The following is a 72,089-nucleotide window of genomic DNA, read 5'->3' on the forward strand; positions in this document are numbered from 1 at the left end:
GCTAACACTATGATGCATTACGATAGCTTTCACCCTATGCACACAAAAAGAGCCCTTCCATATAGTCAGTTTGTTAGGGTAAGTAGGATGAACAACACGGAAGAAGGTTTCCTGCGTCAATCAGAAGAGATGAAGGTCAGATTTAAACACAGAGGGTACCCCAAAAATCTATTAACCACGACCTTGGACAGAGTGAATAATGAGAGGAGAAATAGAGAAGTAGATAAGAAGGTAGCTAATCGTAAGCAGCATGTGGAGAAACGATTCACTTTCTCTTTTAAATACAGTAATATGGATCAACAAATCAGATTGGCCATAAAGAAGAATTGGCATTTGTTAGGACGTGACAAAGAGTTGTCGGAGATAGTAGCGAGAGGCCCACTAATAGCCAACAAAAGAAGTGTGAGACTGAGAGATAAAATAGTGAGAAATCGCTTTACTAGCCAGGGCAGTAATTGGCTCAGCTGAGCCACCCCTAAAGGCAACTTTAAATGCGGGCACTGTTCATACTGTCGACAACATATGACTGACCGCGTTTTATACACGGGAGCTGTAGAACACATGGTCAATGATTTCATCACTTGCAGATCTGACCATGTAGTATATGTTATATTTTACCCATGTAGATTATATTATATCGGGAAAACCATTCGACCACTATTTACACGTTTCCGCGAGCATTGTCGGTCAGTAGTGACAGGTAAAGGAGTCCCACGCCTGATTTCGCATGTGAGAGAGAAGCATAGTGGCAATGCACAATGTCTTACCTTTGCTGGAATAGAAAGGGTTACCCTGCCGGCCCAAGGAGGAGATTGGAATAACTTGCTCCTGAGACGTGAGGCCAGGTGGATCATGCGTAGTAATGCGCTTGGTCCGCTCGGCTTCAATGACCGCGTGGACATGTCCATTTTCTTATAGAGATAGACGCAATACGCTGGAGTCAGGTAGTTTGTGGGCTTGAATCTACGCCAATATTGTGGATTATGATATTACTGGGATCACAGTTTATAGATCTATGTCAGAGCTTTAGAAGTAATCTCAGAAGTTTAATTCAGTGTTTTTAAATGTGCTTTTTATAATTTGTGTATTTCTTGATTTGTGGGAGGGTTTTGGTGGTGGGAGGTGTCATGGCCGGTACACTATTTCCGCTGTCTAACCTAGGCACAGATTGACCGGTAGAAGCGCAGGCACAGCGCGAAAACGGGCGTCGTCCCCCTCTGCTCACACGAGCTTCGGCTACCGCTCCCCCGGCCATGAATTTTATCTGGAGTTGGTGTTAATAAAAGAATACTTTTGGAAGACTGGTGAGTTCCTTCATTTTTTCTCTTTTAAGAAGTTGTAACATATTCTTGGTGCTGGGGGTTCTGTAACACGGCTCCCCTTTTCAGCGACGCGATCGGCATACACAGTCTGATCCTTAACGGATCGGTTTGGGGATGACCGAAGTTTATGGGGTTGGTACAAGTTCCGTTTGTCGACTTAGTCCATCGGCATTACCGTTTTTTTTGCCGGGTCTGTAGTGGATGGTGAAGTCCAGAGGTTGTAGCGCTAAACTTCACCGCAGTAATCTGGCATTGTCTCCGGAGACCCGATTAAGCCAGACTAGGGGATTATGGTCCGTTAGGAGGGAAAACTGTTGTCCATACAAATATGGTTGTAACTTTTTGAGTGCCCATACTATTGCCAGGCACTCCTTCTCGATGGCCACATAGCTCACTTCACGGGGCAGTAGTTTCCGACTCAGGTAAGCTACCGGGTCCTCTTGGCCGTCCGGCCCGACTTGGCTTAGTACTGCCCCCAATCCAAACATAGAAGCGTCTGTGTGAACAAGGAAACTATTAGTTGGATCGGGTGTGGCCAATACAGGGGTATTGGTGAGGGCATCCTTTAGCTGGCGGAAGGCTTCCTCACACTCTGGGGTCCAGGTTACCTGGCGGGGTTGGTTCTTACGGGTCAGATCAGTGAGGGGCTTGGCCACGCTGCTGTAATTGGGAACGAATTTCCTGTAATACCCCGCTGTCTCTAGAAACGCCATGACCTGGGTTTTAGCGCGTGGGGTGGGCCATTTGGCTATGGCCTCAATCTTGGCTGGTTCTGGTCTCTGTTTCCCACTTCCCACCCAATGCCCTAAATACTGAACCTCTGTTTTGCCCACGTGACACTTGTTTGGGTTCAGGGTGATTCCGGCCTTGTGGATCCTTTCTACTACTGTCTCTAGGTGATTTAGATGCTCTTCCCATGTCGCGCTGTAGATGGCGATATCATCCAGGTAGGCACACGCATAGTCCTGGAGACCATCCAGAAGCCGGTCAGCCAGCCTCTGGAAGGTCGCCGGGGCAGTCTTCTTCCCGAATGGCATAGCTCGAAACTGGAATAAGCCAAACGGGGTGACAAATGCCGACTTGGGAATAGCATCAGGACTAAGGGGAATCTGCCAGTAGCCTTTGCATAGATCGATGGTGGTCAAATACTTTGCCCCTGCCAGTCAGTCTAACAAGTCATCCACACGCGGCATGGGATACGCATCCGTCACTGTTTTCTCATTGAGCTTACGATAGTCTACACAAAACCGTGTAGTCCCATCCTTCTTGGGCACTAACACTACGGGGGATGCCCAGGGACTATCTGACTCTTCAATGACCCCTAAACGCAACATCTCTTGCATCTCTTGTCGCAACCCTTCTTATACAGACTCAGGGATGCGGAAGGGGGTTTGTCGCAGGGGGGTCTGATCCTGGGTCTCAACCTTGTGTTGTGCCAGGTGAGTGTACCCGGGTTTCCCCGAAAACATCCTCTGTCGCTGCCTCAACAACTCCTCCGCCTGCTGTCTCTCCCGGGGACCTAAGTCTTCACCCCAGTGTACCTGGTCCCATGTTTTAGACTGAGTCCTCTCCCTTAAGACAAAAGGCAAGGGAAGTCCGGCTAAATCCTCTGCTTCAGGTGCACAGATGGCCACTACCTCTTCAGGGCGCTCCCGATAGGGCTTCAGCATATTCACGTGGAACATGTGGATAACCCTGGGGTCGTCACAATCGGCGACATTATAGGTGGTGTCGGCTATTTTCCCCACTACCTAGTAGGGCCCCTGCCATGCAGCTTGGAACTTGTTCTGCCTAGTGGGCTCTAACACCAGGACCTTCTGCCCTATTTCCAAGGTGCGCTCTCTGGCCCTCCGATTGTACCATACGCGCTGGCGCCGCTGGGCCACCTGCATGTTCCAACGTACAGCCTGGGTGAGCTCCTGTAGGCGATCCCGGAATTCCAGCACATACGGTACAATAGGTACCCCTTCTATGGTGCCCTCCCCTTCCCAGTGTTCTAGCACTAAGTCTAGGGGTCCCCATACCCGTCTCCCGTATACCAGTTCGAATGGGGAGAACCCCGTGGATTCTTGGGGCACCTCTCGATAGGCAAACAGGAGGTGAGGCAAGAATTTCTCCCAGTCCCTGTAGGTCCTGGTAAAAGTCCCAATGAGTTGCTTTAACGTCCCGTTAAAGCGTTCACACAACCCATTGGTTTGCGGGTGGTACAGGGCGCTTCTAATGGACTTTACACCGCACAGCTTCCACAGTTGGTTGGTCACCTCTGCTGTAAACTGGGTACTCTGGTCTGAGATAATCTCCCGGGGAAATCCAACCCGTGAGAAAACCTGGAGCAGGGCAGCCACCACAGTCTCTGCCAGTATGTTAGGTAACGCAACCGCCTCTGGATACCGTGTGGCATAATCTACCACTGTCAATATATACCTTTTCCCTGATGGACTGGGTTTGGCTAACGGCCCTATCAGATCGACCGCTACTCGTCTAAATGGTTCCTCCACAATGGGGAGGGGGCGTAATTTGGCCTTGCATCGATCTCCCCTCTTGCCAATGCGCTGACAACTGTCACAGGTCTGGCAGTATTGACGAACATCATAGGTTACCCCCGGCCAAAAGAAGTTTTCTGTCAGACGATGCCTGGTGCGACTGACGCTGAAGTGCCCGGCCAAGGGTATGTCATGAGAGATTCGCAATAACTCCTGCCTATACTTCTTGGGAACTACCAGCTGTCGTTTTATAGTGAGGCTCGTCCCTGTGTGGTGCTGCTCTGTGATCCGGTAGAGGAGTCCCTGCTTCCATATAAACTGTTCCCCTTCCAGTACCCCTCTCCCCTCCTGTGCCTTCCCACGATATCCCTCCAATGAAGGGTCCTCAAGTAACTCCCTCTTAAATTCATCTGGGGTGGCCCAAGAAATGTGTCTGGCTATGGGAATACGTGTAGGGCTGGGATGTCTTACCTGGGCCTCCACTGAGTGTGATTCCGCCTCCGCAGCTCGAGCTTGTCTCCGGGTGGTCACAGGATATGTCTTAGCCAGAGGGGCAACTGAGAAGGCAGACAACATGGGCCCCAAGTCATTTCCCAGCAAAACGTCTGCAGGCAAATCCTCCATCAAGCCGACCTCAACAAGGCCATCCCCATCTCCCCAGTTCAGGTGAATCCTGGCAGTGGGCAATCGATGTATGGCTCCCCCTGCTACACGGACTGCCACTGTCCGGTCCGTCTTCTCTTGGTCCCGGACAAGATGAGGCTTCACGAGGGTCAAAGTTTCTCCGGAATCTCTTAGTCCCTGCATGCATTTCCCATTAACCCACACGACCTGTCGATGCTGTTGTCGATTATCTGCCTGGGCTGCCTGCACGGGGTCAACTTCATGCAGCACTTCCTCCATGTCTTCCACCCCTTGGTTAGTTGTAGCCCCCAATGCCGGGTCAGCTTCGCCTTGGTAGCAGTGTACAGTGGCCCGGCGGAAGGTAGCTGTTCCCGCCTTTGGCCACTGGGTATGCTGAGTCCGGTTGGGACATTGTCTTTGCAGGTGGCAGGTGTTCCCCAGGGGAACTGTGGTAGGCTGGGTTTCTAGCTGGTCCCCTACAATCTTCGGTGGTTTGGGGCCCTCCAGGTCCATGGGCGGACCCCTAGTGACCATCTTTGATCTGGACAACTGAGGCCTCCTGGCGTCATGATGTTCATCGGCCAGACGAGCGGCTTCCTCAAGAGTCCTTGGCCGCCTGTCCCGAAGCCATTCCTGTGTCTCGGGGTTTAGTCCATTAAAGAATCGTTCTTACAAGAAGAGCTGGAGGACGTCCTCCTTAGTTGTTGCTTGGCTCCCTTGTACCCACTGTAGCAGTGACCGCCGTAATTTACAGGCCCATTCAGCGTGGGTATCGGTTACTCGTTTTATAAGTCCGCTGAACTTTTGGCGGTATGTGTTGTGAATTCTGTTATCGAACTCCCTCCTGTGGTCATGAATGGTACTTCGGCGAGTTCTGTCCATGGACTCCCTCTGGTGGCTGTGAGTGGAGCTGCTGCTTCTGAGGTTCCTTCCACAGGTGACTTAGTTTATTCTTTGGCTGGCAGCTCTATTTAACTCCACTCAGATCGTTACTCCATGCCAGCTGTCAATGTTCTTGTACTGTTCAGTTCGCTCTTGGATCTTTCTGGTGACCTGTCTACTCCAGCAGAAGCTAAGTCCCTGCTAGTTAATTATTTGTTCATTGTTTTCTTGTCCAGCTTGCTATCATGATTTTGCCTTGCTAGCTGGAAGCTCTGGGTTGCAGAGTGGCACCTCCGCACCGTGAGTCGGTGCGGAGGTCTTTTTGCACACTCTGCGTGGTCTTTTTGTAGTTTTTTATGCTGACCGCAAAGATACCTTTCCTATCCTCGGGCTGTTTAGTTAGTCTGGCCTCCTTTGCTGAAACCTGTTTCATTTCTGTGTTTGTGACTTTCATCTTAACTCACAGTCAATATATGTGGGGGGCTGCCTTTTCCTTTGGGGAATTTCTCTGAGGCAAGGTAGGCTTTATTTTCTATCTCTAGGGCTAGTTAGCTCTTAGGCTGTGAAGAGGCGTCTAGGCCGAGTTAGGTACGCTCCACGGCTATTTCTAGTGTGTGTGATAGGATTAGGGGTTGCGGTCAGCAGAGCTCCCACTTCCCAGAGCTTGTCCTGTGTTAGTTTAACCATCAGGTCATTCCGGGTGCTCCTAACCACCAGGTCCATAACAGGTATGCCTCTGGTGTCAGCGCATACCGGGCCAAGATCACTTCTTTGATCTGCTCATAGTCCATACAGTCCTCATCGGGTACCGTGCGATAGGCGTCCGCTGCCCGGCCTGTCAGCTTGCTGGCCAGAATGTGAACCCGTTCCTCCGGCTTCACTTGATGAAGGACACACTGCCGCTCAAAGTCCTGCAGAAAGCCATCAATGTCTTCCTCTGCCTCCCCCAACTGTCGGAAGGCATTATACTGGATCTTTTTGTGGCTTACTTTTGAAGGTACCTGGGCGGAGGCCAGAGCTCCCCTTGCTCGCTGACTCTCCTCTCTCTGCTCTGCCATCTCCATCTTGGCCAGCTCCACTTTGGTCCGCTCTGCCATCTCCATCTTGGCTAGCCCTATCCTGGTCCGCTCGGCCATCTCTTCCTTCAGATCAGTACACACATCAGCCATCACCTCTCGTATGATCTCTACTGCAGGGTTTGGGCCATGGAACGCCAGTCTGTTCTTTACCTCCCTCTGGAATTCAGTGTCCTCCACGTTCACATTGGGGGGCGCTGCACTGTCGTGTTCCATGATGGCTGCTATCAAATCCGCTTTTGTTTTGTTGCTGGCGATTAACCCTCGGGCTTCCACCAGATCTTTTAATGTAGTCCTGTTTAACTTCTGGTAGTTGTCTTCCATTCATTCCTTTCCTCCTGTAGAACGGATATCACATCCCGCTGTCTGCCACCAGTGTAACGGGGTCTACCAAGCTGGGGTACCTCTTTCAGTACCACCCCGTGTTTCAGGAGGTCCACTCTGCCTTTGCTGGACTCTGAATGAAGGAAGCCGGCTGGAATTCCTTGGCCACGTGAGAGCATATAAAAGCTGACTGCTACCCCACGTATTTCCAGTCTAAAAGAACAACCTTTATTTACAGCACACAAAATATATAACACAGATACACAGGACAGGCCAATAGAAACACAGCAGGCCAGACATACATTATAATAGCCGCAGGGGGCTGGAGCCTGCCAATATTTACTGTGGGAATTACAAAGGTGGGGGGAGGTCAGAAAGAGAATATCTTGTCCAGGGGTGCAGCCTGTGGACTGATGCATTTCACATGGAAACTATTATACATACATATACTGCATAACAGTCTTGGTGCTGGGGGGTTCTGTAACAGAACCTATTATACATAATATATACTGCATAACATATTCTTGGTGCTGGGGGTTCTGTAACATCCATAATAAGCATAATAGATTAATTTACAAAACATTTACGGTTACATATTTTTAATTTGTTTTGTTATTTTCTCACTGACAATGTCCATTAATAATTATATACGGTTGTATAATCACATAATGGGAGTTGTAGTAATTATTTATGATCTTACATAATAATGTATAATGTATTTGCATGTATACACACCATATATTCAAGTTGATCAACCTGTGTAGTAAGTACAAACGTAAAAAGGCTCTGACAGCAGGAATCCTGAGCAGACAGTCCTCGGTTCCTTCAAATGACTTTCTTTGTCTGGGTATAGATCACATCACAGCATTTCCAATACACCTTCTCCTGGTGTCCAGTTGCAGCACTACAGATCCTTAGATATATATGTTTCTCCTCCTGTTCCCACTTTGACTGCTTATAATCTGGTTTTCAGCCGCATCATTCCACTGAAATTGCCCTGACTAAGCATGTGGATGGCTGTTACTTCTGTACCTCCTATAGCTCCGCCTCTGAGGACCACTATGATACTTTTCTTTTTACATTGTTCACATTACAAGTCAATCAACTTCTGCTATTAGGACTGATTAGGTCTGGCATGATATTGAAATGTGCTAAACTCCAGGTACTAGTGTCTGTGACAGAGAAGCCTGGCCTAAGCATGGGCATAGCTAGAATGTCTGCATCTCCTATAGCTCTGCCCCTGAAGACCACTACAATTTTTTTTTTACATTGCTTACATTACGAGTCAATTACTGTAACTTCTCATTTGAGGCCTGACAAAGTTTGGATTGGTATTGAAATGCGCTAACCTCGAGATACCATTAATAATAATAATAATAATAATAATAATAATAATTTTATTTATATAGCGCCAACATATTCCGCAGCGCTTTACAAATTATAGAGGGGACTTGTACAGACTATAGACATTACAGCATAACAGAAATCACAGTTCAAAATAGATACCAAGAGGAATGAAGGCCCTGCTCGCAAGCTTACAGACTATGAGGAAAAGGGGAGACACGAGAGGTGGATGGTAACAATTGCTTTAGTTATTCGGACCGGCCATAGTGTAAGGCTCAGGTGTTCATGTAAAGCTGAAAGAACCAGTTAACTGCCTAAGTATGTAGCAGTACAGACACAGTGGGCTATTAACTGCATAAAGTGTATGAGAACATGATGCAAGGAACCCAATTATGTTTTTTTTTGAATGGGCCACATAGGGATAGTTAGGTTAATGCGTTGAGGCGTAGGCCAATCTGAACAAATTAGTTTTTAGGGCACGCTTAAAACTGTGGGGATTGGGGATTAATCGTAATTACCTAGGTAGTGCATTCCAAAGAATCGGCGCAGCACGTGTAAAGTCTTGGAGACGGGAGTGGGAGGTTCTGATTATTGAGGATGCTAACCTGAGGTCATTAGCGGAGTGGAGGGCACGGGTAGGGTGGTAGACTGAGACCAGCGAGGAGATGTAGGGTGGTGCTGAGCCATGGAGTGCTTTGTGGATGAGGGTAGTTTTGTACTGGATTCTTGAGTGGATGGGTTACCAGTGTAATGACTGGCACAAAGTAGAGGCATCGGTGTAACGGTTGGTGAGGAATATGATCCTGTCATATTGTGTGACAAGAAGTCTCACCTAAGCATGGGCATGGCTGCTATCTTTGCACCTCCGATAGCTCCACCTCTGAGGATCATTATGCTATATTTTTTTATAGTGCTCACATTACAAGTTAATTAACTTCTAATATGAGGTCTGACAAAGGCTATATTGGTATTGAAATGCACTAAACTCCATGTATCATTATATTTTTCTATTACAGAGAAGATTGACCTAAGCATGGACGTGGCTGCTATCTTTGCACCTTTCATAGCGCTGCCTCTGAGGATCATTATGATATCTTTTTTAGACAATGCTCACATTACGAGGCAATTAACATCTGCTATGACGCCTGACAAAAGCTGGATTGGTATTAAAATACACTAATCTTCAGGCACCATTGTCTTTTCCTGTGACAAAAAGCCTGACCTAAGCATGGATGTGGCCGCTATCTTTGTACCACCTATAGCTCCACCTCTGAGGACAATTCTGATACCTTTTTTTTACAATGCTCACATTACAAGTCAATTAACTTTGCTATGAGGCCAGACAAGGCCTGGATTCCTTCTGAAAGGCGCTTGACTCCAGTTATAGATTCTAAATTGTAATCATGGACATTCCTTTGGTTGCAGTAATTAACCCTATGCATTGGGGCATTTTTTTAGGGTAAGGTTTGTAAGGGGTTTCATAGATGTTCTGCAGAGGATTCAATGTACTATATGCAAGTAAAGTCTGTGCACTGAGGTGTTTACGTAAAAATAGAGTCTGAGTCACATGGCACTGGTCCAGCAAATCAAGTCTAGCAGCTGAAAGATTATGTCAGCAGAAGACAAACCAGTTCCCATTTTGTTGTCACCTTTACTCCACTGCCAGCTGTGGCAATGGGAGCATGAAAAGGCAGGAAGAAAAGTTTCCACACCACAAACGTAAAATTGATCCCTTTACTTCCTATACTAGTTATACAAGTGCAAAATTATTGGCAGTGAGCGACCGAGTTACCTGCACACTATCCTGAAATACTCTGTGTTGCTAACATAGTCTATTTTTTTCTCTATTAGTCCTTTCACCAGTCTCCATTCTTACCCGCCAAGTCTTTGGCTTTTCCACATTCACTGACAGCAAGCAGATAAACCTTGTTATCAGAGTGAGCTACCTGTCACGGCACAGGTGTAATAATAATGCTACTATAATAGGGATTAGTAACTAATATTTGCTAGAGTTGAGCTACTTTTACTTTTTTCGGATCGAGTCGGGTTTCGCGAAACCCGACTTTGTCAAAAGTCAGGTCGGGTGAAATCGGCCAATTATTGCGAAAAGTCGGGGGCCGACTGAAACACGAAACCCAATGCAAGTCAATGGGGAATCAAAGTCGGCAGTGAGTGGAGGACAGGAAAACACCTACAGTGCCCATTTTAATGCCAAAAACATCAATTCGTATTACTGAAGCTTGTCAATCTTAATTTACTTTATAATAATAGTTAGGCATTGAAAACTGGGGGTAATTTGGCTAAAGTTGCGGGGGGGGGGTAGGGCTGGCTCAAGATTTTTGTGGGCCCAGGAAACGCGGAATACGTCACGGCGGTGGAGCAGGGAGAGGTAAGTATTTCAACTTTGCAAGTGCTGTGATCCTGAGCAAGCAGGGGGGCCCACTCATTGTCAATGGCACAGGGCCCCTCATAGTACGGTGGTGTGTTTGACGGCGGGTGGCTCCTCCCACTGGCAGATACTTTTGTGTACTATGAGGGGCCCTGTGCTAGTGACGTCGCCAACGAGTATGCCCCCCCCACCTGATGAAGGAACCTGTACTTTCATCTGCACCTTCCTCTTTGCCCCCGTGTAAGGTGGTATAGTATGCGGGAAGGGGAACCTGACTTTCAGCAGGGTCAGATTCTGGCTGTGTAGAGTGCAAGGGGAATGTAGTGGTCTGGGTCAATGTACCAGCAGGCTCATCTAGCAGTGGCTGGGCAATGGGCAGGATGAGGGGGAAACACAGATATAGGCCCAAATAATAAAGTAGGCTAAATGCAGTTCAAAATTGGTAACAGGACTAAACAGGCGGCATTGCTTTGTTCAGTGGAGGACAACTGTAATGAGTGGCAGACACAGGTAGTAGGCCCAAATAATAAAGTAGGCTAAATGCAGTTCAAAATTGGTAACAGGACTAAACAGGTGGCTTTGCTAGGTACAGGGGTGGGCTCCTCTGCTGAGTACCAGAGAGTGGTAATAGGCACAAAGTATTAACTTTTCTAAATGGAGGCTAGGGCCCCTGTATATTTTTACTATCATCTATCATTTCAACAAATTTGCATTGGCAGTGCCATTGAAGGATTTAACAGCACAGACTACACAGTGGTGGAGCAGGGAGAGGTAAGGCTGGTTTCACACTTGCGTTTCAAAACGCATGCGTTTAAAAAAAAAAACGCTTGGTGAAAAAACACATGTAAACGCGTGCAAACGCTGCGTTTTTTTTGACGCATGCATTTTTGCATGTGGTGAAAAAAACGCGGCGTTTTGACGCGTTTACATGCGTTTTTTCATGCGTTTGCATTTTTTAAACGCATGCTGAGAAATGTGTGACAGCTGCCAATCATCAAAATAAAGTAAAAAACCCACTATAAACAGAAATAGTTAGGGTTAGGGATCATAACCCTAACACTAACCCTAAAGGGATCCTAACCCTAACCCTAAAGGGATTAGGGTTAGGGTTAGGATCCCTTTAGGGTTAGGTGTTATGACCTGGTGGTCAGGACAATAATGGACCTGGTGGTTAAGAGCACACGGAATGACCTGATAGTTACTGATAATAAGGACGAGCTCTGGGACGTGGGAACTCTGCTGACCACAATCCCTAAACCTATCAAACACACTAGAAATAGCCGTGGATTGCGCCTAACGCTCCCTATGCAACTCGGCACAGCCTAAGAAACTAGCTAGCCCTGAAGATAGAAAAATAAAGCCTACCTTGCCTCAGAGAAATTCCCCAAAGGAAAAGGCAGCCCCCCACATATAATGACTGTGAGTAAAGATGAAAATACAAACACAGAGATGAAATAGATTTAGCAAAGTGAGGCCCGACTTACTGAACAGACCGAGGATAGGAAAGGTTACTTTGCGGTCAGCATAAAAACCTACAAAAAGACCACGCAGAGGGCGCAAAAAGACCCTCCTCACCGACTCACGGTGCGGTGGCGCTCCCTCTGCGTCCCAGAGCTTCCAGCAAGCAAGACAACAAATTAAATAGCAAGCTGGAACTTCGATTCTGATGGGAAGACAGGTCACAGGAACGATCCAGGAGTGAACAGACCAATACTGGAACATTGACAGGTGGCATGGAGCAAAGATCTAAGTGGAGTTAAATAGAGCAGCAGCTAACGAATTAACCTCGTCACCTGTGAAACTCAGAAACACCCACCAGAGGAAGTCCATGGACAGAACCAGCCGAAGTACCATTCATGACCACAGGAGGGAGCCCGACAACAGAATTCACAACAGTTAGGGTTAGGGGTAGGGTTAGGGGTAGGGGTAGGGTTAGGGATAGGGTTAGGATCCCTTTAGGGTTAGGGTTAGGGATAGGGTTAGGGATAGGGTTAGGATCCCTTTAGGGTTAGGGTTAGGATCCCCTTATCACCTTTATGGTGGGTGGTGGCATATCAGTGTGTTTTCTGTTTTTTTTATTTTTTTAAACGCATGCGTTTTTAACGCAAAAAAAATGCATGTGCTTAAAACGCATGCGTTTACATAGACATCAATAGGTTTTTTTGCCGCGAAAAAACGCATGCTTTTTTTTGCGGCAAAAAAAACGCCGCAAAAATTACTACATGTTGCATTTCTGCAACACAACGCATGCAGAGAAAAAATGCATGCGTTGCAAAAGCGTGTCAAAACTCATGCAAAAAAACGCATGCGTTTTTAATGTTAAATATAGGTGGAAAACACATGCTTTTTTTTGCATTTTTTTTACCGCAAAAACGCAAAAAAAACCGCAAATGTGAAACTAGCCTAAGTATTGCAAGTGAAGCAAAGAGTGGTCCATGGGGACCAAAGAAAACGACCACAGAGTCCGTATTTGAAAAAATATACAAAGAAATCTTTATTAATTTAAGAACATAGTAACTGGACAATCTAGAACAGAACGAGTAGGACAGAGAACCACATGGTGCGCACATAGACCTCACCAGTGTAAAAAACTCCACAGGCACACGGAGTCGGGGAAGAAAGACACCTGCATTAAAGTATGTGATAGTTCATATACTCCGAGGCAGACCGCAAATATAAACCCACCATCCGGCATGATATACATGGCAGTACAAATCACTTGCTATAAATAAATAGTCATACTTAGCCGAGGATCCCTGCCTCACCGAAGGGGTACAGCCTGAGTCTAATAACATCAAAGGCAACCAAGCCACCACAGTAACGGACCAGGAGCTGTGCAGAGCGGATCTTACCTTGCTGTCAAAAGCAGTGTGCCAGCCTTCCCAGAATCCGTGTGCCCACCCCGACGCGCGTTTCGGTCGCACACCTTCTTCAGGGGGCTCCCTGAAGAAGGTGTGCGACCGAAACGCGCGTCGGGGTGGGCACACGGATTCTGGGAAGGCTGGCACACTGCTTTTGACAGCAAGGTAAGATCCGCTCTGCACAGCTCCTGGTCCGTTACTGTGGTGGCTTGGTTGCCTTTGATGTTATTAGACTCAGGCTGTACCCCTTCGGTGAGGCAGGGATCCTCGGCTAAGTATGACTATTTATTTATAGCAAGTGATTTGTACTGCCATGTATATCATGCCGGATGGTGGGTTTATATTTGCGGTCTGCCTCGGAGTATATGTGAACTATCACATACTTTAATGCAGGTGTCTTTCTTCCCCGACTCCGTGTGCCTGTGGAGTTTTTTACACTGGTGAGGTCTATGTGCGCACCATGTGGTTCTCTGTCCTACTCGTTCTGTTCTAGATTGTCCAGTTACTATGTTCTTAAATTAATAAAGATTTCTTTGTATATTTTTTCAAATACGGACTCTGTGGTCGTTTTCTTTGGTCCCCATGGACCACTCTTTGCTTCATAGTTATTAGCGACTAGTCCGATTATAGTCCTTCTTTTCTTTTGGTAGTATGCTGTATCTTGTCGTGTTTTTTGCTAATTAAGTATTGCAAGTGGTAGAGCACTGTTCAAGCTGGGGGGGAACACTCTTTCATGGGCGGCGGTACTGGCACAGGGCCCCTCATATTACGACGGTGTGTCTGACGTTGGTTGTGCACCACCACCGTCAGAGACGCTTCATTGTACTATGAGGGACCCTGTGCCAGTACCGTCGCCCAAGAGTGGGCGCACCCACCTGTCCAGGCAAACAGCACTCCTGTGGGGGTAGTCAACCCATTTAGGGACGTATAAAAATGGCCTATGTTGGACATTCAGCAGCTGCAAATGGAGGAATTGGAGAAGTCAGTAAGAGAAGGCCAAAAGCAAGACATTTTTCAGGCAAGCTACGTGTCAGCAGGGGAAGGTGGGGCAAAATAATTTGAAATCCATGATTGGTTCATTTTAATGAAGGTTAGATCATCCGGCTTTAAAAGCTGTTTTCATACTCCCAGAAAAGGGAGTCTTTGAGGCCTTGTGTAGCCAGACGATAACACTGGCTCAACGCCTCCAGCCTTAGGTGCTATTGTGCTTTTGCCACTACCAGATGTACCACCACCACCATCAGTACCAGCTGGCAACCACCGCCCACTGGCTCTTCCACCAGACTTCCTCATTTTTTGGAAAATCTAACCAAAATAACAACCGTTATATGGTACTGTAAAACAAGGTAGAAGGTGTAAACTTGTTGAGAATTTAAATCTCCCTTTTTTGGGGGGAAACTGAACCAAAACTCAGGCCCAGTGTATAAAACAACACAATGTAAGTGGTAGAAAGTGGCTGGCTGATATACGACAAAGTAACAGGACAGAAGTACAATGCCTACAAGTAGTATTCAACCCCCTGCAGATTTAGCAGGTTTAATAAGATGCAAATAAGTTAGAGCCTTCAAACTTCAAACAAGAGCAGGATTTATTAACAGATGCATAAATCTTACAAACCAAAAAGTTTTGTTGCTCAGTTAAATTTTTATAAATTTTAAACATAAAAGTGTGGGTCAATTATTATTCAACCCCTAGGTTTAATATTTTGTGGAATAACCTTTGTTTGCAATTACAGCTAATAATCGTCTTTTATAAGACCTGATCAGGCCGGCACAGGTCTCTGGAGTTATCTTGGCCCACTCCTCCATGCAGATCTTCTCCAAGTTATCTAGGTTCTTTGGGTGTCTCATGTGGACTTTAATCTTGAGCTCCTTCCACAAGTTTTCAATTGGGTTAAGGTCTGGAGACTGACTAGGCCACTGCAAACCCTTGATTTTTTGCCTCTTGAACCAGGCCTTGGTTTTCTTGGCTGTGTGCTTTGGGTCGTTGTCTTGTTGGAAGATGAAATGACGACCCATCTTCAGATCCTTGATGGAGGAGCGGAGGTTCTTGGCCAAAATCTCCAGGTAGGCCGTGCTATCCATCTTCCCATGGATGCGGAGCAGATGGCCAGGCCCCTTGGCTGAGAAATAGCCCCACAGCATGATGCTGCCACCACCATGCTTGACTGTAGGGATGGTATTCTTGGGGTCATATGCAGTGCCATCCAGTCTCCAAACGTCACGTTTGTGGTTGGCACCAAAGATCTCGATCTTGGTCTCATCAGACCAGAGAACCTTGAACCAGTTAGTCTCAGAGTCCTCCAAGTGATCATGAGCAAACTGTAGACGAGCCTTGACATGACGCTTTGAAAGTAAAGGTACCTTACGGGCTCGTCTGGAACGGAGACCATTGCGGGGGAGTACGTTACTTATGGTATTGACTGAAACCAATGTCCCCACTGCCATGAGATCTTCCCGGAGCTCCTTCCTTGTTGTCCTTGGGTTAGCCTTGACTCTTCGGACAAGCCTGGCCTCGGCACGGGAGGAAACTTTCAAAGGCTGTCCAGGCCGTGGAAGGCTAACAGTAGTTCCATAAGCCTTCCACTTCCGGATGATACTCCCAACAGTGGAGACAGGTAGGCCCAACTCCTTGGAAAGGGTTTTGTACTCCTTGCCAGCCTTGTGACCCTCCACGATCTTGTCTCTGATGGCCTTGGAATGCTCCTTTGTCTTTCCCATGTTGACCATGTATGAGTGCTGTTCACAAGTTTGGGGAGGGTCTTAAATAGTCAGAAAAGGCTGGAAAAAGAGATAATTAATCCAAACATGTGAAGCTCATTGTTCTTTGTGCCTGAACTACTTCTTAATACTTTAGGGGAACCAAACAGAATTCTGGTGGGTTGAGGGGTTGAATAATAAATGACCCTCTGAAAAGACTTGTTAACAATTTAAAAAAAAAAATAAACAAAGAAATAACATTCTTTTTTGCTGCAGTGCATTTCACACTTCCAGGCTGATCTACAGTCCAAATGTCACAATGCCAAGTTAATTCCAAATGTGTAAACCTGCTAAATCTGCAGGGGGTTGAATACTACTTGTAGGCACTGTATATCCACTTTGTGAGAATTTGGATCTCACTTTTTTTTTTGGGAGACTGAACCAAAACTCAGGTCCTGTGCATAAAACAACACAATATAAGTGGCAGAAAGTGGCTGGCTGACATACGACAAACTAACAGGACTGAAATATATCCACTTTGTGATAATTTGAATCTCATTTTTTGGGGGGGAGACTGAACCAAAACTCAGGCCCAGTGTATATAACAACGCTATCTAAGTGGCAGAAAGTGGCTGGCTGACATACGAAAAACTAACAGGACTGCAGTATATCCACTTTGTGAGAATTTGAATCTCACTTTTTTGGGGGGAGACTGAACCAAAACTCAGGCCCAGTGCATACAACAACACAATGTACAGTTAGGTCCATATATATTTGGACAGAGACATCATTTTTCTAATTTTGGTTATAGTCCTTACCACAATAAATTTTAAGCAAAACAATTCAGATGCAGTTGAAGTTCAGACTTTCAGCTTTCATTTGAGGGTATCCACATTAAAATTAGATGAAGGGTTTAGAAGTTTCAGCTCCTTAACATGTGCCAACCTGTTTTTAAAGGGGCCAAAAGTAATTGGACATATTCAATAATTTTAAATAAAATGTTCATTTTTAGTACTTGGTTGAAAACCCTTTGTTGGCAATAACTGCCTGAAGTCTTGAACTCATGGACATCACCAGACGCTGTGTTTCCTCCTTTTTGATGTTCTGCCAGGCCTTCACTGCGGTGGTTTTCAGTTGCTGTTTGTTTCTGGGCCTTTCTGTCTGAAGTTTAGTCTTTAACAAGTGAAATGCTGCTCAATTGGGCTGAGATCAGGTGACTGACTTGGCCATTCAAGAATATTCCACTTCTTTGCTTTAATAAACTCCTGGGTTGCTTTGGCTTTCAGTTTTGGGTCATTGGTCGTCGTTTCATACTACAAATGGACAATCAGTTTTGCTGAACTTGGCTGGATCTGAGCACACAGTATGTCTCTGAATACCTCAGAATTAATTCGGCTGCTTCTGTCCTGTGTCACATCATCAATAAACACTAGTGACCCAGTGCCACTGGCAGCCATGGATGTCCAAGCCATCACACTGCCTCCGCCGTGTTTTACAGATGGTGGTATGCTTTGGATCATGAGCTGTACCACGCCTTCACCATACTTTTCTCTTTCCATCATTCTGGTAGAGGTTGATCTTGGTTTCATCTGTCCAAAGAATGTTATTCCAGAACTGTGCGGATTTTTTAGATGTTTATTAGCAAAGTCCAGTCTAGCCTTTTTATTCTTGATGCTTATGAGTGGCTTGCACCGTGCAGTGAACCCTCTGTATTTACTTTCATGCCGTCTTCTCTTTATAGTAGATTTGGATATTGATACGCCGACCTCCTGGAGAGTGTTGTTCACTTGGTTGGCTGTTGTGAAGGGGTTTCACTTCACCATGGAGATTATTCTGCGATCATCCACCACTGTTATCTTCCGTGGGTGCCCAGGTCTTTTTGCATTGATGAGTTCACCAGTGCTTTCTTTCTTTCTCAGGATGTACCAAACTGTAGATTTTGCCACTCCTAATATTGTAGCAATTTCTCGGATGGGTTTTTTCTGTTTTCGCAGCTTAAGGATGACTTGTTTCACCTGCATGGAGAGCTCCTCTGACTGCATGTTTACTTCACAGCAAAACCTTCCAAATGCAAGCACCACACGTCAAATCAACTCCAGGCCTTTTATCTGCTTAATTGAGAATGATATAACAAAGGGATTGGCCACACCTTTCCATGAAATAGCCTTGGAGTCAATTGTCCAATTACTTTTGGTCCCTTTAAAAACAGGGTGGCACGTGTTAAGGAGCTGAAACTCCTAAACCCTTCATCCAATTTTAATGTGGATACCCTCAAATGAAAGCTGAAAGTCTGAACTTCAACTGCATCTGAATTGTTTTGTTTAAAATTCATTGTGGTAATGTCTATAACCAAAATTAGAAAAATGTTGTCTCTGTCCAAATATATATGGACCTAACTGTAAGTGGCAGAAAGTGGCTAGAAGATATATGAAAAAATACAAGGACTGTAGTACAATTTCAATCTCCCTACAATGATCTCAGGAAAAGTATGGCAGCAATAAAAAGGACTGCTGCACACAAAAGTGTGGACAAATAAACAAGATAACTGTGCAGAAAGGAGCAACAGGATTTTTGCTTTTAAAAAAGCAGTTGGTTTGTACAGAAGCGTGCAAACGGCAATGCAGCTATCAGGGAGCCTTATAAGGCAGCCTAATAAGCTACAGAGCTGATGCACAAAAATGTAGCCTCCACTGTCCCTGCAAACAAATGGTGGTGTTGGACAGTGGAAATCGCTATAGCACAAGCAGTTTCGGGGGTTAATCTTCCGTCCCTAACTATATCCCTTCTTCTGATGAAGCTCCAGCAACCTCTCCCTATGCTAAGATCGGCAGAAGTAAGATGGCGGCCGGCGTGCACGCCCCTTTATAGCCACTGTGACACTGCAGAAAGCAAGCCAATCACTGTCATGCCCTTCTCTAAGATGGTGGGGACCGATACCTATGGCATCACGCTGCCCACACTCTGCGTCCTCCTTCATTGGCTGAAACATGGCGCTGAAAGCGTCATACAAAACGCGACTTTTGTGAGCAGATCACCGACCTCATGGCCGATCCCACACTAGGATCGGGTCGGGTTTCATGAAACCTGACTTTGCCGAGAGTCGGCAATTTTTTAATATGTCCAATCCTTTCACTCAACCCTAATATTTGCTCCTGTGAATATCAGCACGTTGTTCTCTGCATTCTGCACCGAGTCTTGGACTAGTGAAGTTCCCGGAAGGCTAGCGTGCAGCAGCAGTTATCTCCGCAATGCAGCTCTGACTGGCAGCACTAGATAAGATGGGGATATTACACTGCAGATGTGAAATCACTATGCCATGTGGCATGTTCTTATGCTTAAAGGGCCTGATGATCATATAAGAGCAAGATCAGCACACTCTTCTTCTGACGTACTCTGTGCTGCTGTGAGCTCTGCTCTTTCTACTTTCTATCTTGACTTCTCACCTGTTTCCGTCCATAACAATGAAACAGGCCCCAGGACAAATTGTTTAGCTCCCCGATAAATTCTTTTTGCCCCACCAGGCATGTTCCTTCCGTTAAAAGCAAATTTATTGTACTTCGCAGACAAATCCCTTTTGTTCATTGGATGAATTATTTTAGCTCTCCGGATAAATTCTTATACTGTAGCTTTGTGGGCACATTTTTTTTCTCCTCTAGCTATTTTGTGTTTTGCTCTTTGGGCAAATTTTTTTTTAGCTCTTCTGGCAATCTCTTACTGTGGGGACATCATACTGTGTTTGTAGGAAGAATGTAATGTGGAGACATCATACTGTATGTGGCATATACTATGGGGACATCATACTGTGTGTAGAGAAAATGTACTGTGGGGATATCTTACTGTGTTTGTGGGAAGTATGTACTGTGGGGACATCATACTGTATGTGGCATGTATTACGGGGGCATCATACCGTGTGTGGAGAAAATGTACTGTGGGGACATCATACTGTGTGTGGCATGTACTGTGGGGACATCATACTGTGTGTGGCATGTACTGTGGGGACATCATTCTGTGTGTTGAGAAAATGTACTGTGGGGATATCTTACTGTGTTTGTGGGAAGTATGTACTGTGGGGACATCATACTGTGTTTGTGGGAATCATACTGTTTATAGGTAGAACGTACTGTGGAGACATCATACTGTGTGTGGCATGTATTATGGGGCATCATACCGTGTGTGGAGAAAATGTACTGTGGGGACATCATACTGTGTGTGGCATGTACTGTGGGGACATCATGCTGTGTGTGGCACGTACTGTGGGGACATCATTCTGTGTGTGGAGAAAATGTACTGTGGGGACATCATACTGTGTGTGGCATGTACTGTGGGGACATCATGCTGTGTGTGGCACGTACTGTGGGGACATCATTCTGTGTGTGGAGAAAATGTACTGTGGGGACATCATACTGTGTGTGGCATGTACTGTGGGGACATCATGCTGTGTGTGGCACGTACTGTGGGGACATCATTCTGTGTGTGGAGAAAATGTACTGTGGGGATATCTTACTGTTTGTAGGAATAATGTACTGTGGGGACATCATACTGTGTTTGTGGGAATCATACTGTGTTTGTAGGAAGAATGTACTGTGGAGACATCATACTGTGTTTGTGGGAAGAATGTACTGTGGAGACATCATACTGTGTGTGGCATGTATTATGCGGGCATCATATCGTGTGTGGAGAAAATGTACTGTGGGGACATCATACTGTGTGTGGCATGTACTGTGGGGACATCATACTGTGTCTGGAGAAAATGGACTGTGGGGATGTCTTACTGTGTTTGTGGGAAAAATGTACTGTGGGTCATCATACTGTGTGTGAGGGAATGTACTGTGGGGACATCATACTATGTGTGGGGGAATGCACTGTGGGGATATCACACTGTGTTTGGATGAATATACTGTGGGCACATCACTCTGTGTGGAGAGAATGTACTTTGGGGACATCATACTGTGTGGAGGGAATGAATTGTGGAGACAACATACTATGTGTGGGGTGGATGTACTGTGGGGACATCATACTATGTGTGGCATGTACTGTGGAGACATCATACTGTGTGTGGTATGTACTGTGGGGACATCATTCTGTGTGTGGAGAAAATGTACTGTGAGGACATCATACTGTGTGTGGCATGTACTGTGGGGACATCATACTGTGTGTGGCACGTACTGTGGGGACATCATTCTGTGTGTGGAGAAAATGTACTGTGCGGATATCTTACTGTTTGTAGGAATAATGTACTGTGGGGACATCATACTGTGTTTGTGGGAAGAATGTACTGTGGAGACATCATACTGTGTGTGGCATGTATTATGCGGGCATCATATCGTGTGTGGAGAAAATGTACTGTGGGGACATCATACTGTGTGTGGCATGTACTGTGGGGACATCATACTGTGTCTGGAGAAAATGGACTGTGGGGATGTCTTACTGTGTTTGTGGAAAAAATGTACTGTGGGTCATCATACTGTGTGTGAGGGAATGTACTGTGGGGACATCATACTATGTGTGTGGGAATGTACTGTGGGGATATCACACTGTGTTTGGATGAATATACTGTGGGCACATCACTCTGTGTGGAGGGAATGTACTTTGGGGACATCATACTGTGTGGAGGGAATGAATTGTGGAGACAACATACTACGTGTGGGGGGTATGTACTGTGGGGACATCATACTGTTTGTGGGGAATGTACTCTGGGGGCAACATACTGTGTGTGGTGCAATGTGAGGACACATACGATTTGTGGGGAATGTACTGTAGGGACATCATACTGTGTGTGGGGGAGTGTACTTTGGGGGCACAATACTGTTTGAGGAGGGAAATCTACTGTGGGGAGTCTGGGGACATCATAATGTATGTGGGGAAAAGTACTGTGGGGATATTATACTGTGTGGGGGGAATGTAATGTGGGGACTTCATACTGTGTGTGGGGTAAAGTACTTTGGGACTATAAAAACTGTACTTTACTGCATGAGACCACTAATGGGCCACACTATGAGCAATATTTTTGTGTGGGCACATATAAAAGACTGGTAGAGGTTATGGTCCTGGCTTAGTGTAAAATAAAAATTGCTGTGGTGCGGTCTGCAGTATGAAGCCCCCTTTCTTATCTTTCAGAGTTGGAAACAATGCTTTTGAGGGTCACATTTCAGGTTTTCCCTAGTAAAATCGGGACAAATTAAGTTCTGGAATGGAAACGGGTGGCACATTACAGGAAGTACAAGAGCTCACAGGGTCCACAGAGACGTGGAATAGGCCCACATTGATGGTCACTCCAGACCTTGTAATGCATTAGTCATGTTTTGACATGTGGTTCAGCCTATTCATCTACCAGTTATATGATGTATTCTCCAAAGTATAGGATGAGATGTAAGGCTTCGTTGTGTAACGTGCTGAGCGATACCAGGAGCTGCCCAGAAGGGCGGCCGGCCTTCCCTTGTAGGGCGAAGAACCGGGCTCTGATTACACTGTTGTAAACAAGTTCTCAGAAGTCCGATTCTCTCCTGATCCTTTCATAGCGGCTGCTGGATTCCCAGAGACAGCTGCAGCTTCAGGAATCCATAAACAGCCTCCCGGAGAGGAGAGCACCATTCCTGCTGAGTGAACACCTTCAAATATACTTGTTTTTCTGCTTCCAAAATGCACCTGCCCCCTGCGAGCTCCAAAGCTGAAGGAGAGGATGGTGTGTCAAAGTCATCTTATAAGAAAACCATAAATGACTGCGGCACCGGCTACTGGGGAGAGGACAATAGAGCCAGAGCTGCTAACACAGGAAAATCGAGTAGTCTACTGCTGAGTCGGTGTATCTAAACTATTGGGAGTGATACAAGTCTCCTAAACCTATTATGTGGAAACTGCCTGCTGCCCCAGTATAGCTAAGCTTCTAGCATGCAATATTGTGTGCTGAGCTGGGGGCATAGCTCCAGGGGGCACAGAAGTAACCGTCACTTCTGAGACCTGGTGCCAAAGTGGCCCCAAAATATCTTTTCTGTTTCCCCACAGAGTGATACAGCCTCGGATAACAAGTTGCATAAATATTTTTAAAAAAACAATAATCCAGAAACTTTCTCCGGCATAATGTAGTTTATTTCAGCAGATCTTCCATCTGAAGTGTTCTCCTTGTATAGATGTGCGCCGTCTGACAATGTGCACAGACCTCCCATCTGACATTGTGCATGGACCATTCTGCAATATACTACATGACAGCTCTTTTGAGGAATGAATCTGCAGGCAGCGCACACTGATAATGGTATTTTCCACTGGTGAGTGGGCCCAGTGATGGTGAAATGAGATCCAGCTCTGGTAATGCAGGGAATGTCATTCTTAGGCCAGGACATGTCACGTTAGGTCACTTTGGGGTCTCTATAACTTTTTGCACACATTTGGTTCCTTAGATAACCTGGGACATTAAGAAGTACAGAACAAACAGTCAGTTCTCTTCAGTTGCCGTATTTGTAGTCATTTGTCATGTGTTGGCAGACATTTTGACGAGTGTCTGTAAAATGTAATACTGACCACTTAGCCAGCGTTTCTTTCCCTAGCATGTGTTATACTATCTGCTGAGCCTATGTATCTAAGCCCATCATGTATAAAAACTGGTGCACCAGAGTAGCTAAGCCCATAATATTTGATATAGCCTTGTTAGCTGGTTAATATAAGCCTATCATGTGTGATACACTGCAGGAGGTCAGTCTTCTGCACTAAAGCCAAGGGCATAATTGAACATCATCATTTTTTAGTTTGGAAGAAGCCCCCGAAGGTCATTGTCCTGAAATATTTTGTATCAATGTACCCGACAACGGTAAGCATATCAACATGGCAACCAAAAGATATTGATGAAAGTGAAAGAGGGGAACAAGGGATATGGATGAGGACAGTTGTTATCAGGAAGAAGTGACCATCATTGCCAAAGATAATGGCCAAAGATAATCATATCCCCATAATGCTGAAATCCAGATGCCTTTAGTGGTGGGTCATCAATAGAGGTGACCATAAGGTAAGAGTGATACTGAGAGTGAGGATCCTGGGTTAGGGATGAGGGTAGCAGGCATGAGGGATGAAACATCTGTTACAGCTGAAGATAATTGATCCTTATACTCCCTAAACCCTTCCAGCCAGGTATCTTCAAGAAGAAACAACGAAATTGGGATGAATTGGCTCTGTCATGGATGGAAATAATTCATCAACGTATCCTCATAATCCTGCCACCTGGACATCTTCAGTGCTGTGGGGAGAGAGTGAGGCACAGGCATTGAGACCAAAAGGTAACAGAATTAATGACAACTGGAACGAGGATAGCCAATATCAAAGATGAAGGAGCTATGTCATGGTTAGAGATAATTTATCTACATAGTTCCATAATTCTGTCAGCTAGAGGACTTACTTTCGGTGGATAATGGTAGAAGCTACAAAGAAGTAACAGTGTTAGGTAGGTCGAGCAACCTGGGGTAATAATGAGGATAGCCAGCATTGGGAATGAAGCGGCTCTGTCAAAGTAGGCAATAATCCATGACCATATGCTCATAACCTTGACAGCCAGACATATTCAGTAGGAGAGACATCAACATGGGTGAGCAAAAGGTGCCCCTGTTACTGAGAGTCGAGAGCCTGGAGTAGAAATAAGATTAGCTGTTATCGATGATGGAAGAGGCTCTGTTACAGCCAGATAATATATCAATATTGTCACGTCGCTGCCGCTCCCCGCGTCCTGCAATACTCACATGTCCTCGGCGTCCCGCCGCGCCTCCACAGCTGCTGATATTCGCCGGGCGTCCCCTCCTCAGCACTTGCCCCTGGCTTCTGCCTCTCGTCAGGCGCGTGCGCATGCTAGGTTCAGCGCTGCGCGCACACATTTCTGAACTCCGTCCTGGCTTCTCCTTTCTGTCCTCTATCACCTAGGAGGACTTCTACCCGGAAGTATTGCGCAGCGCTGGCCTTATTACCCTGCCCCTTCCTCCCTGCCGTGCCTTATGCTCATTTGTGTATACAAGTGTATTTGGCCGCATGCCTTTTCTGCATATCTTGTTACCTGACTTTAACCTACCTTTGCTTCCCCTAGATCCTGTCCTTGATCTCCGTCCTGTGAGTCCTCTGGTGTCCTGCCAGCCAGCTCGTGTCCTTCTTCCGTCCTGCCCGTGTTTCCATTCAGCCCTTGATCCTCGTCCTGTTTTGGTTCTCCGGTAGCCTTCCCACCTGCTCGCGTCTTCTCTTGCCCGTGTTCCTATCTTCAGCCTGTCAGTTCCCTCCACCGTCCAGTCTGTGTCTCCGTGAGTCGCTGTCCTGTCCATCTGTCTCCCAGCTGCTGTGGCGATAGTCTCCCGTGGGTCTGCCCCTAACGCTCCCTGTATAGGGGGTGGTCCATCTGGCCAGCTCGCCCGTGGGAGGATCGTTGTCACAGTCCCGTGGATCCACTCCTTTGTGTTCTCAGTAGTGCCCTCTCAGTCCTCCGTAGAGTTCTCACAAATATATTCCAGTAACTTGAAAGCCAAACATTTTCAGTGAGCAGGGTGCACCAATGGTAAGACGAAGAGGTACCAATACTAGTTAGAGAAGAGAGGCTCTGATATAGGTAGGATATCTGGAATTGGGGACGAAGTTGCTTTGCCACGGCTAGAGATGATCCATCATCATATTCCAATAACCTGACAGCCAGACATATTCAGTGGGAGGGACATCAACAGGGCTGACCAAAAGGTGACGGTATTATTGAGAGCGGGGAACTTGGGTTAGGAATGGGGATAACCTTTATCAGTGAGGAAGCGACTCTGTTAGAGCAGAAGATAATCCGTCAATGTATTCCAGTAACCTGATATCCAAACATTTTCAGTGAATAGGAGGCACTGAGGGGCAGATCAAAAGATATTGATATTATTTAGATCAGAAAAACTCAGTTAAGGATGAGGATAGCTGGTATCGGGGATGACGCTGCTTTGTCATGGCTGGAGATATTCCATCATCATTTTCCCATAACCTAATAGACTTTTTATGCAGGTTAGTTGTATCTATGGGAAGACCAAAAGGTACCAATTTTAGTGAAAATAGGGATGAGGGTAGCCGGTGTATTGGGGAAGATGATAAACTGTAACTAGCCAATGGAAAAGTTTCCCTAACATATTGGCAGCTTTCTGGGTTACAGATGAGAGTCCTGAGGAGGGTTATAATTAGAATTGCAATTTCCAAGAGGATATGATGGAGGAGAAATAAAGATGTATTACACAGGAAAACATTTACCCTCCCCTTGGGGGTGTATAATGACCTGAGTCACTTATGGCGATCATTTATAGTAAAATATAAAAAAAAAATTGGGTTGCAAGAACTTTCATGTTCAGTGATTTTTGCTATTATTCACAAATCAGAAACCCAATTCGGTAGCATAGCAAGATCTTACCCCTTTTGCTGACTTCTAATCTGTCACACAAAAAGCTACGGCCATAGGTACGCCCTTGTATTTGGAGCAAGAAAAAAACAAAGGAGGACGGCGTAATACAGAGTATAGCGTGAGGCTCGGAGGCCCGTCAGCAGAGAGAGCTTGTAGATCGACTCATAAAAGGTACAGTCTATCTCTAGTGTGAGACATTTCTGGAAGGACGCCAATCCCACATACCACAATGAAAAGGAACAGAGTGACTCCATTCAGATAACATGTTTACAGGTTGTTAAAGCCATTGCCAGGCGGTCCGCAGCTTTGTATTCTGCTGCGGTGCAAGCATCGCATTTAGCACAACACTGGTAACAGATAATATTCACAATAGTATGTAGAGTGGAAAAAGAACTGACTAAATGAAATCCTCGAGTGCGGGATGGCTACAGGTGATGGGTGGGGGGTGGAAGGTGTCTAGTTTATATTGGCTTGGTCTATTATAGACATAACCAGTTCATGAAAAAAGACATAACCAATGGATCTCACAGGAAATACAAATAAAAAATGTCTTCCCTGAGGTTCATGACATTGATTTTTAAATATAAACATTGGGATAAAATGTGTAAATATTCTTGTCTTCAACTTGTCCTAGCAAGTCCTGGAGAACCCATGTAGACATGGAGATGAAAAATCCAAAAGTTTCATCCATGAAAATCACTGATCACGAGAAAGACTGATGCCTGAATCAACTGTTAGGAATCATTAGAATAAAGCCACTCCTATGATATTTGGACAATTTTGTAAGGGAAATAGGACACTCTCCGTACTACTGATGGACCAAAGCAGTTCACTAAACCATGAGCAGTCAAGCTGTATTTCATTTCACAACTCTGCTAGGAACTTTTGGGAAAAGGGGACTACTTAGTGGGTGTAATTGAATCCATCACATTGCTACATCAAGTTTAGTCTGACAAGGATTTGAAAACTGAGTTGAGAAAAAAAAGCCAGATGTCAATTCTTGGATGTGGATTCATCTTGGCCACCATGTTAAGCCTGACACTAAAGTTAAAAGGCTGCAAAATATGGAGTGGTGGAAAAAAATGCATAGGAGCTGAAAAAGCGGGAAGAACACTTTGCAATAGATACGGTATACAGTTGTGTTAAAAATTATTTGCCCCCTTTGTGATTTCCTATTCTTTTGCATTAGCAGTTGTTGTTGCTAATGGTGGCCCAACCAGTTATTAGATTTAGGGGCAATCACTTTTTCACACAGGGCCCTGTAGGTTTGGATTTCTTTTTCCCTTAATAATAAAGAACTTAATTTAAAAAAGGAATTTTGTGTTACTTGTGTTATCTTTGTCTAATATTTACAGTTGTTTGGTGATCTGAAACATTTAAGTGCGACAAACATGCAAAAGAATAGGAAATCAGGAAGGGGCAAACCATTTCACACCACTGTAAGTATTTTCAACGTTGATTCACCTGAAAACCTTAATTCTTCCTTTTGGCTAAAACAGTCAATACGTAATTATGTCAGATCTAGTTGACTATTTAATCTTAATGCTTAAACATCATTATCTTCACTGCAATGAAAACACCAAAGGTCTTGATCTAAAGTCTGGCATACACATCAAATGACTGTAAGCCAAATGATGGTTCAGCCAGCTGCCCACTCGACCAGCTCTCCCAAATTTGTTTGACCAAGTGCTCTATTGTTCTCTATAAAAGAGCCACTGCCAGACATCTCTGGCATCGGCTTATGTTTGAGAGAGGAAATAGAATCAGCAGTTCAAAATTGCACATTCCAGATCCTTAGCTCCCTTGGCAAACAATTGTCAGGGGCCCCCATACATATTAGATCGCTAATACCCACCAAATTCGTTGATATCTGCAGGTTAGCCAAACATGAGTGTAATTTATATGGGGCTCTTAAACCAGACCTTAGCCAAACGAGACAAGATGCACCATATGGATCTGTGAAAAGCAAGTCATCAAATGTCCCTAATACAGCTACAGTAAATATTTGCCTTTCATCTGTGTGTAGTAAATGATGGTCCACAAGCGAAAAGCAATAGCGCTCCTTCTGATCCATCACTTGGTAACACATCAGCCTTTGATAATGATATTCCTGTATGTTTTGTCTCAGCCATCTGGCTATCTCTTGATTGCATTCAAAAATCACTTCTGTGTAGAAAAAAAACGTTGGTGGATTGTAGTTAGTAGATTCCTTGAAAAAATGGGTCACATGTATGAATACAACTGGAGGCAACATCTGCATAAAATTGGATTAGTTTCTTTAACCCCTTCATGACCCAGCCTATTTTGACCTTAAAGACCTTGCCGTTTTTTGCAATTCTGACCAGTGTCCCTTCATGAGGTAATAACTCAGGAACGCTTCAATGGATCCTAGCGGTTCTGAGATTGTTTTTTCGTGACATATTGGGCTTCATGTTAGGGGTAAATTTAGGTCAATAAATTCTGAGTTTATTTGTGATAAAAACGGAAATTTGGCGAAAATTTTGAAAATTTCGCAATTTTCACATTTTGAATTTTTATTCTGTTAAACCAGAGAGTTATGTGACACAAAATAGTTAATAAATAACATTTCCCACACGTCTACTTTACATCAGCACAATTTTGGAAACAAAATTTTTTTTTGCTAGGAAGTTATAAGGGTTAAAATTTGACCAGCGATTTCTCATTTTTACAACGAAATTTACAAAACCATTTTTTTTAGGGACCACCTCACATTTGAAGTCAGTTTGAGGGGTCTATATGGCTGAAAATACCCAAAAGTGACACCATTCTAAAAACTGCACCCCTCAAGGTGCACAAAACCACATTCAAGAAGTTTATTAACCCTTCAGGTGCTTCACAGCAGCAGAAGCAACATGGAAGGAAAAAATGAACATTTAACTTTTTAGTCACAAAAATGATTTTTCAGCAACAATTTTTTTATTTTCCCAATGGTAAAAGGAGAAACTGAACCACGTACGTTGTTGTCCAATTTGTCCTGAGTACGCTGATACCTCATATGTGGGGGTAAACCACTGTTTGGGCGCACGGCAGGGCTTGGAAGGGAAGGAGCGCCATTTGACTTTTTGAATGAAAAATTGGCTGCACTCTTTAGCGGACACCATGTCACATTTGGAGAGCCCCCGTGTGCCTAAAAATTGGAGCTCCCCCACAAGTGACCCCATTTTGGAAACTAGACGCCCCAAGGAACTTATCTAGATGCATAGTGAGCCCTTTAAACCCCCAGGTGCTTCACAAATTGATCCGTAAAAATGAAAAAGTACTTTTTTTTCACAAAAAAATTCTTTTAGCCTCAATTTTTTCATTTTCACATGGACAACAGGATAAAATGGATCCTAAAATTTGTTTGGCAATTTCTCCTGAGTACACCGATACTTCACATGTGGGGGTAAACCACTGTTTGGGCACATGGTAAGGCTCGGAAGGGAAGGAGCGCCATTTGACTTTTTGAATGAAAAATTATCTCCATCGTTAGCGGACACCATGTCGCGTTTGGAGAGACCCTGTGTGCTTAAACATTGGAGCTCCCCCACAAGTGACCCCATTTTGGAAACTGGACCCCCCAAGGAACTTATCTAGATGCCTAGTGAGCACTTTAAACCCTCAGGTGCTTCACAAATTGATCCGTAAAAATGAAAAAGTACTTTTTTTTTCACAAAAAATTTATTTTCGCCTCAATTTTTTCATTTTCACATGGGCAATAGGATAAAATGGATCCTAAAATTTGTTGAGCAATTTCTCCCGAGTACGCCGATACCTCATATGTGGGGGTAAACCACTGTTTGGGCACACGGCAGGGCTCGGAAGGGAAGGCGCGCCTTTTAACTTTTTGAATGGAAAATTAGCTCCAATTGTTAGCGGACACCATGTCGCATTTGGAGAGCCCCTGTGTGCCAATGCAACGGAGCTCCCCCACAAGTGACCCCATTTTGGAAACTAGACCCCCCAAGGAACTTATCTAGATGCATACTGAGCACTTTAAACCCCCAGGTGCTTCACAGAAGTTTATAATGCAGAGCCATGAAAATAAAAAATAATTTTTCTTTTCTCAAAAATGATTTTTTAGCCTGGAATTTCCTATTTTGCCAATGGTAATAGGAGAAATTGGACCACAAATGTTGTTGTCCAGTTTGTCCTGAGTATGCAGATACCCCATATGTGGGGGTAAACCACTGTTTGGGCGCACGGCAGGGCTCAGAAGGGAAGGCACGCCATTTGGCTTTTTAAATGGAAAATTATCTCCAATCATTAGCGGACACCATGTCGCGTTTGGAGAGCCCCTGTGTGCCTAAACATTGGAGATCCCCCACAAATTACCCCATTTTGGAAACTAGACCCCCAAAGGAACTAATCTAGATGTGTAGTGAGCACTTTGAACCCTCAAGTGCTTCACAGAAGTTTATAACGCAGAGCCATGAAAATAAAAAAAAAAAATTATTTTCTCAAAAATGAATTTTAGCCCGCAATTTTTTATTTTCCCAAGGGTAACAGGAGAAATTTGACCCCAAAAGTTGTTGTCCAGTTTCTCCTGAGTACGCTGATACCCCATATGTGGGGGTAAACCACTGTTTAGGCACATGCTGGGGCTCGGAAGTGAAGTAGTGACGTTTTGAAATGCAGACTTTGATGGAATGCTCTGTGGGCATCACGTTGCATTTGCAGAGCCCCTGATGTGGCTAAACAGTAGAAACCCCCCACAAGTGACCCCATTTTGGAAACTAGACCCCGAAAGGAACTTATCTAGATGTGAGGTGAGCACTTTGAACCCCCAAGTGCTTCACAGAAGTTCATAACACAGAGCAGTGAAAATAATAAATACGTTTTCTTTCCTCAAAAATAATTTTTTAGCCCAGAATTTTTTATTTTCCCAAGGGTTACAGGAGAAATTGGACCACAAAAGTTGTTGTCCAGTTTCTCCTGAGTACGCTGATGCCCCATGTGTGGGGGTAAACCACTGTTTGGGCACACGTGGGGGCTCAGAAGGGAAGTAGTGACTTTTGAAATGCAGACTTTGATGGAATGGTCTGCGGGCGTCACGTTGCGTTTGCAGAGCCCCTGGTGTGCCTAAACAGTAGAAACCCCCCACAAGTGACCCCATTTTGGAAACTAGACCCCCCAAGGAACTTATCTAGATATGTGGTGAGCACTTTGAACCCCCAAGTGCTTCACAGACGTTTACAACGCAGAGCCGTGAAAATAAAAAATCATTTTTCTTTCCTCAAAAATGATGTTTTAGCAAGCAATTTTTTATTTTCTCAAGGGTAACAGGAGAAATTGGACCCCAGTAATTGTTGCGCAGTTTGTCCTGAGTATGCTGGTACCCCATATGTGGGGGTAAACCACTGTTTGGGCACACGTCGGGGTTCGGAAGTGAGGGAGCACCATTTGAATTTTTGAATACAAGATTGGCTGGAATCAATGGTGGCGCCATGTTGCGTTTGGAGACCCCCTGAAGTGCCTAAACAGTGGAAACCCCTCAATTCTACCTCCAACACACCCCTAACCCTTATCCCAACTGTAGCCGTAACCCTAATCACAACCCTAACCCCAACACACCCCTAACCACAACCCTAACCCCAACACACCCCTAACCCTAACCACAACCCTAATTCCAACCCAACTCTAAGGCTATGTGCCAACGTTGCGGATTCGTATGAGATTTTTCAGCATCATTTTTGAAAAATCCGCGGGTAAAAGGCACTGCGTTTTACCTGTGGATTTACCGTGGATTTCCAGTGTTTTTTGTGCGGATTTCACCTGTGGATTCCTATTGAGGAACAGGTGTAAAACGCTGCGGAATCCGCACAAAGAATTGGCATGCTGCGGAAAATACAATGCAGCGTTCCCGCGCGGTATTTTCTGCACCATGGGCACAGCGGATTTGGTTTTCCATATGTTTACATGGTACTGTAAACCTGATGGAACACTGCTGCGAATCCGCAGCCAAATCCGCACCGTGTGCACATAGCCTAATTCTAAGGGTATGTGCACACGCTGCGGAAAACGCTGTGGATCTGCAGCAGTTTCCCATGAGTTTACAGTTCAATGTAAACCTATGGGAACCAAAAATCGCTGTACACATGCTGCGGAAAAACTGCACGGAAACGCAGCGGTTTACATTCCGCAGCATGTCACTTCTTTCTGCGGATTCCGCAGCGGTTTTACAACTGCTCCAATAGAAAATCGCAGTTGTAAAACCGCAGTGAAATGCGCAGAAAAACCGCGGTAAATCCACGATAAATCGGCAGCGGTTTAGCACTGTGGATTTTTCAAATCCGCTGCGGAAAAATCCGCATAGGACCAGAATACGTGTGCACATACCGAAACCCTAACCCTAGCCCTAGCCCTAACCCTAGCCCTAACCCTACCCCTAACCCTACCCCTACCCCTAACCCTACCCCTAACCCTAACCCTACCCCTAACCCTAACCCTAGTTCTTACCCCAACCTTAGTGAAAAAAAAAAAAATTCTTTATTTTTTTTATTGTCCCTATCTATGGGGGTGACAAGGGGGGGGGTCATTTACTATTTTTTTTATTTTGATCACTGAGATAGGTTATATCTCAGTGATTAAAATTCACTCTGGAACGAATCTGCCGGCCGGCAGATTCGGCGGCGCACTGCACATGCGCCCGCCATTTTGGAAGATGGCGGCGCCCAGGAAAGAAGACGGACGGACCTCGGGCGGCCAGGTAAGTATAAGGGGGGGGAGATCAGGGCACGGGGGGGCGTCGGAGCACGGGGGGGGGTGGATCGGATCATGGGGGGGGTGGATCGGAACACGGGAGGGAGGATTGGAGCACGGGGAAGGATTGGAGCACGGGGTGAGGGATCGCTGTGCGGGGGGGGGGTGGATCGGAGCACGGGGGGGTCGCTGTGTGCGGGGGGGGGATCGGAGTGCGGGGGGGTTTGATTGGAGCGCGGGGGGTGTGATTGGTGCACGGGCAAGCGGACAGGAGGACGGGGGAGCGGAGCACAGGACGGAGGGGAGCGGACCACAGATCGGGGGGCTGAGGGGGCGATCGGAGGAGTGGGGTGGGTGCACATAAGTGTTTCCAGCCATGGCCGATGATATTGCAGCATCGGCCATGGCTGGATTGTAATATTTCACCAGTTTTTTAGGTGAAATATTACAAATCGCTCTGATTGGCAGTTTCACTTTCAACAGCCAATCAGAGCGATCGTAGCCACGAGGGGGTGAAGCCACCCCCCCTGGGCTAAACTACCACTCCCCCTGTCCCTGCAGATCGGGTGAAATGGGAGTTAACCCTTTCACCCGGCCTGCAGGGACGCGATCTTTCCATGACGCATATGCTGCGTCATGGGTCGGAATGGCACCGACTTTCATGACGCAGCGTATGCGTCAAAGGTCGGGAAGGGGTTAATTCTGTGTTGGTTATTATTATTATTATGCATTTTTATAGCTCCAATTATTCCATGGCACTTTATTTGTGAAAAGAGGGCAAATATAGACAAATACATTAAACATGAGCAAAAAACAGGGCACACAGGTACATAAGGAGGGAGGACCCTGCCCGCGAGGGCTAACAGTCTGCAAGGGATGGGTGAGGATACACTAGGAGAAATAGGAGGTAAAGCTGGTTGTGCAGCGGTCCAGTAGGTTGAGGATCACTGCAGGCTGTAGGCTTGTCGCAAGAGGTGAGTCTTCAGTTTCTTTTTGAAGGTTTCTATGGTAGGCGAGAGTCTGATTTGTTGGGGTAGAAAGTTCCAGAGTATGGGGGAAGCACGGGAGAAGTCTTGAATACGGTTATGGGAAGAAGAGATGAGAGGGGAGTAGAGAAGGAGATCTTGAGAGGATCGGAGGTTGCGTGTAGGTAAGTACCGGGAGACCATGTCACAGATGTATGGAAACAAGTTGTGGATGGCTTTGTATGTCGTTGTAAGGGTTTTGAAGTGGAGTCTCTGGGCGATAGGAAGCCAGTGAAGGGCTTGGCATAGGGGAGAGGCTGGGGAATAGTGGGGAGACAGGTAGATTAGTCGGGCAGCAGAGTGGAGGATGGATTGGAGTGGTCCCAGAGTGCAGGCCAGAGAGTAGTAGGTTGCAGTAGTCAAGGCGGGAGATGATAAGGGCATGCACTAGTGTTTTTGTGGTGTCGCGGTCAAGGAATGCGCAGATCCGGGAAAATTTTTGAGTTTAAGATGGCAGGAGGAGGCAAGGGCTTGGATGTGTGAAAGAGAGGGCAGAGTCGAGGATCACCCTGAGGCACCAGGCGTGAGGGACTAGGGAAAGTGAGCAGCCATTAACATTGATGGATAGGTCTGGTGGAGGGGTAGAGTGAGATGGGGGAAAGATGATGAATTCTGTCCTGTCCATGTTCAGTTTTAGAAAGAGAGCAGAAAAGAAGGCTGAGATAGCAGACAGTGTGGATTTTTGGTAAGGAGGTGAGGTCAGGTCCAGATAGGTAGATCTGCGTGTCATCGGCGTAGAGATGGTACTGCATACCGTGGGATTCTATGAGCTGTCCCAGGCCAAGGGTGTAGATGAAGAAGAGTAGGGGTCCTAAAACAGAGCCTTGAGGAACACTGACAGACAAGGGGCGAAGTGAGATGGTGTGGGGGAGGGAGACACTGAATGTTCGGTCTGTCAGATATGACGAGATCCAGGATAGGGCCAAGTCTGTGATGCTAAGAGATGAGAGGATCTGTACCAAAAGGGAGTGGTCCACAGTGTCAAAGGCAGAAGACAGGTCCAGGAGAAGGAGGACAGAGTAGTGTTGCTTGCTATTGGCAGTTAGTAGGTGATTGGTGACTTTAGTTAGGGCAGTTTCAGTTGAGTGATGGGGTCGGAAGCCAGATTGTAACTGGTCAAAGAGGGAGCAGGAGGAGAGGTGGGAGGACAGTTCAAGATGGACGTGTTCCCGTAATTTGGAGGCATAATGGAGAAGAGATATCGGGCGATAGCTAGACACAGAGGAAGGGTCGAGGGAGGGCTTTTTGAGGATGGGTGTGATCTTGGCATGCTTGAAGGATGAGGGGAAGACACCTGTTGTGAGTGAGAGGTTGAAAAGGTGCATTAGGGTTGGACTGAAGACCGTGGCAAGGTTAGAGATGAGGTGGGACGATAGTGGGTCAAGCGTGCAAGTGGTGAGGTGTGATCTTGACAGGGGGTGGAGAACTGATCTTCTGTCATGGTGGAGAAGCTGCTTTTGGAGGAACAGGGTTGAGCAGCTAAGAGGGGCATTGGGCGCTGTGGGCCAAAGCTTTCTCTATTGTATCGATCTTCTGTTTAAGAAAAGAGGCAAAGCCTTTGGGAGAAATGAGAGGGGAGGGAGGGGGAGGGGGGATGGAGTAGAGAATTGAAAGTATTGAAAAGCTGTTTAGGGTTGTGAGACAGGGAGGATATGAGAGATGAGAAGTTTGTTTTGCGGCAGTGAGAATGGACTTGAAGCTGGCAAGGGACTGCTTGTATGCAGAGAAGTGGTCGGCGGAGCGGGATCGCTTCCATCTGTGCTCAGCGATCCTGGAAGCCCGTCTCAGTTCTTTGGCCAGGCTGGTCAGCCAGGGCTGCCTGTTGAGTGTACGAGTTTTACTATGCATGAGCAGGTCGGCCGAATCGAGTGTTGCTGTTTGTGGTGTTATAAAAAGTGGCAGCAGCATCTGTGTCATGAAGGGAGACTATGTCTGTAAGATGGAGAAGGGACTTAGAGAGTGATTGCAAGTTGAGGTGTTTGAGATTTCGGGAGGGTGAGTGAGTTTGTCGAGTGGGGGTTGCACACTAAACTTCTATGTTTCACTTCCTCCTTCAGCCTCACTCAATGGTCTTCTGCAGCCACTCACAAAGATGGTCACACATTGGACCTCATCTTCACCCACCTCTGCTCCCTATCTAACCTCTCTAACTCACTTCTTCCTCTTTCTGACCACAATCTACTCACATTCTCTTCCCTCTCCACTCATTGTCTACAATCCCCACCCCACAAACTTGCACACCCTCGCAGAAATCTTAAAAACCTTGATCTACATTCACTCTCTGAATCCCTCCTCCCTCTCACAGACATAAGTTCCCTACACAATGCAGATGATGCTGCCGCTCTACATAACACCACAATAGCTGTAGCTTTGGAATCTCTTGCCCCTCTCACACATACCAAAGCTTGCAAAATCAACAGACAGCCCTGGCACACCAGCCTGACCAAAGAACTGAGGCAAGCTTCTAGGGCTGCAGAGCGGAGATGGAAAAGATCCCACTCCAACGAGCACTTCATCGCATTCAAACAGTCCCTCACTACTTTCAAGACCACACTCGCCACAGCTAAACCTACTTCTCATCTCTCATATCCTCCCTGTCTCACAACCCGAAACAGTTATTCAACACCTTCAACTCTCTCCTCTGTCCCCCAGCACCTCCTCCCTCCCCACTCATCTCAGCTAAAGACTTTGCCTCATTTTTCAAGCAGAAGATTGAGAACATCAGAGAGTTTTAGTCGACAACCCACAGAGCCCTTCCTCCCAACTACCCTGCCCTCCACCTCCAAAACCAACTTCTCCACCATTACAGAAGATCGACTCTCCACTCTACTGTCAAGATCGCATCTCACCATCTGTGCACTTGACCCGATCGCTTCCCACTTCATCCCAAACCTCGCCACAGTCTTCATCCCAACTCTAACCAATCTCTTCAACCTAACACAAACAACTGGTGTTTTCCCCTCAAGCTTTAAACATGCCTCAACCACACCTATCCTCAAAAAGCCCTCTCTTGGCCCATCCTCTGTATCTAGCTATCGCCCTATATCACTTCTCCCCTATGCCTCAAAACTACTGGAACAACACATCCATCTGGAACTGTCCTCCCATCTATCTTCCTACTCCCTTTTCGACCGCTTACAATCAGGCTTCCGGTCACACCACTCCACTGAAACGGCCCTAAGTTCACCAATGACCTATTAACCGCCAAGAGCAAGCAACACTTCTCTATCCTCCTCCTCCTGGACCTGTCCTCTGCCTTTGAGACAGTGGACCATTCCCTATTACTACAGACCCTCTCATCCCTTGGCATCACAGACTTTGCCCTATCCTGGATCTCGTCATACCTAACTGACCGAACATTCAGCATTTCCCATTCACTCACCACCTCCTCACCTCGCCCTCCTATCTGTTGGAGTCCCGCAAGGTTCAGTTCTAGGGCCCCTGCTCTTCTCTATTTACACATTTGGCCTGGGACAGCTCATAGAATCTCATGGTTTTCAGTATCATCTCTATGCTGATGACACACAGATCTACATCTCTGGACCAGATATCACCACCCTACTAACCAGAATCCCTCAATGTCTATCCGCTATTTCATCCTTCTTCTCCGCTAGATTTCTAAAACTTAACATGGACAAAACAGAATTTGTTGTCTTTCCCCCATCTCACGCGACCCCCCCAACGAACCTATCCATTACAGTAAACGGCTGCCCACTCTCCCCAGTCCCACAAGCTCGCTGCCTCGGGGTAATCCTTGACACTGCTCTCTCCTTCAAACCGCATATCCAAGCCCTTTCCACTTCCTGCCACCTTCAACTCAAAAATAGTTCACGGGTCCATACATTCCTAAACCAAGAATCTGCAAAAACCCAAGTTCATGCCCTCATCATCTCCCGCCTCGACTATTGTAACCTCCTGCTCTGTGGCCTCCCCTCTAACACTCTCGCTCCCCTCCAATCTAGTCTAAACTCTGCTGCCCGACTAAGCCACCTGTCCCCCCGCTATTCTCCAGCCTCTCCCCTCTGTCAATCTCTTCACTGGCTCCCCATTACCCACAGACTCCAGTACAAAAGCCTAACCATGACATACAAAGCCATCCACAACCTGTCTCCTCCATATATCTGTGACCTCGTCTCCCGGTACTTTCCTGCACGCAACCTCCGATCCTCACAAGATCTCCTTCTCTACTCCCCTCTTCCCACAATCACATACAAGATTTCTCTCGCGCATCACCCCTACTCTTGAACTCTCTACCACAACATATCAGACTCTCACCTACCGAAACTTTCAAAAAAGAACCTGAAGACCTACCTCTTCCGACAAGCCTACAACCTGCAGTAACCACAGATCGACCAAACCACTGCAGGACCAGCTCTATCCTCACCTACTGTATCCTCACCCATTCCTTGTAGATTGTGAGCCCTCGCAGGCAGGGTCCTCTCTCCTCCTGTACCAGTTGTGACTTGTATTGTACAAGATTATTGTACCTGTTTTTATTATGTACACCCCTCGTCACATGTAAAGTGCCATGGAGTAAAATGCGCTATAATAATAAATAATAATAATAATACCTTCCAGTCAATTCAGTCTAATTCAAAGTAATTAAAAAGATGTAATTTAAAAGACGAATGGAGCAGATGCCGTCTGGAGCAGACGCATGCATATGTGTTGGTAAGTGGGTTCATCTGTGAGAGCATGTGAGGGTGTGTGGCCAGAACACATGTTCAGAGTAAAACAAAGCTCATAAAAGGGGGAGGGGTTAGACTGACCACTCAGAGGTATGCATGGAAGACACCAGAGAAGTGAAATACATTATAGAACAAGAGTTAAGGGTGAGCAGTGCATACCAGAGGAAAAAAAATGGAGATCAAATAGACATTCAGGGTCTTGGAGAAGCTGGAGACATACAGTGTACTTACTGACCAACAATATACTGATTTACATTCTTGACCCTCGTGGTACCTAAGCCCATTTTTAGCATAAAAGAAAACAGATTTAACTGATTTATCAAGACCGAAGAGTCGGGTGTCCTTAGACTTACCAAGAGAGTTATCTGGATGAGGACAAGCTTTACCATGTGTTCAGTTGGTCATTTTAAAAAAAGGAAGATAATGGTTCTCATCCATCGCACCCTCCTTTTGGGGCAAAAAAATAAAACAGTGCTAGTGACCACTACAGAAAAGATCAACATCAAAACACTAAAAAAAAAAAAAAGTAAAGCAGCAAGCCTCCTGTGGAAACATCCAAGATGAGGACGCTATCTGTGGAGGAGCTCAGGAAAGGTGGAGATAAGTAATCTGATATGACCTCTCCGCTGAAAGATAGTCTTTGGGTTGGCTGGTATGAGGCAACCTTCTTGCTTCTGGAGAACTAATTTTCAACCTTATTTCCCCCATGCACGATTGCTTGAAAATAAATGCCCTATATACAGGTGCTTCTCACAAAATTAGAATATCATCAAAAAGTTAATTTATTTCAGTTCTTCAATACAAAAAGTGAAACTCATTGTATAGAGTCATTACAGAGTGATCTATTTCACATGTTTATTTCTGTTAATGTTGAGGATTATGGAATACAGCCAATGAAAACCTCAAAAGTCATTATCTCAGTAAATTAGAATAATTATCAAAAAACACCTGCAAAGGCTTCATAAGGGTTTAAAAAGTCCCTTAGTCTGTGTCAGTAGCTCCACAATCATGGGAAAGACTGCTGACTTGACAATGTCCAGAAGGTAGTCATTGACACACACCACAAGGAGGGTAAGCCACAAAAGGTCATTGCTAAAGAAGCTGGCTGTTTACAGAGTGCTGTATGCAAGCATATTAATGGAAAGTTGAGTGGAAGGAAAAAGTGTGGTAGAAAAAGGTGCACAAGCAACCGGGATAACCGCAGCCTTGACAAGATTATTAAGAAAAGGTCATTCAAAAATTTAGGGGAGATTCACAAGGAGTGGACTTCTGCTGGAGTCATTGCTTCAAGAGCCACCACACGTATTCAGGACATGTGCTACAAGTGTCACATTCATTGTGTCAAGCCACTCATGACCAATAGACAATGCCAGAAGCGTCTTAGGCTGGTTTCACACATCAGTTTTTGCCATCAGTCACAATCTGGCAAATTTTGAAAAAAACGGATCCGGCGAATGTTGCCGCCGGATCAGTTTTTATCTCATAGATTTGTATTAGCAACGGATTGCCTCACGTTTCATCCGTCTTTCGGCGGATCCGTCGAAAATTGTTTATCCGGCTGCCGAAAAAAACGGACATAGTAATGTTTTTGTGTCCGTCGAAAAAATGGACAGCGACGGATTCGTCGCCGTCCATTGTTTGCTAGACTGAAAGCCTATGGCGCTGAGTCTGTCAAATGACGGCAATTCCGTTTAACTGAGCATTCTGATTTTTTTTTTATGACCCAACTAGCTCGATCAGCTAGTCGGATGCAGCAAAAAAAAAACCCCAGATCTGTCTCATCAGTTTTTCACAATCTGCGAGGGATCCGTTTTTTTTTAACATTCGACGGATTGTGACTGATGACAAAAAACTGATGTGTGAAAGCAGCCTTACCTGGGCCAAGGAGAAAAAGAACTGGACTGTTGTTCAGCGGTCCAAGGTGTTGTTTTCAGATGAAAGTAAAGATTTATTTTCATTTGGAAATCAAGGTCCCAGAGTCTAGAGGAAGATGGGAGAGGCCACAATCCAAGCTGATTGAGGTCTAGTGGGAAGTTTCCGACTTGGCACCTGTCCACACTGCCAAAAGTACTAATACCTGGTTTAAAAACAACAGTATCACTGTGCTTGATTGGTCAGAAAACTAGCCTGACCTTAACTCCATAGAGAGTGTATGGGGTATTGTCTAGGGGAAGATGAGACACCAGACCTAACAATGCAGACGAGCTGAAGGCTACTATCAAAGCAATCTGGTCTTACATAACACCACAGCAGTGCCACAGGATGATCGCCTCCATGTTATGCCACATTGATGCAGTAATTGATGCAAAAGGAGTCTCGACTAAGTGTTGAGTGCATTTTCAGTAGGCCAACATTTCGGATTTTAAAATAATTTTTCAAGCTGGTGTTATAAAGTATTCTAATTCACTGAGATAATGACATTTGGGTTTTCATTGGCTGTCAGCCATAATCAACGTTAACAGAAATAAACAATTTAAATAGATCACTGTTTGTATTAACAAACTGAAATAAATTAACATAGTAACATAGTTAGCAAGGCTGGAAAAAGACATTTGTCCATTCAATTCAGCCTATATTCCGTCAGAATAAATCCCCAGGTCTACGACCTTCTAAAGAACCTACGGTAATAACTGTAAAGGTACCTTCACACATAACGATATTGTTAACGATATCGTTCCTTTTTGTGACGTAGCAACGATATCGTTAATGAAATCGTTATGTGTGACAGCGACCAACGATCAGGCCCCTGCTGGGAGATCGTTGGTCGCTGAATAAAGTCCAGAACTTTATTTCGTCGCTGGATCTCCCGTGGACATCGCTGGATCGGCGTGTGTGACACCGATCCAGCGACGTCTTCACTGGTAACCAGGGTAAACATCGGGTAACTAAGCGCAGGGCCGCGCTTAGTAACCCTTTGTTTACCCTGGTTACCATCCTAAAAGTAAAAAAAAAAAACACTACATACTTACCTAACGCTGTATGTCCTCCAACGCTGTGCTCTGCACTCCTCCTGTACTGGCTGTGAGCGTCGGTCAGCCGGAAAGCAGAGCGGTGACGTCACCGCTCTGCTTTCCGGCCGCTGTGCTCACAGACAGTACAGGAGGAGTGCAGAGCACAGCGCTGGAGGACAGACGGCTGTAGGTAAGTATGTAGTGTTTGTTTTTTTTTACTTTTAGGATGGTAACCAGGGTAAACATCGGGTTACTAAGCGCGGCCCTGCGCTTAGTTACCCGATGTTTACCCTGATTACCGGCATCGTTGGTCGCTGGAGAGCTGTCTGTGTGACAGCTCTCCAGCGACCAAACAGCGACGCTGCAGCGATCCGGATCGTTGTCGGTATCGCTGCAGCGTCGCTTAATGTGAAGGGGCCTTAAGATACAATATTGTTACACTCCAGGAAGACATCCAGGCCTCTCTTGAACTCCTCGACTGAGGTCACCATCTCCAGGCAAAAAATTCCAGATTTTCACTGCTGTAACAGTAAAGATTCCTCTTCTATGTTGGTGGAAAAACCTTCTTTCCTCCAGACTCAGAGAATTATTATTATACATTTTTATAGCTCCATTTATTCCATGGCGCTTTACATGTGAATACGAGGCAAATATAGACAAATACATTAAACATGAGCAGATAACAAGGCACACTGGTACATAAGGAGGGAGGACCCTGCCCGCGAGGGCTCACAGTCTGCAGGGGATGGGTGATGAAACACTAGGAGAGGGTAGGGCAGGTTGTGCGGCTGTTCAGTAACTTCAGGATCACTGCAGGCTATAGGCTTGTCGGAAGACGCGAGTCTTCAGGTTCTTTTTGAAGGTTTCTATGGTAGGCGAGAGTCTGATGTGCTGGGGTAGAGTTCCAGAGAATGGGGGAAGCACGGGAGAAGTCTTGGATGCGGTTGTGGGAAGAAGAGATGAGAGGGGAGTAGAGGAGGCCTTGAGAGGATCGGAGGTTGCGTGTAGGTAAATACCGGGAGACCATGTCACAGATGTATGGAGGAGACAGGTTGTGGATGGCTTTGTATGTCATTGTGAGGGTTTTGAACTGGAGTCTCTGGGCGATAGGAAGCCAGTGAAGGGCTGGACATAGTGGAGAGGCTGGGGAATAGCGGGGAGACAGGTAGATTAGTCGGGCAGCAGAGTGTAGGATGGATTGGAGTGGTGCCAGAGTGCTAGAGGGGAGACCAGAGAGTAGCAGGTTGCAGTAGTCGAGGCAGCAGATAATAAGGGCATGCACTAGCATTTTTGCGGTGTTGCGGTCAAGGAAAGCACGGATCAGGGAAATATTTTTGAGTTTGAGACAGCAGGAGGAGGCAAGGGCTTGGATATGTGGCTTGAAAGAGGGCAGAGTTGAGGATCACCCCAAGGCACCGGGCGTGTGGGACTGGGGAAAGTGAGCAGCCATTGACATTGATGGATAGGTCTGGTGGAGGTGTAGAGTGAGATGGGGGAAAGATGATGAATTCTGTTTTGTCCATGTTCAGTTGTAGAAAGCGAGCAGAAAAGGCTGAAATAGCAGACAGTGCGGATTTTGGTAAGTAAGGAGGTGAGGTCAGGTCCGGATAGGTAGATCTGCGTGTCATCAGCATAGAGATGGTACTGCATACCATGGGATTCTATGAGCTGTCCCAGGCCGAAAGTGTAGATGAGAAGAGTAGGGGTCCTAGAACAGAGCCTTGAGGAACAACGACTGACAAGGGGCGAAGTGAGGAGGTGGTGTGGGGGAGGGAGACACTGAATGTTCAGTCTGTCAGATATGACGAGATCCAGGAAAGGGCCAAGTCTGTGATGCCAAGAGATGAGAGGATTTGTAGCAAAAGGGAGTGGTCCACAGTGTCAAAGGCAGAAGACAGGTCCAGGAGAAGGACAGTAGTGTTGCTTGCTCCTGGCAGTTATTAGGTCATTGGTGACTTTAGTTAGGGCAGTTTCAGTTGAGTGATGGGAGCGGAAGCCTGATTGTAACCCATCAAAGAGGGAGCAGGAGGAGAGGTGGGAGGACAGTTCAAGATGGATGTGTTGCTCCAGCAATTTGGAGGCATAAGGGAGAAGAGATATCGGGCGATAGCTAGACAGAGGATGGGTCGAGGGAGGGCTTTTTGAGGATGGGTGTGATCTTGGCATGCTTGAAGATGAGGGGAAGACACCTTTTATGAGTGAGGTTGAAGAGGTGCATTAGGGTTGGGATGAAGACCGTGGAAAGGTTAGGGATGAGGTGGGACGGGAGCGGGTCAAGCGTGCAGGTGGTGAGGTGTGATCTTGACAGGAGGGTGGAGAGCTGATCTTCTGTCATGGTGGAGAAGCTGGTTTTGGAGGAGCAGGGTTGAGCAGCTAAGAGGCGCAGTGGGTGCTATGGGCCAAAGCTTTCTCTGATCGTATCGATCTTCTGTTTAAAGAAAGAGGCAAAGTCTTCAGCAGAAATGAGGGGGGAGGTGCTGGGGGACGGAGTAGAGAATTGAAAGTGTTGAAAAGCTGTTTAGGGTTGTGAGACAGGGAGGATATGAAAGATGAGAAGTTTGTTTTGCGGCAGTGAGCGCAGACTTGAAGCTGGTGAGGGACTGCTTGTATGCAGTGAAGTGGTCGGCAGAGCGGGATTGCTTCCATCTCCGCTCAGCAATCCTGGAAGCCCGTTTCAATTTTTTGGTCAGGCTGGACAGCCAGGGCTGCCTGTTAATTGTACGAGTTTTACCATGCTTCAGCGGGGCAGCCGAATCAAGTGTTGCTGTTATTGTGGTGTTATAAAAAGTGGCAGCAGCATCTGTGTCATGAAGGGAAGCTATGTCTGTGAGAGGGAGAAGGGATTCCGAGAGTGATTGTAAGTTGAGATGTTTGAGATTTCTGCGAGGGAGTTTGTGGAGTGGGGGTTGCACATTAGGAGAGGAAAGAATGTCAGTAGGTTGTGGTCAGACAGGGGGAGTGGTGTGTTAATGAGATTAGTAAGGGAGCAGAGGTGGGTGAAGATGAGGTCCAGCGTGTGGCCATCATTGTGAGTGGCCTCAGAGGACCATTGAGAGGCCAAAGGAGGCAGTGATAGAAGTTTAGAGGCAGCTGAGGTGAAAGTGTCAATGGGGATATTGAAATCACCCATGATAGTGGGGATGTCGACAGAGAGGAAATGAAGTAGCCAGGTGGTGAAGTGGTCGAGAAAGGTGGAGATGGCTAGTACTGGGGGGAGGTAGATGACAGCCAGCTGGAGGTTGGAGGGGGAATAGATGCGGACAGAGTGCACCTCAAACGAGGGAAGATTAGCGGAGGGTGGTAGCAGGATTGGAGTGAAGGAGCAGGTGTCGGACAGGAGCAAGCCAACTCCTCCACGTTTGTTGCTGGGGCGAGGGGTGTGAGAGGTGGAATCCGCCATAGGAGAGCGCAGCTGGAGAGGCAGAGGGGGTGAGCCAGGTTTCAGTGAGGCCGAGGAAGGAGTTTGTTGGTGATGAAGAGGTCATGGATAAATGGCAGTTTGTTGCAGATGGAGCGTGCGTTCCATAGTGCTCCAAGTAGGGGGAGCGGGGGCTGGATGAATGGGTATGAGGTTATGGTTGGCAAAACGTGCGGAGGATCGTGGCAGGGGGTTAGAAACGAGTGTGGGGATGAGTTGGGGAGGGCTGGGATTTGGGGATATGTCACCAGCAATGAGGAGTAGCAGATAGAACATTAGAAGGTGGGAGCAGGATAGGACATGATGCGGCTGTGTGTGTCTGGAGAAAAAGGATTGTATGTAGAGGAACAGTTCTGAGAAGGTGAGATGGCTGGGGAGGATGGAGGAAGAAATTACTAGTTCCTTACTGGGTGGAGGGATTGCAGGAAATTGTAAGAAGGAAAGTAGTATGGGGGTGAAAGAGAAAAGAAACCGAAACATTGCAGTGGTTGGTATTCTGTTACCTTCCAGTCAATTCCTGTCCAATTCAGTCTAATTCAAAATCATAATTAAAAAGATGTAATTTAAAAGATGGAAGTTAAAAGATGAATGCAGCAGAATGCGTCTGTAGCAGACTCCTGCATGTGAATATATCCCCAGTTAAGGGCAATCAGGTGTGAATGAGGAGGTGGCTGGGTATGGGAGACCAGATGTAGAGACTAAGCAGAGGTCATAAAGAGAGGGAGGGGTTGGACTGACCACTCAGATGCCAGGATCACACAATGAGATTCATGAAAACAGGTCATGGAAACAGGCTGATAGGTAAGAAAGCATACTAAAAAGGATTATATGTGCTGCACCAAGACACTCAGATCCAGGGGAAGCATAGAAAAATCAATGCAATATAGACATTCAGGAGCCAGGGAGAGCTGGGGAAAGTCAATGCATACCATCGCAGAGAATGCCCCCATGCGACCGTCACCTTCCTTGGTATGAACAGATCTTTGGAGAGATATTCGTATTGTCCCCTTATATATTTACACATGGTTATTAGATCACCCCTCAGTCTTTCTTGACTAATCCTAGTTTTGCTAATCTCTCTAGATATTGTAGTTCCATCATTCCCTTTAATAATTTTGTTGTCATCCTTTGTACTCGCTCTAGTTCTATTATACCCTTCCTGAGCACCGGTGCCCAAAACTGAATACTTTCCGTACCCACTGTATATTGGAGTCGTATGGCCAACCATGATATTGAGCGCCTTTAGACCTTAAAAACATGTTGGACCAATTCTCTTCCTGAAGACTCATTGAAATCCCATTTAAGTTGCACCCATAAAGCTCATGCCTACAACTTTCCACCAGATAGGTGGCATAAACTTCAGTCCATGTTTTATTTGACCTCAAGTCCGACTGATTATTCCACGCAGGGGTTACATCTTTGTGTATGAAAGTTTGACATCAGGGTTTATTATAACGAAACTTTTTATTTCAAAATTAAAAAAACAAACACCCAAAACTTGGGCCACAATACAAAATAGAATAAAAACACTTAAATATACAAACAAAATCCTGCAGTCAATTTATACATAAATCTCCTTGGCGCAAGCATAGTCAAGAAATAGTATAAAAAGTCATAGTACAGTACAAATACTATTAAGTACTTTCTCATAAGAATATGTAAATACTTGAAAGCAGGCAGACATCTGAACACATACCAAAAAAAAAAAATTTTTTTTTTAGATGGGTCAAGATTTTATTTTTATTTATTTTTTTATTTACCAGGGAAACAAGGCAAGTATTGGCGGTAGCTTTACAATCATTTACTTTGACATTGCTTGCCATGAATCTCGGTAACCCATCCAAAAACAAAGTGCATAGAAAAAAAAATAAAAAATAAAGTATGGCTTTGAATTAGCATTTGTATAAAGCCCTTTATGTATATACCCCCACTGCACTGCTGGGGGGGAAAAAAAAAAACAAAAAACCAACAGAATCCCTTTATTGCCAGGAAAAAAAAAAAGTTTTCGGGAGTGTCACAGTTTGTGGTTACAAAAAGGCAAAGTAGAAAATAAGCAGCAGTCCATTTTTGCTACCATAAGACAAAACTGGTTGCAGTGAAGAGACCTGGAAGACCTTCTTGATAAAGCAACAGAATATGTCGTAAGTGTAGTGGTTGAGTATCAGCCCTAAAGAATAATATGAACTTAAACAGTTCAAAAGACAAGTGCTTAAACAGAAACAAAAAAAATAAAGTGTAACACTGCTTTAACTATAAAACACCTTCTCAAGACGATAAACATAATGCTTGTTACATAATCATGCAGCACATAATATTTTACATTTCACCAAGATCGGTATACAAGTTGTGCTCAGGATTTCAAGAGAGCGCCATGATACACCGAGGTCAGAAGACAACACCCTCTACGTGTGACAATTCTTCATTTACGTAGCCTCGTCGTAGAGAGCATCTCTTGCCCTCGGTTGGAATGACAAAATGTGAAAAAAAGGCACCAAAAGACAATACATGGCAGACTTGCACACTTTGCTCCTACTTCAATTGAAATTCTTTGACTCAATATAAATATAGAAAAACAAGTTGATCTTGAAACCAGTCATTCTGAACGATGCTTGGTTCTGATTTAATACCAAACACTGCTTTCAGTGAATTAACAGTGTTTTTGGAGTGTCCTCTCCATCTGCCATATACCTACGACAACTCGGTCGGCGTGCGAGGCAGACCACAGCCCTACCCTTAAGACTTTGCATTGTGATGGCACAGCTGAAAAAAGAAATTGGACAGTCTTTGGGTGGCTAATCAGTCAGCAATTTGGCTTTGCATTGTATTTAGCTTCTTGGAACCCAGAAGGATAAGGCCATAGGACTTAGAACAAAACTGCTTATAGCAGTGCTATATAATAAAGTTCGGAGTAACCAGTCAAGTGCTTCTCTTTCTGTTTAATGCAGAGAGGTGTTCTTATTGGCATCAACCTGCGGGGTAACAAAAAGAATGGTTAAGATACTGCACGTTTATATCTAGATCTGTGAAAAATAAATAAATAAAGAGAGAATATATATATATATATATATATATATATATATATATATATATATATATATATATATATATATATATATATATATATATATATATATACACACACACACACACACATACATACATACATACACACACATACACTATATTGGATTTTAGATATGGATTCATTTTTACCTCTGTGTAGGTTGGAGGTGGCATAAACTTGAACTCCGGTGCATACATGAAGATGGGACTATCACAGATACTGTCAAACTCATCAATCAGTGGAGTTGTTGGGCTTTCTATCCTGTGGTCTTCATGGATGATGTCCAAATAACATGGTGGTGCTACAGAAAGAGGAAAAGGATTAGATGACGTTCAACTCTAGATCAAATACTAAAACTAGAAAGATAAAGAAAGGAGGCTTTAAAGTAAAAATATATACATGTACCTTCTGGAGTTCCTGGGATGTTCAATTCTACCCAGCTCATTTCAGAACTTGCCTGACTTGCCATGCTGGAACTGCGGCTGTTAAGACCTGATGAGCTGCTGCCGATGACTAGAGGCAAGTCAAGAATGACCTTCTTTGCTCCAGGAACACTGACGTAGATCTGTAAGAATGAGCAACATTATATTAAATGTATGACTTAGTAATTAAGTTGTTTTGAGCTACGAAGTACCACAAAGAAATAAAAAAAATAAAAAAAAGTGGAGGAACTACATACCAGTAAAGAGTACTCCACGCGTAGGATGTTACACCCAAGGATGGATGGCTTTATCTTTGGTACACGGATGCTTTTTCCTCTCCAAGAATCTGTCATGCCGGAGATTATGTGATTTCCTCTCACACTGCAGAGTTTCTGGGTGAAGACTTTGGTTAGGCCATTGGCCAAATAGGTGTGCTTGGCGATAATGGCAGCTTTGGGGACAACAATACGAGAGCAGGTGTTTTCAAAGTCAGCAGATATGCAGATTTCCTCGCCTAGAACAAAGGAAAAAAAAAAAATTATAACCAAGAAATTGAGCATAAGCTGTAATTGAGTTGTCCTACAATGGTGGAGTAACAAGAAAACGGCAAGAGGCAACTCACCTTCACAAAATCCTTTGCGGTTTATACTGGCACTCATGGATATGTGTCCGTCAGGAATGAACAAGCAAGTCATCTTCTTGTGCTTCTTGCCAGAAATCGGAGACTGTAAGAGGAGGAAATTTTGTTAGTTTTCCAGGCCAGTGAACCTAAACTAACATAACTGAAGATGGTCTAGTGATATTGACCCCTTGCCTTCTGCTGTTAATTTGCAACCAAAATTACTAAAGAATTGTAGCACTTAACCAGAGACCTTGGCCTTCCAGGGGTAATTAGGTACCACAATTACAAGAGCTGGCCTTTGATTATGCACAGCAGTGAATCCCAACCAGTGGCTCTCCAACTGTTAGAGCATGCTGGGACTTGTAGTTTGATGTAAACCATTCATAGCTTGGAATATGGAGACTTTTTAGAGCAGTGCTAGATCCATGAGGGACTCCTGTGGGGTTACTCATTTTATGGGACACATCTGATGCATAAGTAAACAAAGCCAAAAGGAAATTTAAAACTCACCAATAAATCTGGAGTGTTAACGTCCACAAAGTCAATCACTTCGAATTTCTTTTGCGCTTCCTGAGCAGGGTGCGATGGACGTTCGAGGAATGCCTTCACCCAATACTTTACAGATCCATACTTCCCTTTGAAGGTGGTGCCCAAGGGCCTAGAAAAAGAATAAAAAGGAGAAGCTACATTAGTTCACCTGCATCATCTTCAGCTTATTGGACCAACATATTATTCTGCTGTTGCATAGGCTAACTTACCCCTGAGGGAGTTCAAAACCAAATTTATACTCGTATTGATTGCCAGGTCTCAAGATTACAGAGCCATCAGAATCTGCAGAGAAATTGAGAAAAAAAAATTAAGCATTTGTAAAAACTAGAGCAGCATTTAGAGCATCATATTATCTAATGGATGTGGAAAAACAGCTGGATCTTCATAGGATAAACTCTGCCAACACAGCTCTTATGTTCTGCCAAGAGCCCCTAGAGGACCCATCTCATCACTGCATCAAGTTTCATATACAGTATATCATACAGTACCGAGCCAATGCTACAACCACGGCGCCTCGAGCCAAGACCTGCTGCTCGTACAGGGTACGCCACCACTGATGGGTTAGGCTATGTGCACACGTTGCGGATTAGGCTTAGGAATTTCTGGTGCGGATTCTGCCTCTCCTGGCAGAAAACGCACCTGCGGATTTGTCCCGTTTTTTGTGCGGTTCCACAGCGTTTTTACCCCTGCGGTTTTCTATAATGGAATGGGTACAAAAACGCTGCAGATTCACAAAAAAGTGACATGCTACTTTTTAAACCGCAGCGTTTCCGCAGCGGATTTTCCGCAAAGTGCGCACAGCATTTTTATTTCTCATTGATTTACTGTAAATCAATTGCGGATCTGCAGCGTTTCTGTGCTGCAAAAAGCGCTGTGGATCGGCAGTGAATCCGCAACGTGTGCACATAGCCTTATACGAGTGGCTGTGGAGTCATTAATAGACAAAACCTAGCACTCCTGTACAGGCACTCATAAAATTTTGCAACTATCATCCTCCACAAAAAAAAAAAAAAAACCCTCTTAATTCAAATTGTGAATTATTAGGAGGTGGTGAAGGTCTATGCATTAATACACACCAGAATTACTGCTGTCGAGCATGCAATCATTCATATGTAATGCCTGATGCAGTGCAATGCTAGCACTTGTAGTTCAACCATAGGACAAAACCAAAACAATGCGGACAAGCAGAGCCTAGCAGTGTAACCCCCCACTGCAGATCTCCCGTGTGCTCTCACCAGTGGGCTGATCCTCCATGTGCAGGGTGTCCTCATATCTCAGGTACTCCATCTCCTGCTTGCAGTGCTGAGATCCGGAGGACCAAAGGACCTTGGCCACGCCGCAGGCTAGGAACTTGACGGCGGCCACCCTGGTCACCTCACAGACTTCCACCAACACCTTGCCCGTCACCTTCTCCCCTCCGCAATAGACTTTCTCAGGGTCGGTGAAGACCACCTCAAAGCATTTGATTTTCTTGAAGACCACCATGATGACTATTAATCTATCAGGTAAGCAGCAGAAAGTAAAAAGGGTTTGTTGTGGTTATTGTCTATCGGGCACTAAGTCACAAAGGCAGTAAGCTCCTCATTCGCAGCCGCTCAATCAGTTGTAAACAAGCATCCGGAAGCTCCCGTTTATATATCCGCCCCTCTCCAAGCCACGCCCTGCCCACCATGTGCATCCAGGAGTGCGAGTCGTGCTCACCTCGTGTACAGCGCGCTCATTGGACGGCGCAGTGTTGTTCCCCGGACCCTCAGCCAATGGGAAGCTGAGAAGCGCCGCGTGGACAGAGCGTGCCGGCTGCGGGAAGACCGAGGTAGTAGGCGTGGCCTCCGTGCTCATTCCTCGAGTTGTTTGTGAGAGGAGGAGGCGGGAGAGTGTGAGAAAAACTGAGGCAAAATGAGCTCCGTCTGTCCTGTCTGCTTGACATGTGTATGACAGTGACTATGACAGGAATTCTGGCTCCTCTCAGGTGGGAGCATTCATAGAACGTGCTAGGGGAAGTTGGCAGGGGATTTTCCCTCCTGTGAGCCATTACTGTGAGATGGTGAAGGAAAAAAGCCATGTAGTTTAGCCCAGGTTCACATTTGATACTGGATTTTCACACATAGGAGCCATTACTGTGGGGAAAATGAAAATTGGTGGGTGATTTAGCCCAGGGTCACAGTTGGTATTAGCTATTTAGTTACGGAAGCCATCACTGAGAAAAAGATGAAAGACGACGTTTTTTAGCCCAGGTTCATAGTTGGCATTGGATAGTTAGTCACAGGCGCTGTTACTGAGAGAAAAAGAAAAAGGTTGTGTGGTTCATCCTAGGTTCCCCTTTGGATTTGTAGTAACAGGAGCCATTACTGTGAGAAAAAGATGAAAAACGACGCAGGGTTTAGCCCAGGTTCACATTTGGTGTCGGATATTTAGTCACAGGAGCCATTACTGAGAGAAAAAAGGGTGTGTGGTTTATCCTAGGTTCACATTTGGTATAGGATATTTAGTCACAAGAGCCATTACCGTGAGAACAAGATGAAAAACGACATGTGGTTTAGGCTTCGTTGCAACAAATAACCTGTATGGAAAATGGCTGCCATCCACAGGAAAAATATTGATTTTGGTAACAGAACAATGAATTTCAACATTTTCTTAATTATTTGACAGAAATGAAGAAAATTCAGAAATCGCAACTTTGTGACATCGAGTTCTCATTGATCCTTACATGTGTCACTTGTTATCCCTATGTCTTTCATACGACGGATGAAGAAAGGTAGATGGACTTTGGGGAATACACCTGCTTCCGGTATAGGGGAATTTTAGGTGCACCTTCAAGAAACTAAGGACAGATTCCTTTTTGGGAGCTTTGTCCTCCTTAGGTGTGAATTTTCTGGCATCTTTATGTTTTTATCATGGGATACTATGAAATGTTTCTAAAGAAATCACTGTGAGAAAGGAAAGTCGTTTCACTGAGTTCACATCTAATAGATTGGTCACTCATTTTGATTATTAATCTATGCAGAAGACGGCGGCCACCCAAGTGAATGGGAATTTTTTGGTGACAGAATGATGACGTTCTATTTCACAAATTTACTTCTTACGCCATTTTCTTAAACATTTGACTGAATTGAAGAAAATCAGGAAGTCTCAACTTTTTATCACCATGGTTCATATATTATGATGTGAATATATTAACGATCCATACATGTTTAACTTGGTATCCAGACTGGAGGTCATTTTTACAACGGAAGAAAAAAGTGGCAGTGGAGAGAGACTAGCAGTGGAGAGACTTGTAGGGGTATAGGGGAATCTTGGTGTACCTTCAAGAAACTCAGGACAGATACGGAAACTTCTTTTATTCGGAAGTAATACAAACATTTTCCACATTAGAACACATCTGACTTTTGGCCACACTTTGTTTAGTATCGGAATTTTTTACACTTTTTTTTTTGTCAAATCCTTTCATTAAGCGATAAAATGTTGTGCACAAAAAAAAGAAAATGATTTTGTACTCCACCAGACTTGCGCAACATCACAAAAAAGTGACAATGAATTAGGCTACAACATCTGGATAACAAAAACCACATCCATAATTAGCCCAATATAACAAAAAAAGAATAGACAAAACCAAGTAACTTTAACTTAAGAAAGGGTAAATCAAAGATTTAATAAGGATAAAAGAATAAAAATAGTCATTATTAGGCTGGGGTCACACTTTCGAGTGCAATGTGAGAAACTTGCGCAAGTCTCTCGCCTCAATACCTGGCACTGCCGAGTGCCAGCAGCAGTGTCAGGAATTAAGGCGAGAGACTCGTGAGTTTCTCGCATTGCACTCGCAAGTGTGACCTTGGCCTTAGGCCGTTTTCACACATCCATGTATTGTGACCTGATTATGAACTATGTATGCACTGGCCATGGGTCTCCTGACCTGGATGCAGTGGCTTCATACCCCCTTTGTTTTCTCGCCCCCTCGTCCTTTTATTATGAAGTCACACGGTGCTCAGTATTCTTACATCATGTCTTTGTATGTCCAGTCCTAAAAGAAAAGTGATGACATAGGCATTTACCTCATACTACTATTGGCGAATATTCAGCATGCTTTTAATAAACTCAATAATTTCTTCCATTTAGACTTCACGTGAACCTTTTCCGCATGTGACTTTCAAGACACCATCTATTTATTAGACTATTTGGACGAATCCAGGCAAATTTTACCATGACATGTCATTACGAATGACAAGCAAACTGGTATTTCCCACATCACCCGTGTCTTTGAGGTATCCGTTTTTTAAGTTTAATTTTTTTTTTGTCACTAACAAGGTGTGCTTGTTTCCAAATCAATATATGGAAACCATTTGGTGAGGCTCAGAAGCATGCGTTTTTCACGAATCCTCATGGACTAGTATGGCCAAGTCGGATCAAAATAGTATTTGCTATGAGTCTCACGGATGTCACCATCAGATCCACGATTTTCATAGATGTGTGAATAGATTCATTCAACTTTGAGTCTGTTTTCTGTCCAATATTTTTTTTTTGACTGCACATGGACATTTTATATGGATGTGTCAATACAGCCTTCAGGTTCATTCAACATTTTTGCAATGTGTACAAATTGTTTGCATTTACAAACGTAATTGATTGTTGTTTAAAATTTGGTAAAAATCTTTTTTTTGTGACCTGTTAAAAGCAGTCTAATAACTTTTTGGTAATATCACTAATGGTGAATGAAAGCGAACTTTGATCTGCCTGAAGTATCACTTCCCCCTTCTATCCCATGGTAGGGTCCTTGATAGTGCTGCATCAGCGAAATATTGCCTTATTCCTATGATAGAATATTGCTTCAGTCCTTCAACGTGACATGAGGTCAGAACAACCCTTCATTTTGGGGGGTTATTGGAAGAACAACGTGAGTGATTACTTTAGCAGTTTTGTGAGCTTATTTTGGGGCTAGATCACTGTGTATAGACTGTTAAAAAAATAAAAATATAAACTGAATAAATAATCAATGAATCTGATCAATATGGTATTAAAAAAAACACTGGTCAGCTTCATATAAGTGTATATCATTTCCAGAAAAATCTGCACTATGGGAATATTTTGATACCCTCTTAAGTTGCACTGTACAAGATCTTGACTTAAGAAATGAGAAAAACTGAAGCAACAGAGCATGTGCTATCCATTTGTGGGTTTTGGTTTACATGCCTGGCATGGAAGCTATTTTTGTAAAGTATTCCACTAATGCACAGACCAGGGTTAGCATATCACTGTATTTTCATGGCTTTTTACTATACTATGTGGACAATGACAAACACATTAACAGTCTGCGTGACCTGACCCGGCAGTCTTCCTGTCCAATAGAGGACAAGCATCAGGTATTTCAGGCTGCCCTCCCTTAGTGAAGGCGTCTGATTATCAATTTCTCTTGCTATAGTAGGGCCGCGTTATTGCCACTTTCTTCGCTTGCTCTGTTTACTGTTTAACCCTTGTTGTCCTCCCTTTCTTCCAGATCCTGCACCCGTCCTGTGTTTCCTGGTTCCTGCCTTCATCTTCCCTTCAGTTCAGTTTTCCCCTTCCTCTGTTTCCCCTCTGCCTCCTCCATCCTGGTTCCCTCCCTGTCTAGTTCTTTCTCCATTTATCTCCTTGGTATCCCTGAGCCGATCCCTGGTCCTGGCATCCGTGGTTCTAGAGGACCCTGAGCTTGCTCCCAAACGATCCCTGTATAGGGGTTGGTCTATCTGGTGCGCTCGCCTGGGGGAGGGTCGGTTCCACGGTCCAGTGGGTCCACTCTTGGAACTCGTCGCCTCTGGCGTAGCACACAGGTTGGTCCACTGGTCCAACAGTTGAAAAGACAATCATTATTCTTTTGTTATTTTTTTGTTATTTAACCTACACGGTTTCAGAGAGCTGAGATGTGAGGAGCATTGTCTTTTTCTTTTACCTCCTTCTTTAACTTGTGTATGTATTAGTTTTTTGAGCCTTGCTTAACTTATAAACTTATAAGATAAATTATTTCCCAGTGCAAGCACAGAGGCTTCCAGGCTAAATCTACTGGTCTGTACCGCTCTACTATTGATTATTTTTTTCCCTGTATTTGAGCAATTAGACACCCATTGATCAAAACTACTAAAAAGTGGCTACCAACATCTCAAAATTCCTTAACAAGTTTAGTTACCCCAGAAAGGGTTTGTGCCAAATTTTGGAGTTATCATCTATCCACAAAATAGAGGGCCAACCACTAGGAACCAGAAGAATATGGCTCTGAAGAAGGGAGGTGCGGTTGAGCATGCGCATCTTCACTGCATTCATTCTGGAAAGAGCCAAATACAGCACTCAGCTACCTAAGGCAGTCCCGTGGCTCTCATTTCCCCCTCAAAGCATCCAGCAATTGAGAAGGTATTTCAAATTCTATGAATAGAAAAAAGCTTAAAAAATTTACACAAACCCTTTATGGGAACTTTACAGTCTTGACAAAGACCGTACAACCTTCGATTTTTTTGTACTATTCTTAATTTAAGGGGTGGTCTCACCATAAGTAAGCATCATCAGAGAGCTGCTTGTCCGACTCTCGATACCAGCTAATTTTTCAGGTGGGAAAATATGTCTGCTGCTGGAGATATGAATGGGATCTTAAGGTTATGAAGAAGGGGCTCATGAGTGCAGGTCTGTAGAGTCTGATTTTGAGTCAGTGGAGATAAAGTCTGTAGACGTGAGACCACTGATTCCAGTAATGGTCAGGCCAGTGTTTTCGTGGTGTGGAGACATGTCCATTTGGCCCAAGAAGGAAATACATAGGCTGGCAGGGGACCCAGCATACTGTACTTACTTGGATCTGTTTGAGAGATTTTCTTTTTTATAACCTTTTTATCTGCAACATCCTCTTAACCCCTTAATGACAGCCAATACGTCTTTTAACTGACCTAAGATATAAGAGAATAGCATCTCCATACAGGTGACAATCCAGCAGCTGACGGCTGTACACTATAGCTGATAACTTGCTGTATCAGCGACGATCAGTGTTTGCACCGTCCATATCTGTTTAACCCCTTAAATGCTGCTGTCAATAGTGACTACATCAATATAAATGGTTAACGGAGTGTGGGGGGCTCCCTCTTTATCCCAATTGGTACCCTCAGATCATGATTTTGTGGTCCTGATGTTTGCCATGGCAATTCACGACCAAATAGCGGTTTTAGAGTCTTGACAGCTGTAGTAATCTGTTCAGAAGTTAGAGGCATTTAGGTGGTAAAAATACACATTTTCATTTCTGTCATACCACTTTGCATTAATTCCTGTAAAGCACCTGAAAGGTTAATAAACTACCTGACAGCAGTTTTCAATATGTCAGGGGGTGCAGTTTTTAAAATGGTATAACTTTTGGGGGTTTCCCAATACGTGAGACCCCTAAAGTCACTTCAAACATGGATAGGTCCCTAAAAAATAAATTTTGTAAATTTCCTTGCAAAAATGAAAAATCACAGCTACATTTTTAAACCTCCTAAAATGCTAACAAAATAAAATAATACTTTAGAAATGGTGCTGATGTAAAGCCAACATGTGGGAAGTGTTATTTATTAATGGTCTGCTGTGGTATGACTATCTGGATTAAAGGGATAATCATTCAAATTTTGAAAATTGCTAATTTTTTAACATTTTTCTCAAATTTTTGATATTTTTTATAAATAAGCACAAAACATATTAACCTAAATTTACCATTATCATAAAGTATAATGTGTCATGAAAAAAAATCTCAAAATCACTGGGATTTGTTGAAGCGTTGCAGAGTTATTACCACATAAAGTGACACTGGTCAGATTTCAAAAATTTGGCTCCGTCACTAAGGGGTTAATAAACTGTCCTCAAACAATATGCTGAAAAGTGTCTCCCCCCCAAAAAAAAAAACTGTTTATAAAATATCTGTAAAACATGCAATCAAATAAAAAATAATGGTATATTTCCTGGCATTCATCTAAGAGATCTCTATCAGCCTCTCCCACCGGCCTGCCATAATCTGTATGTTTTCTGATGACCGCACCCTCTTCCTAGTATTGCATTTACTGTTGATGACTTGTGAATTACAGCATGCAAGATTGGTTTTACAGGCACGAAAATCCCCTCGCTTACAGAATGGGACTATTCTGACTATAAGAAGAAAAATGTCCAGCTCCACCGAATCCGTGAAGATAAAATTTCATTATTCACAAACTTGTAATCATGGTCATGATTAAGGGAGCTTAGTCTCTAGAAACGCGTTGAGATTCACACCCACATGATTTGTGCTGAAGTTTGTACCTTCTATGTTACAAGATTGTGAATAAAGAAATTTTATCTTCACGGATTCAGTGGAGCTGGACATTTTTCTTCTTTTGGACTTTACACGTTTGGACACAGCGGGTCCGTGCTCCTGAAGCTCAACTAATGCATCACGGGTGAGCTGGTTTATTTTACTATTCTGACGATCCAAGTATTTCTGCTATGTTGTGCATAAATATGTGATTCTTCAAAATTTCTTTTAGTCTCTGCCTGATGAAGAGACCTGTGTAGTCTCGAAAGCTTGCAATTTGTTACCATCTTTTCAGTTAGCCATTAAAAGGTATCAACCACTGAGGACTCTCAATTCTAAATATTTTTCATTTCTGTGGTGAAATCTGTCAAAATTATATGGGCCTCTCTTTCGTAGTTCATTCCACCTGTATGTTGTAGAAGTTGCTATGAACCTCAGACTAGTTCTTTCCTATTTTATTTGTTCGATCATCTGCCCCTGGGCTAAGTGGGTGGCTTCACTGTGATCCAGGCTATCAGCTTCATATTTTCATGTTTTGGTGGCATGTGAGATATTTTTGCCAACACCTGGCTTCCACACTGGAGTTGTTTATGTTTATTATGATGTGATTTTTTTTACTTTTGCATATTAGAGTGGTTTTCAGGGCTGAAATCTAGCTACTATACTGCATTGTACAGTATATAGGTATTGGATGCTATCTGCTATCTATGGTGTTTATCTATTCTGAGACATACCATGAGGTTATATGTAGGAGGATTATCTATAGAGAACCCTCCAAACATCTCCCTGTGTGCATGCAGCTAACATGAAAGATGATCTCCATTCTTCCATATATTTCATCGGCTATATACTGAGTCATTGTGTATCATCAGATAGACCCTTTAAATGGTACCTCCAATGTGGTTGATATTCCCATATCCTGCCACAAAGCTATATCTGATGCCAAAACATGGCGTCCGGAACATGCACCGAATAAGAGCTTTGCTGGTGTCTTGTATTGTTACCTGGATGACTAGGATTAAAAAAAACCACTATGGCATAGAAACCACACCAACCCTAGTACAGCTGAAAATACCTCTCCAGCAGTGCAAAACATATACACAGTGCAGTGATAATACCTCCATAGTAGTACAAAACAAGCACACAGTGCAGTGATAATATATCCTTAGCAGTGTAAAACAACCACACTGTGCAACGGTAATACCTCCTCAGCAGTGAAAAGCAAGCACACAGTGCAATGATAATACCTCCTCTGCAGTGAAAAACAAGCACAAAGTGCAGTGATCCTCAACAGTGCAAAACATATACACAGTGCAGTGATAATACCTATAGTAGTGCAAAATATAATACCTATAGTAGTGCAAAAGAAACACACAGTGCAGTGAGACCACCACATTTCTAGACCTGAACCCCATTGAAAACCTCTGGAATGTAATCAAGAGGATGAAGGATAGTCACAAACCATCAAACAGGAAGAACTGCTTAAATTTTTGTGCCAGGAGCAGTGTGAAAGACTGGTGGAAAGCATGCCAAGACGCATGAAAGCTGTGATTAAAAATCATGGTTATTCCACAAAATATGTATTTCTGCACTCTTACTGAGTTAAAACATTAGTATTGTTGTATCTAAATGATTATGAACTTGTTTTCTTTGGATTATTTGAGGTCTGAAAGCACTGGTTTTTTTCCCTAATTTTGACCATTTCTCCTTTTCAGAAAATAAATACAAAATTTATTGCTTGGAAATTCAGAGAGATGTTGTCAGTAGTTTATAGAATAAATGAAAAACTTATATTTTACTCAAAAATATACCTATAAAGAGAAAAATCAGACAAACTGAACATTTTGCAGTGATCTCTTAAAGGGAACCTGTCACCCCGTTTTTTCAGTATGAGATAAAAAATAGTTTGCATCTCGGCTTCAGGAAAATGGCCGCCGCGATCTCCATCTGCGCACGCGCGGCATCCCGCGGCCATTTTCCTGAAGCCCCGGGTAGCAGAGGACTCCATATGCGCACGCACGGCCTCAGGAAGATGGCCGCCCCCACCGATCACCAGGGAAATAGCGCCCGTCGCGCGTTGTTTCTTCGCCTGCGCAGTGGATTCAGAAGTTGGGCATGCGCAAACCACTACGCCACCAACGGAAAGATATGCAAGATCTAGGGGAAGAAACAGCGATGTCACCACGCCCATCTGACCAGACCAGCCTGATTGACAGGCGAAAACGGCGACTTTGGTAAGTTATTTTGGCAGCATAGGTGGGGAATCAGGGTACACAAAATACACTATAGTAACGCACAGCTCAGGTCCTATTTAACAGTATTTTTATCTCATACTGAAAAAAACAGGGTGACAGGTTCCCTTTAATTTTTGCCAGAGCTGTATATCATCAGCAGTGCAAAACAAGCACACCGTGCAATGATAATACCTCCTCAACAGTGCAAAACTAGCACACAGTGCAGCACAAAGTACCTCTCCACCAACGCAAAACAAGTGCACAGTGTAGTGCTAGTACCTTCTCAGCACTGCAAAACAAGCACACTGTGCAGTGATAACATCTCAGCATTGCACAATAAGCACACAGTGCTGTCATAATACCTCCTCATACAAAACAAGCACACAGTGCATTGATAATATCTCATCAGCAGTGCAGAACACTCAGTGCATTGATACTACCTCATCAGCAGTGAAAAACCAACACAGTACAGCACATACCTCCACATTAAAGGGAACCTGTCACCCCCAAAATCGAGGGTGAGGTAAGCCCGCCATTCTGGATTCTGGAATCCTGTAGATAATCCCCCGATGTATCCTGAAAGATGAGAAAAGGTTAGATTATACTCACCCAGGGGCGGTCCCGGTCCGGTCCGATGGGTGTCGCGGTCCGGCGCCTCCTATCTTCATCAGATGACGTCCTCTTCTGGTCTTCACGCTGCGGCTCCAGCGTACTTTGTCTGCCCTGTTGAGGGCAGAGTAAAGTACTGTAGTATGCAGGCGCCGGGCCTCTCTGACCTTTCCCGGCGCCTGCGCACTGCAGTACTTTGCTCTGCCCTCAACAGGGCAGACAAAGTACGCCTGCACCGGAGCTACAGTGTGAAGACCAGAAGAGGACGTCATCCTATGAAGATGGGAGGCCCCGGACAGCGACGCACATCGGATCGGACCGCCCGCCCAGGTGAGTATAATATAACCTTTTTTCTCATCTTTTAGGTTACATTGGGGGCTTATCTACAACATTCCAGAATGCTGTAGATAAGCCCCTGATGCTGGTGGGCTTAGCTCACCGTCGATTTTGGGGGTGACAGGTTCCCTTTAAAGCAAAACATATACACAGTGCAGCACAACATACCTTCCTAGCAGTGCAAAACATGTATTCTATGCAGCACAAAACACCTCCCCGGCAGTGCAAAACATGTACACAGTGCAGCACAAAACACCTCCCCAGCATTGCAAAACATGTACACAGTGCAGCACAAAACATCTCCCCAATAGTGCAAAACATGTACACAGTGCAGCACAAAACTCTTCCCCAGTAGTGCAAATCAAATAATACAGTGTCACTTGAGCCCATTCAATGGTTCTCATTAGTGAAATTGACTGGCCAAGGCCCAGGGAACAAAATTTGCAATTAATATTTAGTTAACAGGATGCTCCAGTTTCATGTAAATATAACTTAATCATTGGTTTATGCAAAGTTTTACAACTTTTTTTTTATCTACCATCTTGTTTCTCACCAATGACAAGGTATTTGCTTGCTGTCTGTGAATGGGAATATTCTTGTTTGCATCCTGGGGCTGAACATACTTCTCCCTTAGGTTTAGGAAAAGTAGTTTTCAACATCTAGGTGTAAATGAGAATGCTTACATTTGGTGACAGCAAGCAGTGAGTTTGAAAATGTCACAGAAATGAAACAGTGTATTAGGAACGTGCAAAACAGGTCATTAACCTTTAATGGAGCTTTAGTTAGATGTGTCTAAGACATTCACCCAAGCGCATAAGATACCGTAGGACAAGTAGATTGTGAATCCCTCCCCTGGGCACTCTGAGTGGTGCAGGACCACGAGTGACGTCTGTCTGTGCCAGCAGGAAAGACAACACAAAGTTGCTCTCGTACTGTGATAGGGAAGATACGTTGTTTTTCTGAGCTGTAGGTAAACATCCTCTGCTCTGCGTAGGTCCCAGAGCTGCAGATTAGCATATTGTGGTTTGGACAAGGAACAGAAAACACTTAGAACATCATATCATAAGCTACTGTGTCTACTGTTGGGGTGAGAGGGAAAATGTGAATTACAAGTAAAAAAAGGAAACATACAGTGGGGGAAAAAGTATTTAGTCAGCCACCAATTGTGCAAGTTCTCCCACTAAAAAGATGAGAGAGAGTCCTGTAATTGACATCATAGGTAGACCACAATTATGAGAGTAAAAATTTAGAAAACAAATCCAGAAAATCACCTTGTCTGGTTTGGCAATATTTATTTTGCATAGTATGGTGGAAAATAAGTATTTGGTCACCTAAAAACATGCAATATTTCTGGCTCTTACAGACCTGTAACTTCTACTTTAAGAGACTCCTCTGTCCTCCACTCATTACCTGTAGTAATTGCACCTGTTTGAACTTGTTATCAGTATGAAACACACCTATCCAAAACCTTAAACATAGAAAAAAAGGAAATTACGAATGGCTTCACAGGAGCGCCAAGCTGGTGTTAGGGGTGGTTAAACTGGAAGATATGCTGCAGCTCCAGCCAGATGCCTCGCAGGAGGATCAAGCAAGAAGGGACAAAACACGGTCATAGGAGCGCAAGCAAGATGGTGAGTTGATATAAAATCTTCATTCATTAGTTTCCACAACATGTTTCAATGGAATAGCTCCATCTTCCTCAGGTGGCAGCTTAACTGAAGTTTGCTAAAGAGCATTTGGATTATCCAGAAGAGTATTGGGAGAATGTCATATGGTCTGATGAAACCAATGTAGAACTGTTTGGTAGAAACAAAACTCATTGTGTTTGGAGGAGACAATGCTGAGTTGCATCCAAAGAACACCATACCTACTGTGAAGCATGGGGGTGGCAACATCATGCTTTAGGGCTGTTTCTCTTCAAAGGGACCTTGACGACTGATCCGTGTACATGAAAGAATGAATGGGGCCATGTATCGTGAGATTTTGAGTGCAAACCTCCTTACATCAGCAAGGGCATTGAAGATGAAACATGGATGGGTTTTTCAGCATAATAATGATCCGAAGCACACTGCCAGGGCAAGGAAGGAGTGGCTTCGTAAGAAGAATATGAAAATCCTGAAAGTGGCCTAGCCAGTCTCCAGATCTCAACCACATAGAAAACCTTTGGAGGGAGTTGAAAGTCTATGTTGCCCAGCAACCAGTCCAAAACACTGCTCTGCAGGAGATCTGCATGGAGGAATGGGCCAACATACCACCAACAGTGTGTGCCAACCTTGTGAAGACTTGCAGAAAACGTTTGACCTCTGTCATTGCCAACAAAGGATATATAACAAAACTAGATGGTGGCCCGATTCTAACGCATCGAGTATTCTAGAATATGTATGTATGTATATAGCAGCCACATAGTATATAGCACAGGCCACGTAGTATATAGGAGTACTACGTGGCCTGTGGTATATACCATGTGGTTGCTATATACATACTGTAGCATGGCTAAAGGGTTTGTAGTCGATGGGAGGTATGTGCCACATAAGTGCCTGGTTGCTGTAATGTAGCCCGGAGTATTCCTTTCTTGCACATAATCTTGTATATGTGTTTCAGGACCTGTGGTAATGTCAGACCACATGGCTAATCATGTGATGGGTTACTGGGTGGGGTTAGCTCTTTATAAGACTGGCTAATCCTTTACACAGCAGATATGTGTGGAGGTGAAACCCTCCTGAGTGTGTTACGGCTTCAGGACTGAGCCGGATGAACTGGACACTTGCTTTTCTTTGCCTGAACCAAAGGCCCATTTTGCTTTCTGTTATTTGCCACATGGTTTATGAAGCAATAAACCCAGTGAACTTTAAAGGAACACGTCTCCTGAGTGTCAGCCGTCGCAGCTGAGTGAGTGAAATCCTTACAATTGGTGGAGACGTGCGAGCAGCGTTCCCAGCGGAGACGTGAGTTTATTTTTGAATGTCCTGGGTCAAGGCTGTTGCAAGCCAGCAAGCATTGCCGGAGAAAATGGAGGACCTGCTGAAACACTTGGTCCAGATGCAGTCACAGCAGGAGAAAAGGCAGAGCCAGCAGGAGCAAAGGCAGCAAGAGACCAACAGGCTGTTGATGCAGCAGATACAACAGAGCCAGCAGGAGCAACGGCAGAGTCAGCAGGAGCAACGGCAGCAGATGCAGCAGAGCCAGCAGGAGCAGATGCAGCTTCTGGCAACCGCCATCCAGGGCAAGGCGAGCGCCCCAACCCCAGGTTTGGCTGATGACACCCACGTCCGGAAGACGGTAAGACGCGCATTGCAGAAAATGACTCCCGGGGATGATGTTGAGGCCTTCCTGACGGTGTTTGAGAGGGTCGCTGAGAGGGAAAAACTTCCGCCAGAGCAGTGGGCAGAGGTACTTGCGCCATACCTGACGGGAGAACCCCAGAAGGCGTACTATGATTTGACCTTGCAGGATGCCAAAGAGTATCACAAATTGAGAGCCGAGATTCTCGCACGTTTGGGGGTGACACTGACTGTCAGGGCACAGCGAGTTCACTCCTGGGGCTATCACCGGGACAAACCACCTCGTTCCCAAATGTTTGATCTGTTGCACCTGGTCCAGAAATGGCTGCAGCCAGAATCCTCTGCGCCTGCACAGATGGTAGAACGGGTGATGATGGATCGGTTTGTCCATTCCCTCCCGAGGCCTATACAGTCTTGGGTTGCCCAGGGTGATCCCCAGAATGCCGACGAGCTGATCGGACTGGTTGAGAGATACCAAGGGTTGGAAGGCTCCTTCGGGAGGCAGCCCATGCCGTACTGGGGGTCCCAGAAGGCAGCTGAGTCCCAAAAAGGGGTGGTGCGTCCAAGGTCACAAAGGGCGGGGGAGGTGGTGCCCAAGGTCCCCACGGGTGATATTATTTGTTGGAGGTGCCACAAGCCAGGACATATAGCTGCCCGTTGTTCCCAAACCACTGAGCAGATGGACTGCAGCATGGGACGCCGTTGTTCATACTATGCGTATCCAGCCTGTAGTGTGAACTCTCCATCCAACGAGGGACCTCAAGCGTGTCCCGTAAAGGTGAACGGTCGAGCAGTAACGGCACTGTTAGACTCGGGGAGCCTAGTGACCCTGGTGAGGGCCACTTTTCCTCTCCACCTGCTCCCAGGAAAGAAGGTCGGAGTGCGGTGCATACATGGTGATGCAAAGGACTACCCTATGGCCAGGGTGGACATTGAAACGGCATGTGGCACTGAGTCCCACATAGTCGGCGTGGTTCAGGACTTGTTGCACCCTATAATTATTGGCCGGGATTTCTGTTTGTTTTGGGATTTGTGGGGAAATGGTTCTGAGCTCCCTGGCAGGGAACCAGTGAACCCTGGAAGGGTATCGCCACACCCAGAGGCAGACAGTTTTCCTTTTTGTGTTCTGGTTGGGGATGAGGAGGAAGTATCCCCTACATCTGACATTCTGGAGTTAGAAGTTACCGGTGAAAATTTTGGGACTGCCCAACATAGGGACCCCACTCTGAGGGAAGCCTTTAATAATGTCACAGTTATTGACGGGGTGGTACAGGAGCCGGGGGCAGACACAAGATTTCCCCATTTTCTGTTGAGGGGGGAGTTGTTGTACCGTGTCACGAAAATACGGGAGGAGTTGGTAGAGCAGTTGATAGTGCCGGGTCCGTATAGACGGAAAGTGTTGGACATGGCCCATTCACACATCTTGGGTGGACACCTGGGGGTGGAAAAAACGCAGGAACGGGTTGTGCAGAGGTTCTATTGGCCTGGGTGTCACCGGGAAATAGTGAACTATTCCAGGTCCTGCCCTACATGTCAGCTAACTGCTCCTACTCCTCATTTCCGGAACCCCCTTGTGCCACTGCCCATTATTGAGGTACCGTTCGAGAGAATTGCCATGGACTTGGTCGGTCCCTTAGTTAAATCAGCTCGGGGCCATCAGTATATATTAGTCATCCTGGACTATGCCACACGCTATCCTGAGGCAATTCCCTTGAGAAATTCTTCCTCAAAAAGCATAGCCCGCGAGTTGGTCCATGTCTTTTCCCGGACAGGTCTGCCAAAGGAGATCCTGACTGACCAGGGTACACCTTTCATGAGCAAGGTGATGAGGGAGTTATGCAAAGCCCTGAAGATCTCCCAGTTGAGGACCTCGGTGTACCATCCCCAGTCAGATGGCCTTGTTGAGAGGTTTAACAAGACACTAAAGAGCATGCTGAGAAAAGCTATAGAGAAAGACGGTAGAGACTGGGATTGTCTCTTACCCTATCTGATGTTTTCCATTCGTGAAGTTCCACAGGCCTCCACAGGGTTCTCACCGTTTGAGCTTCTATATGGCCGACATCCACGAGGACTCCTGGATATAGCCAAGGAAACCTGGGAGGCCGAAGTCACACCCCACAGAAGCGTCATTGAGCATGTGGCCCTGATGCAGCAGAGGATTGTAAAGGTGATGCCTATCGTGAAAGAACACCTTCTCCAAGCACAAGAAGCTCAAGCCAGGGTCTACAACCGGTCTGCAAGAGTGAGGCAGTTCAATCCGGGAGACCGAGTTCTTGTGTTAGTTCCAACGGTGGAAAGCAAGTTCTTGGCCAAATGGCAAGGGCCATATGAGGTTGTCGAGAAACTTGGTGAGGTAAATTATAAAATTCACCAACCAGGAAGACGGAAACCATTCCAAGTTTACCATGTCAACCTCATCAAGCCATGGCAAGATAGAGAGCCGACAGCAACTCCATCATTGTTAAGCAACCCAGAAGGTGAGGTTGGAGCGGTTACTATAGCAGAGACGCTATCAAAGACCCAGAAACAGCAGTGCCGGGAGTTACTCCAGAAGAACAGGGACCTGTTTTCAGAATTGCCAGGATACACGAAGGTCATAGAGCACGAGGTCCTAACAGAGCCACATGTGCGGGTGAATGTGAAACCTTATCGTATTCCTGAGGCTCGTCGAGAAGTTATCTCCAAGGAAGTGGAGCGTATGTTGAGGCTTGGGGTCATTGAGGAATCCAAGAGCGGTTGGTCGAGCCCAATTGTCCTGGTCCCAAAACCTGATGGAGAGTGGAGGTTTTGCAACGACTATCGGAAGTTGAATGAAGTCTCCAAGTTCGACGCTTATCCCATGCCCCGTATTGATGAGCTCATCGAAAGGCTTGGGCACGCCAAATATATATCCACCTTGGATTTGACAAAGGGGTATTGGCAGATCCCCATGGCACAGGAAGCCAAGGAGAAGACGGCCTTTTCGACACCTGATGGATGCTTCCAATATGCCCGGATGCCGTTTGGCCTACAGGGAGCTCCGGCGACCTTCCAGAGGGCTATGGATAGAGTCCTTGCACCCCATAAGGCCTACGCTGCTGCGTACCTAGATGATATCGTCATCTTTAGCCCGGACTGGGAGAGTCATCTGGAGAAAGTCCAAGCGGTGTTGGATGCTATAAGAGAGGCCGGATTTACTATAAACCCGAAGAAGTGCGCCTTGGGTAAAGAAGAAGCTAAGTACCTTGGATACATAGTGGGTCATGGAGAAATAAAACCCCAAATCAATAAAGTGGAGGCAATCCAAACATGGCCAAAACCAGTTTCCAAGAAACAAGTTAAAGCCTTCCTGGGAATCGTGGGATATTACAGGAGGTTCATCCCAAACTTCGCCACGATGGCTGCGCCTCTGACTGACCTGCTAAAAGGGACAAAATCAGTAATGGTTAAGTGGTCCGAAGAAACAGAGTCAGCCTTCCAAGAAATGAAAAACGCTTTGTGTAAGCAACCCGTTCTGATGGCCCCAAACTTCAAGAAAGAGTTTATTCTTCAGACAGATGCCTCAGATGTTGGGGTGGGAGCAGTCCTTTCCCAAGAACTACATGGGGAGGAGCATCCTGTTCTCTATCTGAGTAGGAAGCTGTCCTCATCTGAAAAGAACTACTCAGTCGTTGAGAAGGAGTGCTTGGCCATAAAATGGGCAGTGGACACATTGCGGTACTATCTGCTGGGACGTAAATTTAGACTGGTATCTGACCATGCCACGCTTAGGTGGATGAGAGAAACGAAAGGAAGAAATGCTAGAGTCACCCGTTGGTTCTTAGCCCTGCAGGACTTCAGTTTCCATGTGGAACATAGGGCCGGAAAGCTGCACGGTAATGCGGATGCCCTATCGAGAATCCCTTGTTTAGTGGGGGAAAGTGCCAAGCCCCACGGCTTTAGGCAGAGGGGGGAGGTATGTAGCATGGCTAAAGGGTTTGTAGTCGATGGGAGGTATGTGCCACATAAGTGCCTGGTTGCTGTAATGTAGCCCGGAGTATTCCTTTCTTGCACATAATCTTGTATATGTGTTTCAGGACCTGTGGTAATGTCAGACCACATGGCTAATCATGTGATGGGTTACTGGGTGGGGTTAGCTCTTTATAAGACTGGCTAATCCTTTACACAGCAGATATGTGTGGAGGTGAAACCCTCCTGAGTGTGTTACGGCTTCAGGACTGAGCCGGATGAACTGGACACTTGCTTTTCTTTGCCTGAACCAAAGGCCCATTTTGCTTTCTGTTATTTGCCACATGGTTTATGAAGCAATAAACCCAGTGAACTTTAAAGGAACACGTCTCCTGAGTGTCAGCCGTCGCAGCTGAGTGAGTGAAATCCTTACAATACATACATATTGTAGAATACCCGATGCGTTAATATAGGCCACGCAGTAAATAACACAGCCCACGCAGTATATAACACAGCCCACACAGTATATAGCAGCCACGCAGTATATAGCAGCCATGCAGTATATAACACAGTCCACGTAGTATGTAACACTGGCCACATAATATATAGCATAGCCCACATAGTATCTAACAGTGGCCACGTAGTATATAGCACGCAGTATAGAACACAGCCATGTAGTATATAACACTGCCCACATAGTATATAGCAGCCATGTAGTATATAACGCAGCACACGCAGTATAAAACACAGCTCACATAGTATCTAACACTGGCCAGGTAGTATATAGCAGCCACGCGGTATCTAACACAGCCCACGTAGTATTTAGCAGTGTGGGCACCATATCCCTGTTAAAAAAATAATTAAAATAAAAAATAGTTATATACTCACCCGCCGGGATCCAGCGTAGATCCAGCAAACCTCTGGTGATGCGCGCGCTGCTGCCGCCATCTTTCGTTCCCAGGATACATTGCGGAATTACCCAGATCACTTAGCGGTCTCACGAGACCGCTAATTCTTCTGGGTAATTTCGCAATGCATCTCTGGGAACGGAAGCTGGTGGCAGGCGCGAGCGCATCGTCGGACTACGGAAGGTGAGAATAGCAGGTTTTTTGTTTTTTTTTATTATTTTTAACATTAGATCTTTTTACTATTCATGCTGCATAGGCAGCATCAATAGTAAAAACTTGGTTACACAGGGTTAATACCGGCCGTAACGGAGTGAGTTACCCGTGGCATAACGCGGTCTGTTACCGCTGGCATTAACCCTGTGTGAGCGGTGACTGGAGGGGAGTATGGAGCGGGCGCTGACTGCGGGGAGTGTAGAGCGGGCACCGGGCACTGACTGCAGGGGAGTAGGGAGGGACTAATCGGACTGTGGCCGTCGCTGACTGGTCGCGGCAGCCATTACAGGCAGCTGGCGAGACCAATCAGCGACTTGCATTTCCATGACAGACAGAGGTCGGGACCAATGAATATCAGTGACAGACAGCAGCAACATAGTATATAGCACAGGCCACGTAGTTTATAGGAGCCATGTAGTATATAGCACACAAATACTACGTGGCCTGTGCTATATACTACTAGATGGTGGCCCGATTCTAACGCATCAGGTATTCTAGAATATGTATGTCCACGTAGTATATTGCCCAGCCACGTAGTATATTGCCCAGTCACGTAGTATATTGCCCAGCCACGTAGTATATTGCCCAGCCACGTAGTATATTACCCAGCCACGTAGTATATTATCCAGCCACATAGTATATTGCCCAGTGACGTAGTATATTGCCCAGCCACGTAGTATATTGCCAGTCACGTAGTATATTGCCCAGTCACATAGTATATTGCCCAGCCACGTAGTATATTGCCCAGTCACGTAGTATATTGCCCAGTCACGTAGTATATTGCCCAGTGACGTAGTATATTGCCCAGCCACATAGTATATTGCCAGTCACGTAGTATATTGCCCAGTCACGTAGTATATTGCCCAGCCACCACGTGGTAAATTGCCCAGTCACGTAGTATATTGCCCAGTCACGTAGTATATTACCCAGCCACGTAGTGTATTGCCCAGTCATGTAGTATATTGCCCAGCCACGTAGTATATTACCCAGCCACGTAGAATATTGCCCAGCGACGTAGTATATTGCCCAGCGACGTAGTATATTGCCCAGCCACATAGTATATTGCCCAGTCACGTAGTATATTGCCGAGTGACGTAGTATATTGCCCAGCGACGTATTATATTGCCCAGTCACGTAGTATATTGCACAGCGACGTAGTATATTGCCCAGTCACGTAGTATATTGCCCAGCGACGTAGTATATTGCCCAGTTACGTAGTATATTGCCCAGTCACGTAGTATATTGCCTAGTCACATAGTATATTGCACAGCGACATAGTATATAGCACAGAGCCACGTAGTATATTGCCCAGTCACGAAGTATATTGCGCAGCCACATAGTATATTGCCCAGTGACGTAGTATACAGCACGGAGCCACGTAGTATATTGCCCAGCGACGTAGTATATTGCCCAGTTACGTAGTATATTGCCCAGTCACGTAGTATATTGCACAGCGACGTAGTATACAGCACAGAGCCACGTAGTATATTGCCCAGTCACGAAGTATATTGCACAGCCACGTAGTATATTGCCCAGTGACGTAGTATACAGCACGGAGCCACGTAGTATATTGCCCAGTGATGTAGTATACAGCAGGGGTGTCAAACTGCATTCCTCGAGGGCCGCAAACCATGCGTGTTTTCAAGATTTCCTTAGCTTTTCATAAGGTGCTGTAATCATTATGTGTTTAGGTGATTAAATTATCACCTGTGCAGTACAAGGAAATCCTGAAAACATGACCTGTTTGCAGCCCTTGAGGATTGCAGTTTGACACCTCTGGTATACAGCACAGAGCCACGTAGTATATTGCACAGCGACGTAGTATATTGCCCAGTCATGTATGTCAAAGGTTAAAAAATAAACATACTTACCTAACGATCCGAGGGCCCCTTGTAGTTCTAACATACCATTCTGGCCGCTGCTCCTCAGTGTCCCGTCTCTCCGCCTCCTGGGATCCAACGGCGCTGTGCCGATGGGCGCGCGGCTGGCGCCATCTTCCGTTCCCAGGATGCTTTGCGAAATTACCCTGATGACTTAGCAGTCTCGCGAGACCGCTAGGTCTGCTGGGTAATTTCGCAAAGCATCGCTGGGAAAGGAAGATGGCGGCAGGCGCGAACGGACAATGGAGGGTGAGTATAGCAGTTTTTTTTTTTACTATTTTTAACATTACTTTTTTTTACTATTGATGCCGCATAGGCAGCATCAACAGTAAAAGGTTGGGGACACACAGGGTTAATAGCAGCGGTAACGGAGTGTGTTACCCGCGGCATAACACGGTCCGTTACTGCTGGCATTAACCCTGTGTTAGCGGTGACCAGAGGGGAGTATGGAGCGGGCGCCGGGGACAGTGACTGCGGGGAGCATGGAGCGGGCGCCTGGGACGGTGACTGCGAGGAGCATGGAGCGGGCACCGGGGACAGAGACTGCGGGGAGCATGGAGCGGGCACCAGGGACAGTGACTGCGGGGAGCATGGAGCGGAGTGCCGGGGACACTG

General features: G+C 45.2%; 1 protein-coding gene across 1 annotated transcript; it reads right to left on the reverse strand.

Annotated features, from left to right (window-relative positions):
• Positions 1-46,611: 46,611 nt before the first annotated feature.
• TXNIP (thioredoxin interacting protein) lies at positions 46,612-51,430 on the reverse strand. Its single transcript, XM_069728726.1, has 8 exons — positions 51,059-51,430; positions 50,033-50,105; positions 49,785-49,932; positions 49,275-49,377; positions 48,910-49,166; positions 48,636-48,795; positions 48,380-48,531; positions 46,612-48,135 (listed from the first exon to the last, which is right to left on the reverse strand). The coding sequence occupies exons 1-8, from the start codon at positions 51,306-51,308 to the stop codon at positions 48,103-48,105; spliced, it is 1,176 nt and encodes a 391-aa protein (XP_069584827.1). The 5' UTR covers positions 51,309-51,430; the 3' UTR covers positions 46,612-48,102.
• Between the last annotated feature and the right edge of the window lie 20,659 nt (positions 51,431-72,089).

The sequence above is a fragment of the Ranitomeya imitator genome, chromosome 1, assembly GCF_032444005.1.
Source record: "Ranitomeya imitator isolate aRanImi1 chromosome 1, aRanImi1.pri, whole genome shotgun sequence".
NCBI classification, from domain to species: domain Eukaryota; kingdom Metazoa; phylum Chordata; class Amphibia; order Anura; family Dendrobatidae; genus Ranitomeya; species Ranitomeya imitator.

Coding starts and splice junctions, on each gene's coding strand:
- TXNIP (XM_069728726.1), bottom strand. CDS start 51,308: ATGGTGGTCTTCAAGAAAATCAAATGCTTTGAGGTGGTCTTCACCGAC. Junction 50,106..51,058: donor CATGGAGGATCAGCCCACTG/GTGAGAGCACAC, acceptor ATTTCTCTGCAG/ATTCTGATGGCTCTGTAATC. Junction 49,167..49,274: donor CCGCAAAGGATTTTGTGAAG/GTGAGTTGCCTC, acceptor CCTTTGTTCTAG/GCGAGGAAATCTGCATATCT.